This window comes from Manis pentadactyla, chromosome 6, assembly GCF_030020395.1.
Source record: "Manis pentadactyla isolate mManPen7 chromosome 6, mManPen7.hap1, whole genome shotgun sequence".
Lineage (NCBI taxonomy): Eukaryota > Metazoa > Chordata > Mammalia > Pholidota > Manidae > Manis > Manis pentadactyla.
In genome coordinates this window covers 2,367,789-2,428,736 of record NC_080024.1, presented here as the reverse complement: position 1 = coordinate 2,428,736, position 60,948 = coordinate 2,367,789, and the positions used below count along the sequence as shown (strand labels likewise).

Here is a 60,948-nt window from a genome sequence, read left to right as displayed (position 1 = left end):
AAATATTAAGCAAAGAAACTTCCTGGAATTGGAACCTGCCCTTTGGCTAGATGTGGCACTACTGAGCCAGAAATGGATGCTCTGGTGAAGGCTGCCAGCATCTCATCAGACTGACAGGAAGGTGGGGTGATTAACAGGAATTAAAAACAGTTATTTATACAAGTGATCATTACAAGTAGTTACCTAACCAGAGGGCTGTGTTTGTACATAACGAACACCGAGGAACTCGCCCTGAGTCAGTGGTTCTTTTTTCTGGCTGCAGGTCGAGGCCTGTCGAGGCTAGCGGGGGCCGCTGTGTTAAGTTTCCTGTTGCGGTGATAACAGATGAGCACGAGCAACACAGACTTCATCCGCCCACGGGTCCACGGGTCAGAGGTCTGACGTGGGTCTCGCTGGGCCAACAGCAAGGTGTGCCCCCCCTGGAGGCCCCCAGGAGCAGTCCGTGTCCTGGCCTTGTCCAGCTTCTGGAAGCACCGCGTTCCGTGGCTTATGGCCCCTTCCTCCATCTGCAGGGCCGGCAGTGGTGGTGGAGTCCTCGCGGCATGTCTTTTTGACCCCATCTGCCCCCTCGTCCACTCTGGAGACCTGTGATCACACCGGGCCTCCCTGGGTAACCCAGGGTGAGCTCAGCTGATCAGCCAGTTCCCATCTGCAGCCCTAACCCCGCTTTGCCATGTAATTTAACATCCTCAGGTTCTGGGAATTACAATGTGGACACCTTTGGGGGCCTCTTACTCTTCTGGCCATGACAATGAAATCAGAATTTCTGGGGTGGAGCTGGAGCTTCAGTAGTTTATAAACTTCCCAGGGGATTCTGACACGAGGCCCTCAGCTGGGATTGGTTATGGGGATCCCTGCAGGGCTTTAAGTGAAGAAGCGAGGCAACGTGCCTTATAATTAGAGAGACCACCCGAGCCCGGGGCCAGGGCGAGCTGGTGGGGCTCTGGTGAGAGGACCAGAGACAGCTGTGAGAGTCAAGGGGCAGCCGCCGAGCTGAGAGCGGCGGCTCTGAGCCTAAGCGTTCCGTGAGCGCACGTGGGTGGTGCAGGAATGGGAGGACTCCCAGGCGGGCCTGGGCCTGGCAGTGCCAAGGCAAAAGGCAAGGCACCCGTGGGACGGAACCCAGGAGGAGGAGCCAGCTGGGGAAACGTTTGAGCCGTTGGAGGGACGCCCAGGGCAGTGCGACAAAGACAGGCCCAGAGGTGTAGCCACAATCCGCCAGTGACGAGGGTGGTCAGAGCCAGGGAGACAGGTGAGCAGAGACCAGCTGTAACAGGCAGGCAAGGGAGGGCAGCTGGGGAGGGGGCCGGAGAAGCCGGCCTGGGAAGCCCCCGGGGACCCCAGCCTCCCTTACTTGGGCGGTGGTAGGCCGTGTTTTGCCGCAGGGCTCACAGCTGAGTGGGAAATAAGGACGTGGAGATACCGAGGGCAGTGCCACTGTTGGGCAGCTCGGCTGCGAGGAGGGGGAGAGATGCTGGTGACCAGAGAGACACGCAGGGTCAAGAAGCCTGCCTGCCTTTTTTTCAGGTTAACAGAATGAATGGCTTATGTTCACGTGAGAGGAAGAGACTGAATATGTGGTGTGGCAAAGTTGGGGTTCCTATGGGCAGGATCCTCACTGAACTTAAACCACCTGATGATGTAACTGGCCTGTTAGGCTACCGCTTCCACACCTTTAGGCAATAAGCCATTATTGTGCTACATAGAGAGCTCGGCCCAGCGCTCCGGGCAGAGGCAGAGACGCTAGTGCTCGACCTACCACGGGGAGAACAAGCCGGGTACTAAACCCTTTCACCCCAAAGAACATTTTGCTGTTAGTTTCTTTGGTCACACTGAATCCGTAGCGAACTTGCCTGGGGCCGAAACCCATTGGCAAGACATATGGTCAAGAGGGGTGAAATCTTGGCCAGCAGGAGCGGATGGGGCCCGGGACCAGCAGAGGCACGCGGAGCTCTGACCTCAGGTGAAGGACCTACATTTCCTAGGAGTGCAGAGAAGGGCCTCAAGCCGAGTATGGATCAGCTAGGGTTACCAGACTTAGCAAATGAGAATGTAAGACACCCAGTAAAATTTGAAAACTAGCTCTCACTGCTGATTTATTTTGGTAAATTATTTTAAAAAGTGCTAAAGGTACCACATTCAGGGCATCCTGGGACAGTCGATACAGGACACAAGACCAAACCATTAAATAGAGGGCATGTCCTGCAAACCCAGGGTAGAGTGGCAGCCCTGGGTACAGAGTCGGTCTGGGAGAGGTGGGTCCCTGTGGACATTTTCAGAGCTGCTGTAAGGGACTGGGCACTGGCAGGTTGGGACGGTGGTCACAGAGCCAGCCTGCCCAGGGCTGGAGTCAAGGCAGTCGGCAGGCTGTGAGGTGACAGGCGTGGGAGGAGAGGAGGTGTGGTCAGAGAGCAGACCGCTGAAGGCTGGGACTGGAGGGGGAGCGGCTGCCGGCCGATACACAGTCCTGGTGAGGCTGCTGGGAAGGGCGGGGAGTGGGGCAGTGCGGCCGCGCTTCTGTGGGCAGAGCCCCAGGTTCCTGAAACACAGCAGCCTTAGGGGAACTGATGTCATCCTCCCTCTGGACGAGCTTCCCGGAGGCCGCAGCCTCCTGCATGGTCCTGTCCTCGGGGCTAGCTCCTTAGGGTTAAGAAGCCTTGTAATTAAGTTCTAGTCAGATACAGATTTATATTGTAAGGGTCAAATAACCCTCCAGTGTTGTTAGAAGAGAGCCCTCTCTAGCAATCTGCCCCCTCCTCGCCCCCTAGAGGTAGCACTTTAACAATTTGCCCATATCTTTGGCAATTTCTTTCATATTGCTGAGTGACACCCTTCTAGTAAAACGAAGTTTCTGGTGCAGCGCTGCTCAGTGACCTGGGGAGGGAGATGCTTCTCTCTCTCCTGGCCTCCTCCAAGCCCCCCTCCTCCTCCTTCCTGGCCATGGACACTCCCCTATTCATCTGTCTTCCAAGTCTAGTTAGATCATAATTTTAGTTAAAACAAAAATCAGAGCTTATTTTATTGTAATTATATAAATACTACATTTATATAACATCTTTATAAAATTTAAAAATGGAGTTTAAAAACAAAATTATGTATGTAAATGTTATTTAAAATGTTTATGGTACCAGCCATGTGGTACCGAATCAGTTTTTCTTTACACACCTGCTCTGTCCCCTTCCCATCCTGAAACAGAAGTCTTGAAAGTCCGCTAAGCTTTCTGTGTTCCTATTAACTCAGCCTCAGCCTTTGCCAGGTGTGCACCTTAGCTCTCCGTAGGCTCAGCGGCCCCTGGGGACCCCTCCCCGCTGCCCTCAGGGCTGCTCGGCCTGTCATCAGGGTTGAGGTGGGGCATCATCCGCAGAGGAGGGGGTGCGGGCCGCCAAGGGCGGAGGCCCGTCCCTGCAGAGTGCCCTGGGCCACCTGCTCCAGCCGGGCAGTAAGCAGGCCAGGGTTCTGAGATGCTTAATGAAGGGGTCAGACTGCAAGGTTGGGCGAGGGAGGGTTTATGGACTTCATGCTATAGTTTTTTGACCTGCAATTTGAGAACCTTCTCCTGTGACGCAAGATCTAACATCCTTCAAGCACCTGGGCAGGATCGTGTCGTCTGCAAATAGAGAAGTTTTACTTCTTCCCAATCCGGTCGCCTTGTGGTTCTTTTTCAGCCTAAGTGCCCTGGCGCGAGCCTCCAGTACAGTGTTGGACAGAAGTGAAGAAAGAGGACACCCTTGTCTTTTGTTCCTGATTTAGAGCAAAGCCTCCGGTGTGCGTCATTACGTATGTATGATGTTTGCTATAGATTTTGTTGACGGTCTTTATCAGGTGAGAAAGTTCCTACTATTCCTAATTTGCTGAACTAAAAAATATCATTTAAAGGGTGTTGGAATTTGTCAGATGCATTTTCTGCATCTGTCTGGATGATCATGTGGTTTTAATCCATGGTTCTAGTAATATGGTAGATCACATTGATTTTGCACGTAAAAGCAGCATTAACGGGTGAATCCCGCTGGTGTGGTGTGTGGGTCTCTTTGATGCTGCTGCTTTTGGTTTGCTGGCCTTCAGTTGAGGTGTTTTGCATGTGTGTTCGCAAGGGAAACAGGTCTGTAGTTTCCTCATGGTGTCTTTGTCTGGTGTTGGTATCAGGGTAACTGGCCTCAGAATGGGTTGGGAAGTGTTCCCATGGTATAAGTAAGTCCCATAAAGTATTTGGGACATATTTAAACTAAAGAAAATGTGTTCTTTCTCTAAAACTCACAGTTACCATGCTGTCTTGTATTTTATCTGGCAACTGTGCGTGAACTAAGTGGCCATGGCGGCAGATGTGGATGCGGCACAGGCCCAGGGTCAGGTGCTCCTACCTGCCCGCCCAGGCTCCTCTGACTGGTGCTGACAAACATCCAGCCTGCCCGTACGAGACCAGTGCGGTGGCCTCGGCTGCAGAGGCTCCTCGCCAAGGCCCACCCTGCCAGGACGGCCCACATCTGTGACCGTCTGTGGAGGGGCATAAAGGCCATCATCTTGGTCTAACAGGAGACAAATGTCAAGGGCCAGTCTAGCTCCAGGGCTCACCCTGAGGTCTGCCAAGCTGCGGCTGGTCCTGTATGGCAGGTCCACTTCTCCTGCCGCTGTCCCCACCCTTCCAGAGGGGTTGGCCCCAAGGGCCCTCCTTCCTATGCGTTCTGCACACTGAACTTGGTCTCAGAACCCGCTTCCTGCGGAGCCCAGCCTGAAGTAGCCAAGGGGACCTGCAGAGTGAGTGCTTCCTTAAATTTTGTGCCCTCGGTGCCTCCTCCACTGACCCTAATTCTGGCCTTGAACTCGAGGTCTGTTTTGCCTTGGTTCAGAGCAGGCTGACCTTGACCCCTCACTACTTGACTGGAGAGACCTCAGATTAGCTTGGTTTCTTTTAATCTGCAAGATGGAGAAAAGAATAGTCCCCGCCTGATAGGGCTGTAAAGACACGGGTGGAGAGTGTGTGTCAGGGGCTTTAAGGGTGCTTGCCCCATGAATTCTGGCTCTCCTGCTTCTCCTGGCTTCCTGGCCACACCGACGTCTCTAAATGTGGGTGGTGCTGTGGCATCGTGGTTAGAGCTTGAGGCTTTGGTGCCAGTGGGGCCTGACTGTGTCTCCAACCCACCCCAGCTGAGGGGCCTCAGGGGTGCTGTGTAACATTCTGAGCTTCTATTTCCCCATCTACGAAGTGGGCGACCAGTGTGAGGTGCATACTGGGGTACTGTGAGACATAAATGACACAGTGCACATCAAACGCTTAGCAAGCTGCATGGCCCACACGTCGCTGCGCCCAGCACGCCTGTGCTGGTAGGCGAGTCATGAAACATGCAGTCACAGGCGTTCACTCCCATCGACTGTGGGATGCATCTCGGCCTCAGAGACAGTAAGCTGTGAACAGCTGTGTCCCCTGGAACTGAAGGGACACCATGTTCTCATTACTCAGTTGCCTTTTCCACACCGTAGATGGCCTGGACCACCCCAGGCTTCTCCTATGTGACTCACTCTCATGTAGCCTTTTAAAAAATCAGGAGAGAAGCGTCATGTGATCCTGAAGTGCCTCACCTTCGGCGGGTGGGGCTCAGGGGCAATATAGACCTGACAGGAGCAGGGTCTCTTGGATTTAAGCTGTTCTGTCGATAGCTTCCAACAGAAAACTATTGCAAAACTATTCAGATAGTTTTAGATTTCAGACCAGAAACCTTGAGTTCCACTGTGTTCCTGGCATTTGAATTCTGTGGATTCTGTGCTTCTGACGGGAGCCTCCCAGCTCCCAGATTCTGACCCGTGTGAGGTTCCTCCTCCTGCCGCAGGAAGGGGTGGAGCGGCAGCACTGTTTCTGGATGGATGAAGCATGAGCTCTCACCCTGCGGCCCCTTTCCAGCCTCTGCCCTCCAGGGAGGGTCCCCCAGCCTAGCTCCCTGAGCCACCCGTGTGAGGGCCGGGTTCCAGACGAGGCTCCACGCCTCGGCCGTGGAGGGCAGCTCTGTGAGACGGACTGGCTTCGGCCCTCCTGGCTGCGGTGGACTTGAGCCCAGTGTGGCTTTCCCCACGGATGCCGAGGCTTATGTGGTGGAGCAGGACTAAGCCCAGGGCCCCCTGCTCTACCCGGCTGCTCACCCCTGAACACAGTGCCTTTCAGGCAGGGAGGAGGCTGTCCTCTGGGACACAGGTTGGAATAGTGACAGGCGTTTCCCAGGGAGCCCGGTGCCCTTTGATTTGAAGGAGCGTCCCACCCTGTCTGCCGTGTCCCTGGCCCCTCCCCCAGGCCTGGCTTATGGTGGGTGCTTCGTAGAGCTCGTTGAATGAGTGAATGAGTGAATGATTGAATGATGTGTTTCAACAAAAATGAATTCTTTTTGTGGATTGAAGTAGCCTCCACAGAGCCCCTTGCTGAGACCCAGTCATATAGGCCTCCTGGTCCGGGGCAACTGTGGACAAGTGGTTCCCTGAGATTCCTTTTCTCCCAGGGGTGTCTGGCTTCACAATCAGCGGCCCAGGGGATGGGGTTTGCAAAATGTGTATTTATGGCTTAGAAGTCCAAATGGGATATGCATCCTGCTTCAGGACCATCAGCTGAGCTGTGGGGAGCTGAGATTCCAGGGTGGCTCTGGAGCACCCGAAGGGCCCAGGACCCTGGGACCCTGAGAGCTCACCTTTCATGGCTTGTAGCACATACAATTCTAGGTGTGTGAGATAGAACCTTTATTAATATGCAAGTAACGGCATTGGGCCTGGGGGCAGACCTTGGGAAGCTTTGTAGATGAGCATTGGCAAGTCCAGTGCGCTCCCGCCTTCCTGATCCGCTGCTGTGGCGACGTGGGCCCCAGCCCATGCCTGCTCTGGGCAGGGGGTCAGAGGCACTGCCAAGGGAAAGAACCTGCTGAGCAGGACTTGGGCGGGGGACCCCTCTATCCCTTGCACCACCCTTTGTCCCTACTTCTCCCATCCTGCCCTCCTGGTGTCCACCTCTGGGTGCTCCCCTGCAGCTGGGACAGCATGCCCTGCCCCCTGTCTGCTGTGCCCTGCTCCGTCCTCCACCCGCAGCCGGGAGGAGCTTTTCCTGACTGTGGTTCCACCTCCCATCTGCCTATGGAGACGCCTCAGGAGGTCCCTGCTGCCCTCGCCACCCTCTCTGACCTCCTCGGAGATTTGGGCCCCTCAACGGCCCCACTGCTGCTCCCGCTCCGCCGGGCACACGGGGCCACTTAGCCGTCTCCCCCTGCCCCCAGCGCTCACCCTACCCTCCTCCCCACAGGTTGTGCCAGGAGCCCTCTCAGGGCTGCCCCCACCCTGTCTCAGACCACTTCTCTTCCCTCCAGGCTGGGTGGTGCCCCTGTGCTCCCAAGACCTGCGACCCCACCCCCAGGCATTTGTTGTGAAGATCTGAGTACAAGTTCAGGGTCCTCATGCCTCGAGGGCTTGGAAGAGGTGCTCAGAGAACATGAGCAGGTCAATGGCCAGGGTGAGGTGTGCTCAGGGGGCCGGCCTCGTGGATTCCCCTAGCTGGGCTCTGCCTGGCAGGAGCTTTAAAGCCTTTATTTCTTCTCCAAAGTCCCTAAGACCAGACCATGTTTACCCTTATGAATTAAAGCTTTAAAAGGCTGAGGACTTACTAATGTATGGAAATGGGACATTTCTAAAAGAAGTTCTTAATTTACTGTTCAGGATTGATGGTAATGAGATGGCAGATCCCTCATCAAGTTCTTGAGGATGAGTTCAATTTCAGAAGTGTTGCTTCTACTCAGGAAGAGCTTGTGACCTACAGACACTGACGACTTGGTTTCTGTAGGGTTTCCATACTAAATACAGGGCGCCTATTGAAATGTAAATTTCAGAGAAATGCTGAATAACTTTTAGTGTAATTATATTCCATGTAATATTTAAATTTACTTGTCATCCTATATTTTTATTTGCCAAGTCTGGCAATTTTATTTGGAATCAATTTGGGAATAAGATGAAAGTTTTTATCAATATGTAATTCTGTCAGTAGGAAATCTGACATAAATAGGGATGGAATGTTTTGAAAAGACAAAGTAATCAGAAAGATACTGTGTTTCATTCATAAACCTAAATTAAACTTTTCTCAATTAGCTTTACAAAAAAAAAAATCTAAGAAATATCAGTGATTTCCCAGGTGCCTACCATCCATGCGTCTGATGACGGTAACCAAGGTAAAAGCCTGAAAAAAACATGATGTTTAGCAAAATATTTTCTGAAAGTCTGATTTATTGTATTTTTATACATTTTTACTTTTTCTGCTTTCCTTCCTGATGTTCCAAGATCTTTTCTCATTTCCTTTCCACTTTAAGAGCTTCCTTTAGCTATTCTTTAGGACAGGTCTGCTGGTGACAAATTCTCTCAGCTTTCCTTCCACTGAGAGTTTGATTTGCCCTTCATTTTTGAAGGGCATTTTCACTGATAGTTCTTTTCTTTCAGCCTTTGTTAAATATTACTCCACTTCCTCTGGCCTCCATGGTTTCTGATGAGAAATCACGTCATTCAAACTGATGTACGTGAGGTGTTGTTCCCCTCTTGCTGCTCTCCAGATCTGCTCTTTGTCCTTAGTTCTCAGGAGTTTCATCATGATGTGGATTCTTTGGATTTATCCTGTTTGTTGTTTGCTTAGCTTCTTGAATCTGTAGGTTTGTGGGGCTTTTTTTTTTTTGTGCCAAATTTGGGGAAATTTCAGCCATTGTCCCTTTGAATACTCTGTCATTCTTTCCCTCTTTCCAGGACTCTGATGACATGAATGTCGCATCTTTCATTACAGTCCCACAGGTTCCTGAGGCGCTGTTATATTTTTCTTAGTCTGTTTTTTCTCGGTGTTCAGACTGGTAATCTATTGTTTTCTCTTCCACATTACCAGTTATTTCCTCTGTCTTCTCTTTTCTGCTGTGGGCTGTTCAGTGAGCTTAAAAAACTTTGCTTTTTATTTTTTCAGTTCTAAAATTTCTATTAGTTTCTGCTACATATCTTCTGTTTCTTTGCTGAGGATTCTATTTCTTCATTTATTTCAAGTGTGTTTATAATTCCTTGTTGAAGCATTGTTATGATGGCTGCTTTAAGACCCTTGTCTGATCATTCCATTGTGTGTGGTCTTGGTGTTGGTGTCTGTTGGCCATCTTTTTTCATTCAAGTTGAGATTTTCCTGTTTCTTGGTATGATGAATGATTTTCATTTGTGTCCTGGACATTTTGGGTGTTCAGGATTTAATCTGAATCTATTTTAGCAGGCAACCTTTGACACATCCTTACTAGGAGAAGGGAGTGTTGCCTTATTACTGTCAGGTGTGGTGGAAGCCTGGGTTCCTCTCTTGACCTCTTTGGACACCCTGGGGGATGAAGAGGATGCCTCCCCTGAAACCATAAGGGTGTTGGGTGGCAGAGTAGTCACTTCATTACATTGGCAGTGGTGAAAGTCCTGACCCCATGAGGCTTCCTCTGATACCACTTTTGGGGTGTGTGTGTGTGTGTGTGTGTGTGTGTGTGTGCGCGTGCGTGCACACACACGTGTGCATTGATTTGCTTTAGACTAAGTCTATGTCATAGATCACCAACTGTCTCGGGAAATCCTAAACCCACTGTTGCCTTGTCAGTGATACTTAAAAGTACCTTAGATTTCAAGCATTATATTAATCTTCATGGAAAGTGGGATAAAAACAAAAGCAATGTGATTACAGAGCCAGGATGGACAAGGAGCAGGCGCTGGGGGCTGGCCACGGTCTTTGATCTCTCTAGAGTCTTCCTGTTGCAGGATATGAGTGCACCCACGCTGAGGGGAATTCTCCTTGGACGAAGAAGCTGCCAGGAGAGCTTTGGGGACTCTGGGTCTGGGCAAGCTGGGCCTCTAGTTTTGGGCAGGTCTTTTATGCTTTGGGTCCTGTTTTCCTCATTTTCAAATCAAGGGGAGAGACTGAAGTCTCTGGTGAATGACACTAAACATATTCGGCATTCCCCATTTTTGTCTGTGATGGCAAAAATCAAAATTAGGGAAGGCTCGCGGGAGTGGGGAAATTGAATTTGCTCTGGTGATTAGAGCACGGGGACTTTGTGTGCAAACTTGAATCCAGCTGTCACAAGCAATGGAACAGCACGAGACCTTGGGATCACCACATCACAGGTCATTGCCCATGTCTGGTTTGTCTCTAGAAACAATTATATTTTCCCCCAAAGGCCCTTAAAATCTAAATCAAATTTGCATGTCGTCTAGCTCTGACACTAGCTTGTCATGGGGTGTACTGGGGGCAGAGGCCCTGAGGATGGCTTGCACCTCGTCCTCTGGCTGGGCCCTGGCTTTGTCCAGGGAAGGCTTGGAGGGGATGCAGGGCTCCTGCGGCATTTCGCAGACCCAGAGCCAGCGCTGAGTGTTGAAAGCCTCTGGGAGATCTCTGCACTGTCTTCTAACATCACAAAATTCAGGAAAGAAAGTGCTAGTCATTGAGGGAGCAACAAAATGCGCACTGGTGTTTGAACAGAGGAGGATTTTCAGGTACTTTGGAAGAGGAGTCTTTGAGTCATTTCAGCTAAATTAGAAAGTTTAAAAAAGTTAAAAACAAAAGACACCAATGGGAGGAATGAGTTGATGTGCCCCTGCTGAAAGAGATGGAGACGGCCCGGTCACGTACCATCCCTGGGAGTGAGCCGTCCGAGCGCATGGGCTCCGTGGGTGCGGGGACCGACCCGCCCTTCTGGGCTCCCAGGGCGTGGCTGTGCTGGTGGCCTCGCCAAGCTGGTCTGTTTGGGGTCTGGGTGATCACAGTTCTCCATTTAGTCCAGCAGGTACATTGTATCCTGCACAGAGCTAGGAAAAGAATGGCTTCCAGAGCCCCAGGGATGGGCAGCCCTCAGGGCCTCTGTCCTGTGGTGGAGGAACTCTGCGCAGGCCCAGTGCAGGCTATTACTGCCGGCAGGACAGGGTTGTTTGTCAGTGATCAGCCTCCTAGGGTTTGGGTCAGCTCTGGTGGGCAGAGGTTGGGGGTGGGGGTGGTCCAAGCAGATTTGTGCCCCATGTAGGGAGCCTTTGGAGAATGACAATTTTAGCTCCACCACCCGCTCCATTCACCCAGATCTCAGCCAGGCTTCCAACAAGTTAAACGTGTGTGGCTCTCATTCTGTGTTTTATTGTTCAGATGTTGGTCCTTTAATATGTAATTTGGCCTGAAGTAGGGCTATGAAAATGCATTGTCTTATTTCACCCTTGACATGTTTATTGCACAGAATTGTCAAATCTGTGGGGAAGCCTGTTCAGGCTGCTTCCTTGGGAAGTATTTAAAGGGGGACAGGTCAGCTACCGAATGCAGGGAAGGAGGGAACAAGGAGGGGAAGAGAGAAAGAACGCGAGGGAGGAAAGGAATCTGGGTAAGGAGCCCCAATCACCTGCTTTTCCTTTGTGTCATAATTTTCTAAGTGAGATGCTTTCCCAGTCGTTTTTTTCTCCACTAGTCAGATGTGAACTGAGCCTCCTGTCCCTCCAAGGAGAGGGGTTTGTTTCCAGCCCCGTGACCTCGGCGTGTCCCTTCATTCCTCCGGACCCCTGTCTCTTCACGTGCAGAGGGAGACCGAGAGTGTTGTCCACTGCTTAGACTTGAAATGATCAAGGGCCGGCCGAACCCAAGCAAGGACCAGCTGAACCCAGCACTGTTTAATGAGCAGGCCTTAAGGCAGGGGTGAACGGAGTTCCCACGGGAAGCACCCTTGGCAGAAATCTGATGTTTGGGAGGAGTCTGCTAGGGGAGGAGGCAGGCCTGAGGGTGGAGGAAGGGTGTGCTCGTGAGAGGCCCGGGGTGGAAGGGCCCCCAGCCACCCGAGGGCACAGAGGAGCAAGGGGCCTGCTGAGGCGGGCAGGGGGACGCCGGGAGCGCTCCTTATCCCAAGAGCCTTGAGAAGCCACCTGCCAGTTTAAGCAGGGACAGTCACAGTGGGACTCGCATTTTAAAAAGTGTCCTGGCTGTGGGAGCAGCTTCCTGTCCAGGAGAGACCAGAGGTTCCTGAGACCAGCTTCGATGCTGGCAGCTTGGGCTGGGGTGGTTGGCGGGTGGTGGAGGGGAAGGGAGAGAAGCCGGCTGGTCTTAGAGTCGTTTGGGAAGTGGGGTCCGATTTGGTGGCCGATCGGATAATGAGTCGTGGGGAAGAGGAGAAGGCATTAAGGATTTCTACTGCGTGCAGCTGGGTAAAGAATGTTGTCGTTCAGTGAGGGGGGAGCTGTCAGATGAAGCTTGGGCTTGGCAGTGTTGAATCTGAGACATCCCAGTGAAAAATATGGAGCAGGTAGGTTGGATGTAGCATTCTGGGATTCAGGAACGAGGTCTGGTCCTATTTTCTCACCCTTTCCCATATCTACATTGCCTGTCATGTGGCCTTTCAGTTTCTCCATTGAGAGGTCGAGTAAACTTTCTTGACCCTTGATTGGAAGCCCAACTCTCTTCCATAAAAAAACCCTAAAATTTGCTCAATCCCATATCCCCTTCCAGCCACATCCACTTTCTCCTTTTCCTCCTATGATGGTTCAGAGTCCTCCATGTTTGCTGCCCCCAGGATGAAGCTTATCAAGTACATTCCTGAAGCGTATCTATACCTATACCGATCTATGTCATCTATCTTCATATCCAAGTAGTAATCACCCAAGTAAGTATGTTTCACGTTTCTAGCACCCTAAAGCCTACCTTGTGTCCCTTGCTTTTGATATTTTCCTCAAATATAGCCTTTTAAAAAATCCCTGTCACCATGGATTACTTCTGTGTATTGTTGAATTTCTTATGCACGGATCCCATAGTATGTACTCTTTTGTATCTAAGTTGTTCACTCAATAGTCAGACATTTATTCGTGTTGTTTTGTGTAGCAGCAGCTTTTTTTTTGTATTCTTGTGCAGCGATCCATTGTAAAATGTACTGTGTTTTATATATTCATTCTGTCGGTAGACATTTGAGTCGTTCCCACAGTATTGTTCTCTTGTGACTTTTTTCTTTTGATCCAGTGTCCAGCGTGTCTGGTGAGTTTTGATCAAATGTTGGACATCGTGGTCAGAAACTGATGTAGCTCTGAACGATGTTACCTTCTTTTAGAGAGGCTTTACTCCTGACTGGGACAGGCAGCTCGATTAGGGGGAGACTAATGTCATCCAATCACGTATCGAGCTTATTTGAAGTGATTTTCAGCCTTTGTAAGCCAAGTGTATTCCTGGGTCATCCTTACTCCCGGGTGGCATTTGGTGCGCCCTGATCTCCAGGTGCCCCGCAGCGGGGCGAGCGTGCCCAGGGGTCTGCTTGCCTTTTCAGACTCAGACCTTCATTTCCTGCAGGGCCTGTCGGCTCTGGACGCTGTGCAGATCAGCCATTGCCTTGAGGAGGTAAGTGGTGCAGAGCGCCGGGCTCACATCTGCGCATTCCCCTTGCCTCTTAAGGCACCTAGGTTTTGGCTGACTTGGTACCTTGAACTCCAGTTTTTTCCCCTCAGCTCTGTGAGACTCATGAAAATCTGCTCCTGTCACTCACAGCAGCCACTTCCTGCTTGGCTTCCAGGCCTCTCAAGCCTGTGCTTCTTAGTCTTCAAATACCTGGAGGGCGTAAGCAGCACTTAATATCCGACTCGCTTGGGTCGGTTCCCTTCTCCCGGGGATCTCTGCGCCGGACCCAGCTTTTCTTGTGATTTTTTGGCACGGAGTTTGGGCTGGTACAACCTGTCCTGTGTGCCGGAGAAGACTGATGACGTAATTCCAGACCACTTGTTTCAATAGCAGTTTGCATTTTATCAGATGATTTTTAATTTGATTTTCCTAATTGTTCTGTGAAGTAGTTAGCAGAGTTGTTTCTGCTTTATGGATGGGGGACCCTGAGGCTCAGAGGGGCGAGATGGCTGATGGGGTTTCCATGACTGATACATGGTGGACCTTCTTTAGCCCTTACTCATCGTGAATCCGCTTGCACTGTCCTGACACCACCCAATAGAATCCAAACTGTGCTCAGGGAACAGGAAGCAGCAGTAACTGAAGAAGGGGAACCTGGTGGGTGCTGGTTCAGCCACGGGGTTAGGAGGAGGGCACTTAGTGAAACATGAGTGAAATTCTCTATAAACAAATGCCATGTGGATACAATTATTCTCACTCTACGTGGCTGAGAAGTCCCAGCAGCAAATACACCTGCCCTGCACGCAGCATGCAGGGCCATCACCACATCTTGCACAGGGGCGCCAGGGGCAGAGTGCAGGCACCGGCCCTGTCTGCCGGCCGGGTCTGTGGGCTGCCTCTGGTCGTTGGCCACTTTCTCCAAACGCAGAGGGCAGCACTGCCCATGAATCACGGGCTTTTCCTGGCTGGTGCTGACCCCGGGCTAAATTTCACAAGCAGAATACCAGTTGTGCACGTTTCCTGAGAGAAGCACTAGCCCGCAGGTGCGGAAGTGAAGGCTCTGCAAAAGTGTGACACCCCTGAGCCACACCGCGAGCCCCCCATGCCCAGCCCCCTCTCAGGTGGGGCAGCAAAGGGGAAGAACCCTTTTTATTGTCATTGTACGTCTGTGATGGGACATGACCCTCCTCAGATGGCTTCCTGGGAGGCCTCTCAACTTCGCTTATTCCAGGGTGGCTTCAAGAAAGGTCTGCAGACTGATGCAGACTGGCCCCCAGGGCATGCTTGAGGAAAGCGCGGGCGATGCGGGGGCAGTCGTATCTGGTCTGACTGGCCAGTGGGGTCCAGGCTCTTCTGACCATCTCGTGCGTTTGCTGAATATGGGGCAGTCATCTCAGCACAGTGGCACTAGGTCCCCGGGAATATACGGTCCCCAGAGCCCCTCAGTTCTGCACTCCTGAGAGCCTGTGTGTGGCCTCCTGGGAACCCCTTGGTCAGCCCTGTCAGCAAGGGGTATGAGGCTACTGGGGATCCCAATGGGGAGATGCTCCTCGCGCCTCACCTGAGCACTGAGGTCGGTGTCGGGTTGCCTGGAAGCTCTGGTGTTTCCTGTGGTTGCGGATCTGGGTCACACTTCTAGAGCCTCACCGATGCTTCTCAAAGCCCCTCACCGCAGAGCACACCTCAGGCTCTGTGTGCAGCTGCCGTACGCTGCATTCGTTGAGTGCCACTCGGGTACCCTGCCTCCCCACTGCTTTCTCATGTCCTTTTAAACAGATGTGACGTTGACCACCTGTTCCCTTATTATGGACTGTGTGGTATCTCCACATTCCTATGCCAGAGCCTTGAGCCCAGAGTGACTGTAATTGGAGACCAGACCTCTGGGGAGGTGGCTGAGGCTAAATGGGGTCATAGGCTGGGGCCCTGATGCGGCGTCACAGGAAGAGGAAGAGGCACAGGCGCCAGAAGTCTGTCTGCAGCACCCAGAGGAGAAGCCATCGAGGACACTGCAAGAAGGGGCCTTTGCACCCCGGAGAGGGGCCTCCCGGGACCCAGCCCCAGGGCCCCCCTGTCTTGGGTGTCGGCCTCCAGGGCCACGAGGAATGAAGTTGGGGCTGCCCACACTGCCTCAGGTTCCTCTCATTCACCACCACCTGGCCTGGAAAATGTACCCCCGCCCCAAATGGGGATGCTTCCTAGTTCCTGAACACACCACACACACCTCATGCATATCACACATACCCTACACACACACACCACACCAAACATACACCCCACAGTGTCCAGCCCTACGTATGTATTCCCATAACTGTGGGTTGGCATGTGGCTTTGGGGTATGGTTGTGATTAGTGACTGAAAATTTGCTTCCATTTTTGGAATCCCAGGCGTGGGTCCAGACAGCTCAGGGAAGGCTCCCTGTTGGCCCCACTGCTGGCCACCCAGGCCCATGCACTCACCTTTCTGAGCCCAGGAAGTACTCACCATGCGGGACTTGGCAACGCTGAGGGAGATGAGCGCTTTGGAAGATTCCTTTCCAGTCTGGGACCGCGTGTCCCTTTTTGCAGTGGGTTGAACTGCATCCTGTCCCAACCCCTAGCACCTGTGAATGTGGCCTTATTTGGAACAGGGTCTTCACAGAGGTAAATAAACTGAGACGTGGACCTATTGGATAAGGTTGGCCCTACATACAATGACTAGTGTCCTTGAAAGAGGAAGGGAGGTTGGGCATAGAGACTTGGAGGAGACACCGAGGGAGGAAGGCCGTGTGAGCACCGAGGCGGACATCAGCCCGATGCAGCCACAGGCATCCAAGGACAGCTGGCAGCCCCAGGAGGACCCGGCTGCTGAAGCTGGAGTTCAGATGTCTGGCCTCCTGCACTGCGAGAGGATGGATTTCTGGTGTTTGAAGCCACCTAGTTCCGGTAGCTCCAGGAAATGAGTATAATTCCCTAAGCGGTTCTTGAGCCCTGGCTGAGAGGCAGCCACGCTCTCGGTACCGAGCCAATAGGAGGACCCAGTCCTGCCCTCCTGGGACCTTCAGTCCGTTGGCCCCAAAGGAAGAATGAGCTGCAGTACATGGCGTCCTGCTGTCGTGGCTCCGCTCTGCTCGCATTCGCCTTCCCGAGCACCGGAAATCTGACCACCTTGCGCCTTGCCAAGGAAGATTCCTTCCCAGGCTGCCACGTGGATTCTGGCTTACTTGGTAATGACTCCTGGGGCCGGTGGGTCTCATGAAGAGAGGATCTTTCCAGAACAATCTGGAAGGTTAGGGATGGAGAACAGTGGACATATGTCAGCCTGTGCAAAGTGCTGGTTATGGTTCAGGTTTAATGACAGCACCTGGACACGGTCTGAATCAGCTTTCAAATGGCACTGACTTCCCAGGTGCAGCTCCGGGGGGCTGGTTTATGTCCGGAGGGCCCCCTAGCCTTGCCTCCTCTAGCCACACGTCTCTGTTGTACCTTGACCTACACATTCTGGCAATTTTCTGGATATTGCTTCTAATTAGCCTCACCTTTGGCTTACATGGCCGGGGTCTGAGGCGGAGTCCACATTCTTTTAAGTGTTTAGAATTATTCAAAAGTGGGAGAGGCTGCCCTTTGAGCATGGTCCGGGGATGTCATTGCGCTCTGGCCGTCATCAGCCCCAGCAGACTTCTTCCTCCCACCTGCAGGCCCGCGGCCTCCCTGGGGAGGTCCTGGATGGAGGGGCGGACGCCTGGGCCCACGGTGCTCCTGCCACAGGCCTCATTCCCGTTGGGTCTCCCAGGGGCCCTGACAACTGTGTGCTGACTCACCCTTGGCAGGGCCTGACCCCTCTCTGTAATGCTTGGGACTGTTCTGAATCCTCTCAAGGGAAAAACTCACCTGTTCCAGCAGCATTTATGGAGGGACCTGAAGTGAGGAATTCCTTTGGTCCAGGGTTGGCACCCATTCGAGTGGTGTGACCGCCTCCACGGCTGGTCCAGGGGAGAGGGTTGCATAGGTGCCAGAGCTCTGGAATGTTCCCTGATTCCAATGACTAGTCTTTGTTTCTCTGCCTCTGCTTCTCTGTGGAGCCAGGAGGGGTGTGAAGAATGAATGAATGAGTGAGTGAGTGAGTGAGTGAGTGAGTGAGGGTATGAGCAAGTGATGAAGGGACGGATCTTTTCTTCGAAGGCGTGGACCGTGGGCCTCGGGGCTCCCCTGGCTGGGCCGCTGGGCATTTTCAAGTACCTCCACCACAGCCTCACAGCCTGACGCATCGCTCCCAGTGAGTTCTCCCAGTGCCTTGGACCCCAGCTGCGCTGGATATGAAAAAATCCTGCTGACTGGTGGACCCCCCAGAAGTGGTGCGGTCAGGCCCCCAGAGCCGTGCTCTCTGGGTAGAGGCTGGCTGGGCTCCCAGCAGCCTCCGGAAAACAGGAATGATCCTTTAGACCCTCCCTGGTGTCCCGCATTCACAGCAGGTGCCGGGAAGCGGAAGGCCCCAGCCTCGTGGTTCTCACTGTTCCCACCTGCTCCTCCTGACTCATGCTGCGCCCACTTTGCCCTTGACCTTCGGCCTGTCTCACCTTTAGGATGTGAGCCCTCTTTTTTGGGGGCAGGATTTTACCTGCATTTTCTGCCTTCTCCTCCTCTCAGCCACCTTCTCTGACTGTTTGTGGGCACTTTTGTGTTCCAGGCCCTGCTCCAGCCCTGGGGAAGTGGCAGGGCCCTCAGGGAGCCCCCAGGCTGGGCGGGACCCCGAGAGCCTGCTGTGAGCTGACAACTGGGGCTGGAAAAACCCTCACCTGTGTCTGTCAGGGGAGGGGAGGCAGCCCCCACCCTCGGAGCTCTCTGTGAGTGCCCCCAGCCACCCCAGGACCTCCCCAAGGAGCCTGTGGGGCCAGGGCACAATTCCAGGGCTCCTTGGCTGCCAGCAACAAGTCTGCCAGAGTCGAGGAGCTCCTGGTATCCCTGAACTTGTAGAACCCACTCTTGGGGCCTGGCAGGACCACCACTGCCTTGAGCACTGCCCCCATCTCTCATCTGCCTGAGAAGAAGATCCTTGGCCGCGTTCTGGGGTGTTTGCTTGTGTCTCTGGGAAGTTGGCTTTTGGTGGTGTGTGTAAGTATGTGTGAGTGGGGCTTGTTTTATGAAGAAAACAAAAGTGGTTTTGAGAAATGAAAAGCTGAACACCAAGCTTTGAACATTACTTCAATGCTTCTAGAGCAGCGGTTCTTGGCTGGGGTAAATTTGCCCCCCAGGGACGGGGACGGCCAGAGGCATTTTCGGTCACCACACCCGTGGGGTTGCATCCGTGCTGGGGGGGCATGCTGCCCAGCCCTCTGTAATGTGCAGGCACCGTGCTCAGCACTGAAGGACCCTCGTCCTGTGGACAGTGCTGGCTTGTTCCCCTGGGTCCCTCTGAAGAGCCCCTGGGTGCTGCTGGAGATCTCGGTCGGAGTTGCACCCCCACGTGAGGATGGGTGCGGACCTTCATCCTGCCCCCCAGGCCAGCCCCCACCAGCTCACCTGGGGTTGTGCAGCCAGAGCCCTCCTCTCTGGGGAGCAGCCCTTTTAAGGTGCACAAGGAGGAATCCTTGTGCCCACAGGCTTGCCTTCTCCATGGCCTCCCCCGAGTTCTCTTTCCTCTGATAGCCCTTTGTTTTGGAGCCCCGAGCTGTGGTGTGAACAGCGGGCCTGGCCTTCCCCGCCACCTCCCCAGCACCCAGAAGGGCCTGAGGCAGACCTTGGGGGGCAACCCGCTTCTGTATCTGACGTTTTGACCCCTGGGCCTTGCTGCCTCAGGAGAGTCTGCCCCTCCCAGAGTAGCCCGTCCCTAGAGATGGCAGATACTGTGGAGAGCATGGCGCTGACATGCGAGCCAGCCAACCCGGGGCCCGGACCCCAGCCTGCCTGCTCTGTCTGGGCTCCTAGACATGTGCAACACCAACCCCCTCCTGATCCTGGCAGGCCAGGCACCAGACAGCTGGGGGCGGCTCTGTACTGTCAGAACTAGCCAATCCTAGCCTGGCCCTACTGTGTCTTGCCCATTCCTTCCCTTGAAAACCCCAGTAGACTTTCCCACAGTTCCCTTTGGTGTTTTTCTCCTCTGGCCACACGTGGCATGGTGGTACCCCCCACCCTTGGGAACTGTGAGTAATAAACTATCTTTTCAATGGTAGTTATTTCCTGATCTGTTTGCCACATTTGAGTAAAACCCGAATCCCAGGGACATTTTAATGTAGCTTGGGGAGTCTTCTCTTGTGCTACGGTGCTCCTTCCTGAGGCCGCTTCTCGTTTCTCACCATCCATCTCCCTCCCTCCCTCCCCCCAGCCCTCCACCCACCCACCCATCCATCCGACAGCAGCTCTGTATGGTGGGCTGCGCTGCCGGGCACTGGGCTTGGCCCTGGATTCAGCACGAAGTGGCACAGTCCAGGTCCTCTCCCTGTGGAGCTTACCTTTAGACCCCTGGTGCCCCAGTGGATTAAAGCCAGTTCACACTGCCTGCAGCCCCTGGGCAACGGTGAGTTCTCAGGCCCTCGGGGTGGTGGCCATCGTGGGAGGTGCTGATGGCCACCTCACAGACGGAGCTTATGTCTGCAGCAGGGACTTTCTGGAAGTGCCGCCCGGCCTGGCCCTCGTCTCTGAGTGTGTGTTTGCCGGTGACTGTGCAGCTCACTTGTCCCTCCTCGATCGGGTGCTGGGGCTTCGGGGACAATTGATCAGACCTCCTAACCCTCCCCATTCCGAGCCTGTTGAGAACTGACAAAGGATCTGGGTACAGAGCAGTGTCTCCCCTTACGCTCTCTGGTAAAGATGGGACCAGTCGGGCTTTCCACTGCTTCCCGCTGGGAGGGCCGCAAGGGCCCACTGAGGAGAGGGGCTGCGCTGGTCGGGGGAGGGCGAGCCAGGGCCTGGGACTGCGGGAGGGCCAGAGCGCAGTGGGCCGGGGAAGGGCTGGGCCACCCCGATGGGCCCCAGTCAGCCCCGCAGCTGAGTGGCACCTTCCACCAGAGGGAGCCCGTGCTGTTGCCTCTCCCAGGAGTGTCCCTGTGCACCCAAGCCCTGGGTTACCACCCTGCCCAGGAGACTCCCAGGTTCTCACCCCAGAGCGCCTCACCGGCCGCAGCCCAGGAGGACTGTATCTGAGGCCCTGAAAGTCCGATGAGCAGAGAACCAAGCTCCCAGATCCCCGCCCCACGGTCTAGTCTTCCTGCAGCCCCGGGGCAGCCAGCCAGTCAGCAGCTCCTGGTGATTTCCCTTGCAGACCCCGCTCAGGCCTCCCGCCCTCCTCTCCCACCCAGGCTGCATCACCTGCCACGCGCCCCTCTTGTTCAGGTGGTCTTTTCTGAAACCAGGGTGATAGTCCAAAACAGGAATCGGTGATGTTGCCCTCCCGCACGAAAGCCTGCCGAGTCCCCGGGCTCTGAGGCCAGGACCCAGCCTGCTGCCCCTGCTCAGGCCCTGCCGGCCTCTCCACGCTGATCCACATGACCGACTCAGCCACTGAGAGCCCAGCCCCAGAGCAAAGGCCTGCATTCGCCCTAAGTCACGCTGCTGGTGTGAACTATCTGGTGGCCCTGGCGCAGGTGCGGAGCCCTCCCAGCCCGTGCTTACCTCCCATTTCTCTGCTGATGAAATCTTGTCCTCAGACCGTGTCATCAGCCTGGCCTTGGAAGTGCCAAGATGTAGCATCCCCTCTCGGCTTGCCTCCAAAAGTTCAGGTTCATTTTGTCCCTTTGGCCATTATTTGCTGTCTGGATTCCAAAGTTTTGAAACTGACTCCACCTCACTCCCCTGCACCACAGGGGAAGAGCAGGGGGTTCAGAAGCCACCTTTCTGAAGGCAAGGCAGTCTTGTTTTGTACACAAGCCACTGGAGGTTGGGGAGACCACTGACTGGGCTCACCCAAGACCCTGGGCCCTTTTTCTTTCCCACAGAGGAGACTCTGCCCCCCAGCTACCCACGTCCCGTGACCCCCTTTCCTCCTGACTACCCTTGAATCCCTTGAGGACGTCCGTGCCTCACAGGCCCTTCCTACTCTTGGCTATGGGCACAGCTTCCCATTCTTGTTCTTCCTTTGTGTTATGATTCTGCCTCCCCATTGTAGCGGTAACTGCACAAGGAATACTCAGTCTGATCGTGACCTGCTCCCCTATTTTGGCTTCAACTGAGGGGTTCATGAGCTTACAACCTCAGGAACAAGGCAAGACAGGGACTTCTAGTGGTGATTGGGCACAGGCTTGGGCGAGGAGAGACGATGATACGGGGCCCAGAATCTTCTCTGCATGGCTCTCTAGTTATTCCCCAGACAGGCTCAGCCTCAACGCAGGGGGCAATTTCAGGTCTTGTGTTTTACCACGTGACATTCAGCCAGAGGCATATGGTTTCCATTCCATCTGTAAGAGGTGGTAGAAAGAACAGCCCTCTGCCAGGAAAGGAGGGTCAGCCCAGCGATGTGGGCTGCCTCCCTTGGTGGAGAGGGCTGCAAGAGCCCCTAGGGTTGTAGATTTTGACCCTCAGTGAAATGCGGGTGGGGTGCTGGGTGCAACATTTCAGATGGGGCTGACTGGGTCCTTCCCTGCTAAACTGAATGAAGTATGGAAACACTATTTCTCTTCATTGTCCTTTACTGTATCCCATTTGTAATATCATTGTTTTAAATATTTCCTCTAAATATATTTAGAATTGCAACACACAGTGTTATAATTTTGTTTCAACATCAAACATAATTTAGAAAACTTCAGAGGAGAAAGCCTATTGGAGTTTTCAGTATCTTTTCCTTAATGTGTTTTTCTTCCTTTCTGATGCCCCAAGTTTCTTTTTTGTTTTTTTTACTGCTTCCTTTCTGTTTAGAGAACTTCCTTAGTTATTCTTTTGGACAAATCTGTTGGTGACAGATTCTCTTAATTTTCCTTCATCTGAGAATGTCTTGATTTCCCCTTCATTTGTTGAGGCTGTTTTCCCTGGGCATAGCATTCTCGGCAGATGTTTTTTCAGCACTTGGAAATTACTGCGCTCCTTCTTCTGGGCTGGGTTTCGATGAGAAATCCACTGTCATTCTATTTGTTTTTTCCTTATAGGATGGTGGTGTTTTTCTCTGGCTGCTTTCAAGATCTTTTCCTTGTCTTGAGTTTTCAGATGTTAATTGTGATGTCTTGGCACAGATTTCTTTTGTTGGGGTTTGCTCGGCTTCTTGAATCTGTAGGTCTATGTCTTTTGCTAAATTGGTGATGTTTACAGATATATTATATCTTTGAATATTTTTCAGCCTCTCTCTTTCTCCTCTTCTGCTGGGACTGATGACACAAACTTTTGATTTTTGTTATTGTTCCACAGGTCCCTGAGACTCTTTATTATTATTATTATTTTTTTAGAATGTCTCTGTGAATTCAGTTTGGAGGATTCTGTTCCATGTCCCGCTCACTGTCTTTCCTCTGTCCTCTTCATTCTGTTGAGCTTATCCACTGAGTTTTATTAAAACTGAACTTCTTAGTTCTTAAAATTCCAGTAAAAATATATTCTATTTCTTCATCGAGATTTTCTACTTCTTTGCTGAGGCTTTCAGTTTTCCACTTACTTCAGTCATATTTGTGATTGTTTCTTGAAGCATTTTTGTTGAGGTTGCTTTGAACTCTTGCCAGGTAATCCTAATGTCTGTCCCACCTCACTGTCAGCATCTATCAGTTGTCATTTTCCACCCCACCTGAGGTCTGCCTGGTGTGATCTTGGGGTGATGAGACTTTGCAGCTGAAGCCTGTGGCATTGCTCTGGCAAGGGTGGGGGTGCTGGGTTGGTACCGTCCAGTGGAAGGAGTCTGGGCTCCCCACTAACCTTGGCTGTTGTGGGAGGGGCAGAGTTTTCTCTGTGGTGTTTGGCTGGAGCAGAGCTGTCACTGCCTGAAAGCTTTTCTCTGCTGGGCCGCCTTTTTCCGGATCCTTCTGCTGGAGAGAGCGAGCTTTATTTGGGCTGTTTTTGGGTCTTTGCTCACAGACCTTTCTGGGCTGTAACCTGTTCATCTCCAAGTCTGGAATATATGAGGCAAAAGAAAAGCCAGGAAGCCCCTGCCCCCCAGTTGTGTTATCGCTGAGGTCCCTACTTTTCAGGGTGTTTTATGTTTGTTTTGTATTTAATGTCCAGGGTTTGTAACTACATGTATCAGGAGAAATGGGGAAACGTAGGCCTGCTTCATTTTCCCAGAAGCAGAAGGAACAGGAGGGGTTCCTTTTATACTCAGAAAAAAAAATTTTTTTTAAGAGAATAAAAATTAGAGAAGCTAAAAAAAAGCTAGTGTTTCATCCAGTGTTGCATGTTAATTGAGTCTAAGAGATCAGAGAGGGATCAGGAAACTGGCTTCAAGGTGACATCCGTATGCTGAGCCAAGACTCAAGGGGCTGGTGGTGACAGACTGAATGATGAAATCACTGTTTTGCTCATAAACTGTTCTGTTTAAATATTTTGGCCAGAATTTCCCATGAGGTTTTGTATGTTTACATTCATCTGTGACAAAGGAAGGTGGATGTAAGGAAAGATTGCCACCTCGGGTAGTCCATAAAGTTAATAACTGAGAAATTGGACTTTCGCTTCCCCATTCTTATTTTGCTCTGGCTTTTAGCAGAACCACTGATTATTTTTCATACCAGAAGGTTTCCCAAAAGGCCCGCTGAGCGTTCCAGCAGCTTTGGGAAAGCAGCCGACGGGGAGCATGCATGCGGGTCCAGCCACAACCGCCTGCAGGCGTCTGTCTCGGCCTGGCTCGCCCAGGCCATCCCTCCCTCAGCAAGGAGGGTGAGGAGCAGGCTTCCACACTCAGAAGGAGGCTGACAGCGAACCTTAGCCCTTTCTATGACACCTCCTTTTCTGAGTGGCACATGAGGGGGGAGTCAGTGTGTTCTGAGCACAGACAGGGAGGCAGCAAGCCCTGCTCCATGTCCCCCGGTCCCCAGCCCTCCCCGCGCTTCGGGTCCCTGCCCTTCCACCCTGCCATTATCATCCGAGACACAGACGGTGTGGACCTGGGTGAAGAGGGAGTCTCTGATTCGTTCATTGTACAGACAATCAGTGCCCTTTGGCACCGGGGCACGGGTGTAGCTCATTCTGTGGAAGCGGTCACTGTGTGCACGGAGGGCTGCCTCTGGGGCAAACGGTGCTCCTAGCTTACAGTTTCCATGAGACTCCCGTCGTACCCTCTGGGGATGTCTTCGTTGGGGACATGTACTTGCCCACATGACACCCACCTGGGGGGGCTGCTCATAGCTTGTCAGTCAGAGGAGGCAGAGACGTCCCGGGCGGGGGCCGGGGGCCCTGCGGGGACTGGCTATCGCAGGCAGCAACGGTGTCCTCCGCCCAGCCAACGGCCACACTGCTTCCTTTGAACATGGCAAAGCGGAGCCTGGGGGGAACCTCCTGCCCCCACGTCTATATAAACTGAAGTTCTCGGTTAGGTTTCCTCTGAAAGGTGCTCCTGTCCCCCTCCCCCCGCTCTGTCTCCTTCTCCAAGACAAACAGAGGAGATGAGGATCACATTTCATTTTCCTCTGTCTTTCTCTGCAGCTATGTAATTAAAAAAACAGGCAGCTAGGGGAAAAGAGTGAGTTGCCCTGGGCCCTGGCTGTGATTTCTACTCTGCCGTCTGGGGCGGGCTCCCCGCCGTTCCTGAGCTTCTGTCCCTGCCTGTCACAGTGAAGGGTCGGGTCTGCGGGCAGCCTGTCTGCAGGCGGCTCACTCGGCGCCAGCCCCGAGCTTGTTCTTTCACCAGCACTGGGCAGGAAAGTCAGCAGCACCCTTGGGTGCACGGGGGATCGTTGGTGCGCTCCGATTCCCTTCAGACAGCTGTGAGACCACTGCCTGCTGCTGCTCCCAAGGGAGGGAGTGCGGATTAGCAAGGCCAGGACCCTCTGCTCCTTCTGGGAGCTGGGGGTGGTGGTCTGGGTGGACCGGCCAGACCGGGCGCCTCAGCCAGTTGCTGCTGGCCAGTTGCTGGCGGGGAGCTGTTCCTCATCCCCGTTTCTATCTCATTCCCAGTCTGCCCTTAGTGAGGACCCTCACACAAGGCTCATGGATATGGTCAACCCCTGACCTTGAGACAGCGAGAGACTTGTTTCTTATTCAAAACAAACTAAACATTTGTACTTTAAGGTGCCTGGGGGACGCACAGGATGGGCTGACCCCAAGGGTGCCAGGTCCTTTACTGTGTATGTGAGGCTCCCTGGTGACCGTCTGGGAGGGAGACAGGAGATGGGCAGAGACTGCGTGGTCTGGGCGAGAGCCGGCCAGGGCAGGCCGAAGCAGCACAGGAGGGCCAAGAGTATTTAGAAGCTAAGCCCCAGGACTTGCAGCCCGGCTGGGTGAGGGCCTGAGAGGGCGTGAGGACGAGGAGCTCCCAGTCTGGATGACTGAGCTGCGGAGAAGAGATGGGAGAGAAGATGCAGTGGAGGCTGCTGGGCTGGAGGGAGGGGGGATTCTGGTCCTGGGCATCAGCCGCGGGATGGGCCAAGGTGAGCGCCAGGGCTGCTCTGGGGGATGCCTGCTCTAGCCGTGCTGGATAAGGGGCCTCCGTGCCAGGCCCACCCAACAATTGCACATCTTTCCTTTGTACCGAGTCTTCCACACCACCTACTGCACATCTCCATGGCCTTATGAGACCAGGGGCCACTGTACTGGACAGGGCAGGTCTTCGGGGTGGCGGCTTGCTGGGCAGGGAGCTCAGTGCTTGGCGGTTCCACAGGAGGTTCTGTTCCCCAGGAAGCAAGGGAAGGTCTCCCTTGGGTGGGTTCTGTTTCTCAAAGAGGAGCTGATGGCAGGAAGATGGGTGGCAGGTGCTGCTTCTAGCTGGGGGGGAGCCTTTGTCTGGGCTGGGTAGTGACAGGGTCACATTTCTTAAAAGATGCTTCATTGACTGGGGATGTTGGCCGAGCATGAGGGAGCCTTGGCAACACTGGCAGGCCCGGGCTGCTGCAGGAGGACCCTGCGCACCCTTTGTGGCTCTAGTCAGGGCCCGGGGAAGAAAATGGATCTCCCTTCACTCCTGCAGGAAGCAGAGAAAGGCCATGTAGACATTAGACATGAAGGTGGAGTCGGGGCCCGGTTTCAGGCACGAAGTTCACTGGCCCAGATAAAGACACCTGGACTCTTTCTGTGTCAGTGAGTCCCCACCCTGCCCGCTGCTGCCCTGCAGGCGGATGTCTGCGTCTCTTTTGACTGTTCGTATATGATAATCATATTAAATGGCTGTTTCTCTACTGACCCAGGGGCAGGCCCACTGTAAACTTGGTGGCTGTGGTCATCTCATGGTCTGTCTTTAATATCGTAGTATTTTCACTGACGAACCATCCCTCCGGAGCCTGGCTCCCTCGCTCACCTTACTTGCAAGTCAAGTGTTTTTTCTCAGAGCTTTGTCTCTACCTTCCTTTGGCATCATCAGTGCTGGAGCAAGGACAGAATGTCACAGCCTGATGGGGTGCCCCTCAGAGCTGGGACATGCAGGGGGAGGCCTGACCACATGAGTGTGCCCGGCCCCTGTGGGTCTTGGCAAGTCCTGGGAACCAGGAATGCAGGCGGCCTTGCGTTCCTTCTCTGGATGCGGATGGCTCCCAAGCCCAGGCCCAGCTCAGGGGTCAGCTTATTTGGGGCAGGCTGCCTTCAGGGGCTGGGGGTGGGGGCCATCTCCCGCAGGGGGCCCCGGGGCATGGAGAGCGAGCTGCCTGTGTGCTATGAGCGGCCCAGGATCACAGGAGTGCGGCCAGCCCCGCAGCAGCAGGGGAAGGCCCCAAGCTGAGAGCTAAGAAATGATAAACACCACGCCCGGGAAGCCCTTAGCTGGGTCACTGCCAAGGTAATAAGGACTCTTTTGGCAAATGCATTTTGCTCTGTCCTAAGCTAAAGTGTAATCAGTCCTACAAAGAGCCCTGTGACAGGCGACGGGGCAGGCCCCGCCAAGTGGACCTTCTGGTGGCCCTTAAATTCTGCTCTTTTCACAGGGCGGGGCCCGACAGGGAATTTACAGGACTGATGCTTAATGAAACATTCTGGGGCTGTATTTATTTAACAGGTACATGTATTTATTGGGGTTCCAGTCAGAGCAAAATAAGCTTTGAAATTATCTTTCTATCAATCTCATTTATAGTTTTATATGTTGCAATATTTTTTTGGGCCAAGAGAATTGAAAACCCAAAGAATGCCATGCTGGCAGCCTGAGTAGCTTGTGGACACGGAGAGTTACACCACTTTCTCCCTGTTTAACTCAACCCCATGCAAATTGGTAACAACCGGCTGCTGGAAAGCCCAGGCTAACAGGACCGTGTCACCTCTTTTGGACGGTCTGAGCCCAGATTCGAGGTGCATGTAGCAGCCTGGAGGGAGGAGGGGGTGCCCACCTGCAGATGCCACCTCAGGCCGTGAGAAGCCGCGGCCTTTCCCCTCTTCCCTGACTCAAACCAGCCTGGGTCACCTTGAGGATCTGAAACCCTGCTCTGGCCTCACTTCCTTCATTGAAGTTCCTTAGGGAAGGGCTGTGTAAGCCAGCAACTCTGAAACCCCCTACTGCCATTGTTCGCCTCCCACACCCAGGACAGGCACTGCCAGTCCATCAGCGACACTGCCTTTGTGGGGGACAGACACTCAGCTGGCTGGGAGATGGGTCCTGTTGGCCCTCAGGACACCGGGTCGCCCGCTCACGCCTGCAGTCATCTCTGTGACTCTGCGCTGTGTGCTCAGTGCTGTCCGTCAGGCGTAGAAGGTCGGGAGGGTTTAGAAGTAGGACAGAGATGTGTGCAGAAGTCTAGGAAGAGCAGGGCAAGAGGAACCTCCTGGGCACTTGTCAGAGGAATAATAGCAAGACATTCAGTGTGTTACGCATTTATAGAACACGTATCTGCTGCAAGCTAGCGCTGCGCAAGGCCCTAGTCCGGGCTTTGTGAGAAACACGAGTGTGTATTTGGGCGTGGATCGTGCTCATCCCGAGGGTGTGTGTGCATGTCTGTCGTGTGTGCACCTGTGACTGGGGCACCGATAGAGGAGCGGATTGTGTGTGGAGCCCCACCAGATGTTAGCTGGCCTGGCTCTTCTCGGACATTATATCATGGGAAGCTGGTAGCCTCTCACTCTTGTTTTCTAGGTGAGAAGACTGAGGCACAGAGAGGTGAGGGAGTCACCTGGGGTCACACAGTAAGTGGCCAACAGGGCCCAGATGGCCTGCTTTCCCTCCATACTAGATCTGGGACTCCCTGGTGCCCGGTGACCTACCCTCAACAGAGGTGTGTTTCCTTCACGTCTGCGGTGGACCCTGGGTTGCTGAGCTTGGACGGCTGTATGATTTGTGGGCCTCGGTGCCAAATGAAAACACAGGGCCCCTTGTTCAGAAAGCAGGAAAAAGCTGCTCCTGTGGTTTCTCTCCTGGCCTGCCATGGTGTTTTTTATTTGCTCTTTAAAGTTGCACAAGTAAAGACCCTCACGGGAACCCAGGCCCACCATGTGACTTGGCATCTGCCCCTGCCCCTGCCCCCTCCCGCTCCAGCCCTCCCACATGGGTCGCTGGGCCGGGGAGGTGGTGTGTTCCACTGTCCCACTGGAATTCATCTGTGAGACAAATGCCAAGGACACTCGGAAGCATCGTAAGGCAGAGCATAGGTGCCAAGCGCAGGGCCCCTTTGGGTGTGGGGTCCTGGGTGCCTTGGCCGGTCGCTGCCCAGGCCGAGGAGGGACACTGTCCCGGGGAGCACAGGCTGTCAGGGTGACACCCTGTGCGGGCAGATGGTGGTGCGGGCTCAGGTCTCAGACTGGAGTGAGGACCCCCAAGGGCCCTCGGAGGCGGGCTTCCATCACCGGTCTGAGCAAGGCCCCGCTCTGACTCGGCACCAGCCAAAGAGTGATTTCTGTGAAACACATGGGCCACCTGCTGATCATTTGTTCTGCTACTCTGTCCTCTTATTACCTTTTCTACAAAAATCACTTTTGCAAAACTGTGGCGTGCAATTCTGGAATGAAGGAGGGGTGAAGTTTGGTATAAATCCCTCACGTCTGCAGCTCGTCAGGTTATTCTCGCTTGTCATATGTAGTGGGAGCTGGGAATACTTGAAGGTTGTAAATAGTTAACCCCAGGGTCCAGATGACTGTTGTGACAGGTGAGCGCTCCTGCTCAGTCTGCTGTGTTTAAAAGACCCAATGAGAGAGAGAGAGCTGTCCCACGGAGGAGTCCAGCTGGCTTCTGGGACCTGCGCATTTGTCACAAAACTGTTTAAAAATGAATGCCTCGGAGCACACCTAGCTCCTAGGAGGAGAGTGGCCAATGAGCAAACGCAGAGAGGGAGATATAGATGGGAAACACCTGTTCTCACGGCACGGAGACTGGCCAGGCATTGTTTTATGCTGGTGTGTCTTCCTTTCCATTCATTCAAACGCAATATAGTGGCAAAATTAAGTACATCATCAACCTAACATTACCAAACCAGATACATAAATGGTAGGATTTAAAAAATATGTACTAGGGGTGTGAGTCTGGCCTCTGGCCAACCCAGGCTCGTGGACAATGCAGGCAGTGTATGCTCTGGGCCCTGTGAGTGCTGGCAAGACCACAGCCGGGGGTGGGGGGCGAGTTTCCAGCCCTGGTGGCCCGGCTGTGGATCAAGTCCGAGGAAGGCTCTGGGAGGGCCCCAGGGAGCATGAGGGTCTAGGAGGGCTCTAACCTGCAGACGTGAGCCCCCGAAGCCTGCTGTCATCAGGGGGGCGCGGGGTGAGCAATGCGGTGTGCGGAGCAGGGGCGGTGGGAAGGTGTGGAAACCTGACACAAACACAAATGTTTTACCTTCTAAATCACCTTGGCCTTCGCAGTTGAAATTCGTTCTGAACCCCTCACCCCACACGTCCTTGGTCGGGGGAGACTGGCTGCTTCTCCCTTTCCAGGCTCACAAGTCATAATTCATTCTTCCTGCTGCAGCCGATCACACGCTGGGTTCTGGACGCACTGCGAGATGGCGTGGAAATGTGTGTGTGTCCCGGGACCCTCCATCCACCCACAATCCGCAGAGAAGGGCCGAGCCTCAGGGGCATTTCCAAGGCAGTTCTGTTTGGGGGTTTTCTTTTCTAGGGTTCTCTTCCAGCCAGAAAGCCTGAGGCTTATGCCACTTTCAGTGAGGTTCACAGACTGCCTTCCACCCAGCAGAATGGCCTCACCTCTGCCCTCCTGCGCAGAGCCGTGCCTATGTTGAGCTGTGGAGACTGTGGCCTCCGAGGAGCCGGCCTCCAGCATGTGGTCAGATGGCTGAGATGCCTGGGCAGCCCTGGGACTCGTGACCCTGTGCTGCAGGGCCCACTGGGTGATTCCCAGTCCCCCAGGACTCTGGGGAGGGAGCCCCCCTGGGGCCCGGGTCCCTTCCAGCCCCTGCCTGGTTTCCCTGTTCTCAGCCCTCTGCTCAACGTCCATGTTGATGAGGGGGTTGCTTCCAGGAGTGGCTCTGGAACAAAGGGTGTCATCATGGAGCTGTCATGGCCCAGTCCGTGGTGGCCTCTTTGACAGCTGCTGTTCCTGCCTCTCCAGGTATCTGCTGGGCCTCAGGGTCATGATCTGAACACTTCACATCTTCATTGCAAACGAGCTGTCGTGGGCCCGGGAGGCCCCGGCCGCTGACCCGAGGGGCGTCTCTGGCTCCTTCCAGCCACCACAGGCACAAAGGCGCGGTCCAGATCGGCTGCCAGCTTGCCCACCCGCATGCGGCAGGCTCCGTCCCCGGGCCCTGGGAGGGTTGCAGCCTTCTCACAGTGGTGTCAGCCTCTCTGTGCCGTCACTCTGTCTCCGTTATCAACTAAGACCCGGGGAGGATGTGCAGCCTGCTGCCAACCTGGTGACTCACATCAACATAGTTTATTCTCCAGCAGCTCTGGAGACCAGAAGTCCAACACGGACCCTCCTCGGGCCTCTGCGGAGAAGTCGCATTTCCTGGCCTTTCCCAGCTCCTAGGGAGCCTGTTCTCCTTGGCTCGTGGCCCCTTCCTCGTGTCCCTCTGAGCTCCCACCTCTCTGTCACACCTCCTGCTACCAGTTCATGGTGGCTGAATCATGGCCACCAAATACATTCACGCCCCAACCCCCAGGCCCTTTGAATGTCACCTTCTGTGGCCCCAGAATTTAGGGAGGCAGCTTGGCTCTGAGGGGTGAGGGGTGAGGGGACCTGGCTTGAAGCAGCGCTGAAGCTTCCAATTCTTGGAATTGATGTTAATTCGGCGACCAGCCATGTGCGTGTCCCATGCAGATCCAGGCCTACACCCTCCCAACACATCTGACCCCTGCCTCCAGGACCCAAGTGCAGAATAGCAACTGCTAATGATTCGCAATCTTTATTCTGGCTTTAGCTTGATACTTTCTGAGATTAAAAAAAAACAACGTTGTTTCCTAAAAAAATTCTGTTGTTCTTTCTGTCAACTATACAGGCAGAGAATTTAGAGTCAAATAGAGCAGCACCTTTGTCCAGGGCCCGTCTCTGGGGCAAACGCTGTCTCTCTCCAAGACGACGCCTTGGTATTGACGTGGGACTTGATGCTTCTATACGGCTGCACCCCAAACTTCCAATTGATGCCTTTCCTTCATGTAGGGCTCTGGCTCCACTGTACACAACAGCCTGAACAACTTCTCGTTTTCTCTGGGGTTGACAATTCCTGTGTTTGCTCATCTGTTTTGTTTTCTGTGTGTTTACTGCTGCTGCAGTCCCGAGCTATGCCGGGCAAACAAACACTGTCCCTCAGCTCCATCTTCTGGGACAAGGCTCTCCTGGGGCCGTGGGCCCTGCTCCTGCGGCCAGCTGGCCGGGCAGGGGGCTCGGGGTCTCCGGTCACTCCCGCCCCGCCTCTGTGCTTCTGTCCTGCTTCCCCAGGCTGCTCTCGACCAGCTCACTCCTGGGCCTTTGGCGGAGCACGTGCTCCAGGAGTTCTTGAGAAAGGGCGCCGAGGCAGTGAGAGTGGGGGTCGTGCAATTTGGAAAATGCCTTTAGTTTACATAGTTTGATAGTTTGGAAATAACGGGCCGGGAATCATTTTCCTGAGAATTCTGGTGGCACTGCCCCTTTCCTTCGGCTTCTGAGGCTGTGGCTGAGAAGCGCCATCCCACTGCTGCTCCCGAGTGGAGGACACTCTGGTGTTCTGTCTGGAGACCACCGGACCTTCTCTCTGTCCCCCACATTCTGAGTTGTCACACAGTGTGTCTCTGGAGGTTCTTTTCACGTCAAGCTGAGTATTTGTTGAGCATTTATGCTAAAATCTCAACTTCCTCCACTTGATCTTCCAGATTTTTCTTTCTTCTAAGTTGTTTCACACCTCCTTTCCCTGTTAGAGGCCTTCCTCAAAAATGTAACGGTTTTTGCTCATAGCTCAGATGGAGGAAAAAACTGTTTATAAGCTCTGTGGTGTGTCTGTGTGAGGCGTGTGTGTGTGGGGCGTGTGTGAGTGTATGATGTGTTTCTATGTGTATGTGTGTTGTGTGTGTGTCAGAGGGTGGATAAAGGTGCCAGATTTAACAAATAAAAATACAGGGAGCCCAATTAAATGTGGATTTCAGATAAGCAATGAATACTTTTTATTAGGCTAATTTTCTAGTGCCACAGATAAAGCATTGGACATACCTACACTAAATACTGCTTGTTGACCTGAAATCCAGATTTCCCTGGGCCCCCGCACGTACTGGAAGCCCGGCGGGGGGCTCTCCCCCCAGGGCAGGCGGCGGTGGCCCTGTGCCGGGCAGTTCGGGTCTCTCCTGTCGGGCGCCCCTTCCAGGCTCAGAGTTGGGGTGAGCCTGGCGGCAGCCAGAGCCTCTAAAAGCCACATCCTCCCTGTGTTCAGTGGGGTCCCCTCTGCCTCTGCTCTGTCCCTCACCCCAGACCCTTGGCTTTGCCCCTCCAGGGAATTGAACGTGGGGTGTGCTGGGGAGCACAGTGCTCCTGCAGGGGTGCAGCCTCTTCCTCACCCCAGGACACAGCACAGCCCCCCTGCCCTGGCTCCGGCCTGAGCCTAGCTTCCTGGGTCTGCTGTCAGGGCCACTTGTCCACCTCGCCGTTCTTTCCTCGGTGTCTTTGTGGCGTTATGCCCACCAAAGGCCTCTTATTGCCACTGTGCTGGGCGTCGGGAGGCGGGTTAAATGCTTCTGTCATGTTGCGGGCAGAGCTCATCCCAGCTCACTGATGCGGGGAAGGGCCCCTGCCAAGCCACCAACAACACAGAGCGGTCGTTCATCATGCCTGTCTTTGGGTGCTGGGCTCTGTTCTGGGCCCTGGGCACACGCTCACCTCACTCAGCCACCCTGGGAGGTGGGGCCGGGTCCCCAGGGTTTAGCTAAGAGAAGTGGCTTCAGTCCCACCCCAGTCCCACAGCGAGCGAGTGGGCAGAGCCCTGGCCACAGCGCCTCTGCGAGGGTCTCTGCTCAGCCCCTGTGGACAGAGCTGGGAATCCTTGCTCTTAGTGGTTCCTGCTGACGGCCTCGGCTGGGTGCCCAGTGCCTCCCAAGGACCCCCGGGGAGGGGGAGGCTGCTGGAAGGTGCGCACCCACTCGACCAGCCTGCACAGGGCCGGGGCTGAGCGGGGCCCGTGTTCCGTCCCCTCCAGCCACCTCCCGGGGATCAGCAACCAGGACCCCAGAATCTGCCCACACTTGGCTGCCTTCCTGTGTGTTTTCTCTTAATTGTTTTTGGGGGAAGTCTAGTTACATTTAAAAAAGTGAGTTTTGTATCTTCTCACTGTTTGTATACCACAGAATGGGTTGGAGTCACTAAAGCCTGTCTAAATGATAGCTGTCCTGTTCACAGTGAAGACCGATTTCAACAACTGAGTAGGTGATTTCCATGTGTCCACTTGGTATAAACACATTCAGTGACCAGGGCAAACCCAAGTGCCCTTTGTTCTCTATTTATGTCTGGTGCTGATGGTTTGTGGAAAAGCTATGTTTTTACGATTCTGAAGTGCCTACTTCTTTTCCCCTGGGGACAATTTAATCCCGTCTTATTTATTGCACGAGGTATTAACACTCTCAGTTTATTAAGGAATTTTCTCCAGGGCTTGTTCACCTGAGAGGCTGGGAAAGGATGCCGTGGTGCGTGGAAGGAGGTCATATTAAGGTCTAACAATGAGCAGCGGGGAGCTAAAAATGGCCCCTGAATTCCGGGGGACTCGTTGACCCCCCAGCCCCGTGGTTTCCCTCCAGAGGTCTCGCCTTCCCTAAGTCTGGACCCTAAGACTACCAATTTCACTTTCCCTGTGTGAAGAATGAGGCGGGGACTCAAAGCTGTTTCCTTTCTGGCCTTGGCCTGAGGGAAGTGTCTGGGTGACTGTCCCAGGCAGCTTGCAGGCTGAGCCCAAGCCCAGGCTGTGGGAAGCCCACCGGCTCTGTGCAGAAGTGGCAGCAAAGACAGAGGGCTGGGCCCCGGGTGGGGGAACCTGTAAGGGGTCAGCCCCACCCTCATCACAAGGCACAGCTTCCCTCTGACGCAAGCCAGGCCCTCCGAGGGGCTCTGGCAGGGAGGGGACAGTCAGGGACTACTACGTCAGGCAGCCCTCCTGAAGTGGCCAGACCCCCAGGCCCAGGGTCCAGGGCAGTGGTGAGGGTGGACCCAGTGAGGCTGCTGTTCTGAGAGTAGGAGACTCCAGGCACGGAGGTCGTGGGGGCCCCCAGGTGGCGGCACAGATGCTGTGGGTGCTGAGCATGCACTCTCTATCTGGGACTGGGAGACCTTGGCTGGGCAAAGCGTGGGCAATGCCCCGCCATGGCTACATGGGCCCCAATCCCCGAGTGCTTCTGGGCTTGGGGATGCCTCCGCTGTCTCTGGGGTTGGTTGGAGCTGCTGCTCTGGCACCACCAGTGCAGGGAAGCAAAGGAGGGGCCGGCTGGGCTCAAGGGGCTGCCAGGATGACCTAATGACCATCATGCACAGGGTCCAGGTCGATGCTGTCCTATCTGGGTGTCGGGCCCAGGTGCCCACCTTCTCTGGGCAGTGGGTGGCAGCTGCTTTGGGTAGCTGTGAGTGAGTGGTGGGTGGTGGGCTGCAGCCCATTCTCTGCTCCAGCTCTGACTGCTGTCCTCACTCCTGGAACGCATGTGTCATCCTAATACCCAGAACATGAGAACTTGACTCAGTTTGGAAAAAGGGTCTCTGCTAGGCTAAGGATCTTCAGATGAGATATTCTTGGACTATCTGGGTGGCCCTAAATTCAATGGCAAGTGTCCTTATAAGAGACAGGAGAGGAGAGACACAGACACACAGAGGAGACGGTGACATGAAGACAGTGCCAGAGACTGAGAGCTGCAGCCGTGACCCGGGAACTCGCGCAGCAGCAGAAGCTGGGAGAGACAAGGCGGGCCCTCCTAGGGCCTCTGGAGGGGCGCGGCCCTGCCGACCTCTTGATTTCTGCCTCCCTGCCTCCAGGACTCTGAGAGAATGGATTTCTGTTGGCTTAGCCACTGGTTATGATGGCAGCCCCCGGACACCAACCCCACGGGCAGAAGAGGGGTCCAGGGTGTGGTCATGCTGAGGCCACATGTGGCTGTGGTGGTGGGGTGTGTGCTTGTGCATGTATGTGTATGTGTGCAGGGAGTGGGGACTCAGGTCCCAGGTCTCCGGTGACTTGCTGGCGTCCCTGTGGCTGTCCCGGTTCGGAAGCCTCGGCTGCAGCTGGGACGTGCAGGGGCCGGCGACGGGCCACAGCTCTCCACCCACCTGGGCTTCCTACAGCCGTGGCCCTTGAGCCAGGAGGCTTTCTCCTCCGCGGTTCCTTGAACCTTGGGATCCCCAGCCACGACGCCGGCCATGGGATACCAGAAGAGGTCACACAGGACCCCGATCAGCCTTGTGCCATCTGAGGCCGGGCAGAGTGGCTTAGGACTCCTCCATCCCGTGTGATTTGGGTGCGGGTCAGGGGTGAGGTTAGGCTGGGGTTGAGGATGGGGGGACCTCAATCGTGGGTGAATCTGGAGGTGACATGTTCCCTTTGCCTAGTGCCTGATCTGGGGATCCCATATTTAGTCTTTGAGGAGTGGAACCTCATAGGGCTGCTGGGACCATCGGAGAAATAGCACAGCTTGAAGCAGCTCAGGTCACCGACCGGACACCAGAGAAACAAGGGGCGGCCTCTCTGGCCAGCCAGGGCCCCACCCCAGGCCCTGGAACCTGCGGAGAGGACTGTGGTGCCCCCCTGACCGTGAAGCCGTGGCCACTCCCTGACCACCCGGCTGCTGGCCATACTGGGCACCTGTCTTTCCTGCAGAGCCCTCTGTTCACGTATGTTGGCCTAAAGCCAGGGCAGTGGGCCCCAAGCAGATCAGGACGAAGATGACGCACAACAGTGGGCTCCCAAGTCAGTAGAAACGGCTCAGAGAATGTTAACAAATGTTAAATAAAATTATAATTAGGTATTACAACTAGAATTTAAATTAAGTTAAATTTAAAAATTAAAATTAGAATAGAAGAATCATGTTAGTGTACTCATAGAGAATGAAAAAGACACTACACTACAAACTAGGATGTTATTTTGAAAAGAATAGTTTTAAGGCAAAACAAGCTGAGAAAATGACCCAAATATCTGCTTCCTGGATGTCCGGAGCCTTCCAGCCTCTGGGGTCACTCTTTCCTTCGAAACCCAAATAAACCAGCCTGCGCTGCTGAGCCCCGTACTGCCGGGGGCTCCTCACCTGCCCCAGTGACTTCGCATCGCTTGCTCACCGGTTTATCTCCACTGCTGTGCCTTTAAAGCAGCGGTTCATGTGGACGCCATTCTTTCTCTCCTCAAAGAGAGACTTAACACCGGGCAGTCTTGTGCCCCCAAAGCTGCAGGTGTGGGGGTAACAGAGCAACAGAGGCACAGGGAGGAGCAGCCACACAGTGAGTGATGGGGGCACAGCCCCTGTCTTAGGAGCCTGCTCTTACGGTATCATGCAGAGTCACCTCTTGCTTCTCTGTCTGCACCCTTCCCTCCCACGCCCTGTCCTGGGGCCAAACAGGCCCAGGCGAGGAGTTTTCTAAGGGAGCAGGGATGCACTGCCTGAGGCCGGCAGGACTCGCCCTTCTCCTCCACACCAGCGCACCAGCAGAGCGGTGCAGGGCACTATCATAGCTGCAGGGGGAGAGTGTGTGTTAGTTTTCTGATGTTGCTGTGAAGGATCATCGGGACCTCAGCCTAATGGCACATGACTGTGAGCTCACAGGTCTATAGGTCGGAAATCCAACTCCGCTCAGGGTCTGAAATTAGGTGTCAGCCTGCCAAACTTTCCTGGGAAGAATCCTCTTCCAAGCTTATTATCCAGGTTTTTGTCCTAATTCAGGCCTGGGGTTGCAGGCCTGAGGTCTCTGCTTCCTGGAAGGTGAGGCACTTTTCCAAGGAAAAGTCAGAGAACTCTAAGGACTGGTCCCTCCATTGCTGCAAGAGCCACATGGAAAGTGTGACAAGGAATTCAGGCCCCCAGGTAGCAGCCAGCCAGGAAATAAATAAAAGGCATCCAGATTGGAGAGGAAGAAGTAAAACTGTCTCTATTTATAGCTGGTGTGATAGAAGGAATGTCAAAACTCTTGTGGCCATGTTTAACCTGCCAGGTTGGGCCTGGGTGGAACCTTTACTGCTGTGCTGAAAAATGGTGGAAGCAAATATATTCGTCTGGTTCCTGGTCTCAGGGAGGAAGCCTTTCACCGTCACGTATGAATCCAGCTGGGGGCCTTTTGAGCTGAATCAGATTGAGGCGGTTCCCTTTTGTTCCTAGTTTGTTGAATTTTTAAATTACAAACGGGTGTTGGAGATTTTGTCAAATGCTTTCTCTACCTCTATTGAGATAATCCTGTGATTTATATTTTTTACTGTGTTGATATGATGTACTAATTTTTAGATGTTGAACCAACCATGAATTCTTGGGACAAATCCCACTTGATTATGGTGTATAATTTTTTTCTATGTTATTAGATTCAGTTTGCTAGTATTTTTGTTTCTATTGATGATTTTCGTGTCTATGTTCACATGAGATATTGGTCTATAGTTTTCTTGTGATATTTTCTGGTTTTAGTTTCAGGATAGTAATAGTCTGATAGGATGAGTTGGGAAGTATTCTTTCCTTGAGTTTGTGAAGAACTGGAGTTCATTCTTTTTTAAATGTTTGGTAGAATTCAGTGGTGAAGCCATCGGGGTCTGAACTTTTCTTGTGGTTAGTTCTTTGATTACTACTCAGTCTCTTCACCTGATATAGGTCTATTCAGATTATCTACTTCTTCTTAAGTCAGTTTTGGTAGTTTGTGTCTTTCTAGGAATTTGCCTATATCATCTAAGTTATATAATTTATTGTCATGATTATAACATATATATATATAAAATATACGATATGTATATTGTATGCATAGTTTATGGTATACAATAGTTCCTTTTTAATATTGTTGGTATACAATAGCTCCTTTTTATTTCTGCAGGGTCAGTAATGATGTCTCCTTTTTAATTTCTGATTCTAGTCATTTGAGTCTTCTTTTTTGGTTAATCTAGCTAAAGGTTTGTCAGTTTTGTTGATTTTTTTTCCAAGAACCAGCTTTTGTTTTTACTGATTTTCTCTATTGTTTTCTAATTTCACTAATTTCTGCTCTAATCTAATTATTTCCTTCCTCCTGCTTACTTTAGGTTTAGTTTGCTCTTCTTTTTCTAGTGTCTTAAGGTGGGAGGTTAGGCTATTGGTTTGAGATTGTTCTTTTTTTTTAAAATTGAGATATAATTGACATATAGCATTGTATTAATCTCAGGTGTACAACATAGTGATTTGATTTATGTGTATATTGTGAAATGATTAGAATAAGGTTAGTTACCTGTACCACCATGCATACTTACAAATTTTTTTCTTGTGATTAGAACTTTTAAGTTTTACTCTCTTAGCAGCTTTCAAATATGCAGTACAGTAATGTTAACTATAGTTGCCATGCTATACATTCCATCCTCAGAAATTATTTATCTTATAACTGAAGTCTGTACCTTTCGACCACCTTCACCCATTTAACTCACCCCTCATCCCACAGCTCTGGCTATCACCCAAGGTCCTTCTTCTTAATGTAGGCATTTATAGCTACATATTTCCCTCTGACCACTCCTTTAGCTGCATCTTGTAAGTTTTGGCATGCCATGCTTGCATTTTCATTTATCTCAAAGTACTTACTAATTTCCCTCTCATTTTTTCTTTGGCCCATTGGTTATTTAGGAATGTATTATTTTCTTCAGCTGAAAAGCATGCAGTATGAAGTTGCAACCTTTCCTGATTTCTGAGTGTCTTTTTCTTTTAAAAAGTTAGTGTAGTGGATAAAGATGGTCACAGATTCTTTGATATTCCTCCTATCAAAAGATGGGGTCTATGGCTCCCCCTCTCCTGAATTTAGATAGGCTCTGTAACTGTTTTGACCAACAGGGAAATTGGTGCTGCATGGTGCCCAAGGCCAGGTTGGGAGGAACTTTTGTCTTGGTGTCTTGGAATGCTTGCCTGGGAGAGGGTCAGGGTGTATGGCCACCATGTGAGAAGACCACTGTGCTAGGAGGAAGTCCCAGCTACCTATGTGGAGGAGCCTCTGGAAGAGAGAAAAGTGCTGGGTTGCCATACAAAATACTACAGGGTGGATGGCTTAAGCAATAGAAATTAATTTTCTTACATAGTTCTAGAGATTGGAAGTCCAGGACCAGGGTGTCAGCGAGCTCCGTTTCTGGGGAGAGCTCTGTCCCTTGCGTGCAGGCAGCTGCCCTTTCACTGTGTCTGCACATGACGGAGGGAGCAAGCTCTCTGGTGTCTCATCTCATAAGGGCAAGATGAGCTTTCCTCGTGGTGCCTGTGCCGATTCCTGACTTACAGAACTGTGAACATAGTAAAATGGCTTTTACAACATTACGTTTTGGTGTGATTTGTTACACAGCAAATATAAATGGGAAGAGTGAATTTGTCCCATTTATGTTTATTGTTATTATAATGATCAATTAACTTCTTTGGGCCTCAGTTTCCTTATCTGTAAAATGGAAATAGTTCTTAATTTAAGGGTTAAGTAAGATGATGTAAGTACAGTGCTTACTTAGCACAGTGGCTTATATATGAAACGCTTTAAAATGTAGCTAGAGGTATGTGTTTTTGCATTTTTTTTTCTTTAATTTTCTTGATTATATGAAGCAGTTTTTTTCTTGAAGGAAGTGTGTTGAAGTGTACTTTTCATCTTTCTTACTTGCTATATTGTGATTTTAACTTATGGAAAATGATTTTGAATTTTTTCATAAGTTAAAGTGCCAGATATCTTGTGTATACTCATCTTGGAGGGCAACAGTTTCATAAGGGTTTTCCATTTGCCCCAAATCAGCAAGAGCAAAAATCCTTGTCTCATGTGTCCGGGCCCTGTGACGCCTCCCTCAGCCCCAGGCTCTGGAGTCCTCTCTGCATGTCCTTAGCTGGTTTCCTCCAGAGCCCATCATGAGGTTGCAGTTCTTCCTGATTGCAGAGAACTTGATCTTTTTTTTTTTTTTTTTTTTTTATGGTAGCAGATAGAGGGAGAGTGTTTTGGGATTTGACTTATGTAAGAATATACAGTATTTTGATAAATGTGACTTTGCAACTTTTCTTTCTTTTGCCATCCAAGATGGAGCAAAACTGCCTTAGCCCTGGAATTTGTCAAAGCTAATTAACAGAAAAATCTCCTCAGTCCACTCCTGGGGCAGCCACGTCTGTTAGCGCAAATGACGGCAATTCTCACATCAAAGCTCTTGCTTTGCTGAAATATCCATCCATCTTTGGAGCAGGAGACTCATCGGGAAAGAATTCCCATCTTGTCGGAGGTTCAGGAAGGAGTGACATGAAAGCAATAGACTGTTTCCTCAGAATTCTGCAGGATTTCAATGGTTCGCATGGAATTACATGCCCTCTTAGACTTGGGAGGTTTAAATGGAAACATGCACAGTTCATGGTTCATACTTGATGGGATAATGGTCAGCGCCTTCTAAAAACTCAGCGAACCCCAGAAGCTGCCGAAACCGGAAGTCTGCAGTGAGGGCCGGAAGCTCTCATCGGACGTGGACTTTCTGTCGTGCACAGAGCGGCATCTGATTCTCGCTCGGAGGGCTTCCGCCTCCCCAGGCAGAGGGCCCGAGCACTTGATGTCAGAACACATTCACACACACGTCCATGTATTTACTTACACAGACACACACTTGCACACACATGCAGACCCACACGCATTCCTGGCCTCCCCATGTGGGGGGCAGATTCGCTCCTTCCCCCGCCCTCTGTGGTGTGAAGCCGACCTGGGTCATATCTCTGTTTATTTTTACACAGAGCGACTCATCAATTAACTGTCAACTTTGAGGTCTGGCCGATCAGGAACGGTTTCTGCAACACTAACTCACTGCGCTCACCTCTCCCGGGGCCTCTTCAGCTATTCTCCAATCAACGGTATCTAGACAAGGATCCTGCAGCCCTTCTTTTCCAGGGGGCGCACAGGAGAAGCTGGGGTGTCCTCACCATCCTGCAGGGGCCCCTGCTGGCTCTGGGGCTGCATCTGCTCTTGGAGGAGCCCAGCCCACCCAGGGAAGCTGCACCCGCCACGGGGTCTGGGGCTGTGAACCTGGAGGTTATTGTTCAGGTTCTGGTGCTGGGCGCTGTGGGGATCTGCTGAGGAATTTGGCTCCCCTTCCTGGGGGAGGGGAGCACATACCCCCCCACCCCAGTCCCCACCACGCGCACACACACACCGTCTTGTCTGTGGGGCAGTACCTGGCCCAACCTCATGGCAAGGCCCAGGTGTGTCAGTGAGCCCTGGTGATCAGTGACAGGGTGGGACAGGAAGCCAGCTCTTAGCCCTGTGCCCCTCCCAGCTCTGGGCTGCACTTGCTCTTGCTTACCCACATTTTCCTTCTTATCCTGAATGGGTCTTTTCTTCTCCCATTTCTAGAGGCCTGGCTTAGCACGAAGTGGAGGCTGCTTGGGCCCCTGGTCACGGGATGGCTCTGCCCAGGTCAAGTTCGACTTGTCTCTGGAACCCTCAAGAGCTCCCACTTACTTGGGGCCCCACCCCCTGAGGGCCCAGTCACAGCACCCTCATCCCCCAAGGTGACCTGGGTGGCAGGCACTGCTGTCCCCACCGCCCCCTTGTCGGGGCCTGCCCTCCTGCTGCACAGCCCACAGTAGCGTGTCTGTAAGGCCCTTCTGGGGCGAAGCTTTGCACAGGCAGCCCTCATGCCTCCTTAATTCTCGTGATAACCATCTGGGGAAACTCGGGCTCAGAGAAGCAACTGGTATGCCCAGGTTGGTGCAAATCCAGGTGGTAAAGCTGGGATCGGGGCTCCAGCACTTGACCCCCACCCCCCACTCCTCTGTGTAGGGACACACGCTGTCCTGCATCCGCGGATCACAAAGGGAGGTTAGGTGGCGGTGGCAGGAGGCAGTGGGTGGCCCGGCAGCCAGAGCCTTTGGCCTGACCCCTTCCCAGATGAGAGGGGTGAGCCAGACCCCAGGCTGTGCCGGGCCGCGCTTCTCATCTTTATAGTGAGATGGTAAGATGAAATGCAGGCGTCATCCACAAACCCAAAGCTCTGTTAACAGTCTGGTGGCCTTGATTCCCAGTGCCATGTGCGCTTCTGGAGGGGATGAGTCGGATGGCCATGATGGAGAGAAATGGAGGCGCTGAGTCCCAGCAGCCAGGTGGGGGCTCTGCTGTCCGGGGGAGCCAGCAGGGGGTTGGGGTGCTGGAGGAGGAAGGGGTCAGAGAGGAGGAATTGCAGAGGTTTCCGTGCTGCAGAGAATGACAGCAGGAGATACCAGAGAGAGGGGCAAGCCAGGAGACCATCCCTGCAGATGTGAGCTGGGGGCCTCTGGGCGGTGGGGGTGGCCATAGGGAGAAGCAGGGGCAGGTGGGAGGGGCCGGGACATAGACACAGTGCAGGTGAAGGGAGTATGTGGTGTGGAGGCTGCAGAATTCTCTTCCAGTGACTTCTCAGAAACTGCAGTTAGTAAGGAGAAGGCAGGACTGTTAGAGGTGCTAGGAAGAGGCGAAGGATGTGATTTTAGAAGGGTGTTTGGTGAGTGTGTTATTGATCTATTACATGAGAAAGGTCCCGAGATGAATCATACAGTTTGGTAAATATGTATATATTTATTATATGTAATAATAGAAGAAATGCAAGAGCAAAAACACTGAGTAGGTGGTGGGATTTAGGAGTAATTGTTTTTCTTTTAGGGGCTTTGCTCTTTGTCTAAACTTTTTAATGATGAATATGTACTTCGTGATTAAAATGTTATTTAAAAGTAAAGCAAAATGGTCGAAGAGACTATTTGGTCTGGAATAAAAAGGACTTGGGGTGCACAGTGATTGTCTTAACATTTTTGAAGAAATGTCACAGGAAGAGGGAATCAACTTATTTTTGCTGCCGCGGCTGGGGGAGGCTGATGACAATGGAAACTATAAACACGAAGGCAAAGAGCTTCCTATTAGCAAACTTGTCCATAACTGGGGTGGGCCGTGTCGGGGGCCAGTGTGTTCTCTGTCCCAGGAAGATCACCTGGTGGGACGGTGGGGCTGCAGGACTTCCAGAGCAGGATCACGATGGCGACGGTGGCCGTGGTGGTGGTGGTGGTGCTGAGGGTGATGCCGGTATAATCACTTATGTTACGTTGACAAGCATAAAATACTCCTTTTCATATCGGGCCGATACGTGCCCCACCGTCAGGGAGGCACTCAGGTGTGACGTCAATCACCCAGCAGCGTGAATGAGGCTGAAAGGAGATGTCACTGCTGACCCAGAGGTGGGGCTGAAGGGGACGCCAGCCCAGTGCTCTGCTCCTGTTCGATCGGTGGTGCCTTGTGCAAATCAAAGGCATCTAGAAAGAAAGGTACCCTCTGTGGATCTTTGGTGCACTGCTCAGGCCCACATCTCCATAGGCTCAGGAAGTGTGGCCACAGCCTGAGTCCCAGGACCGGACAGTGTGGGGTGAGGAGCAGACTTATGGGGACCAAGGGAGAGAAGTGTTTCTGGGCGGGGACCAGTCTACGATGACCTTTCCCTCCGTCTGCGGCAGGGGGCCTGCCTAGGTGGCTGTCTCCCTAGGGTGGGCCAAGCCACCCTCGGGACCCTCTCCTTGTACTTCACCTGCCTTCCCACTTCTTAGCCGGCCCTTGGATAGGGAAGCCTGTGTGAACCCCCTCCCTGCCCAGCCTCTGCTTCCCCACATCCGCGTGGCTTCAGGCCCATCGGTGCCTCCAGCCCGGACCACCCTCTTGGTCTCCTGATGCTGCTGGCCCCTGCCTGGCATCTTGCCACCTGTCTCAGTCACTTCACCTTGAACGTGGCCAAGCCGGGCCCCGTCTCATCCCTGCCTTGTAACTTGCTCTGGGGGAGATGGTGGCGTGGCGGTCGTGTGTCCTTGGCCAACCTCAGATCCTTCTTACCCTCCCCCACAGTCCTCAGAGCTGCCTCTTGGTGCCGTGTGCCCTGTTCCAGGTGGGGCGGCCTCAGCCCGGCACCTGCCCGCAGTCCCCCAGCCTGCGCCTCCTGCCCCTCTGTGGGGCCCCTGCTGCTCCTGCGGCTCTCGGGGTGACTTGCAGGCCGCCCCTGGGTCGGGGCCGGCCTGCCCCTTCAGCACATCTTTGTTTCAGCCCTTTGACAGTTTGTGTTCTAACCGCGTGGAGCTCTTCTCAGGTCCCCGGGTGGACCCCTGTGTTTCCGGGCACCCACTGGCCCGTCCTCTGCCTGCACTTGTCTTCCCTCTTCCTTCACTTGCCAAACTGTTCAGGCTCCGGCGCGTTGGGTGGTCAGCCGGCAAGAAGGCCGCCCTCTGCCTCGGCAGGGTGGGGTGCCCCATTGTCCTCCGTCAGGGCCCTCGCTGCCTAGTCACAGCCGAGGGCTTGGAGCTGTCTCTCAGTGTGGGTGCTGGGGGCGGGAGGGACCGAGGGAGTGGGGCAGAGCTGGGGTGTCCATCGCGCAGCAGGTGTTTGCCGTGTGCCCATCTGTGCCCAGCCCTGCATTCAGAGCCAGGGCCGTGTGGCCAGTGAGGAAGCACAGTCCCTACCTGCCTGGCGTTGGAATGCTCGCCTGCAGACTCAGTTCAGGCTCTTTCCAATCTGCGGCAGAAGGGTTACAGCTAACGTGGCCTCGTGGGGCACTTTGCACCTTCAGCTAGACGAACAGGGTGCAGTCCAGGGCCCGGCAGGCCCAGCTGCTCCGCGCATGCCCCCTGCCCAGCCTGTGGCTGACATCAGGAGCCTCATCTGCTGCTTGCTTTCCAGTGGCCACTGCAAGAAGGAAGGCGCGCAGGCTGACCAGCTCCTTCCCTGAGCTGCAGGCCTCCAGGAGACAGGAGAGGGCGCTGATGAGCGCTCTGGGGGGCCTGGGGAGCTAAGCCAGTCCCCTGCTTCACGCCGTCAAAGGGACGGGCTGCAGTCGGCACCCATATCGGATGAATGCTGGCCCAGAGCAGGAACGCCAGCCTCGCTATTAAGCAACAGCACCAGACCTCTTTGTTTCTCCGCTCTTCCAAAGTGGCAAAAGATCAAGGCCCCCGGCTTGAAATAACAAAAGGGAAATAGCTCGCAGGCGCGCATCTGGAGGCCAGAAGGGGTTTAATAGCCGTGCCTGGGAGGGCGCGGGGGAGGGGCGCCGGCTGCCGCCCGGGATCCCAGATTCTTCTCCGGGGATCCCGGCAGACAGGGCAGAGGCAGTGTCCGCCCCAGGTGCGCAGCAGCGACTTGGCGGCAGGCCCCTGCTCTGCCACCTGGGAGGCGGTACCCTTCCCATCTGCTGCCGCCCCTTGGCGCCGTTGCTCCTGCGTTTCTGTCTCGGACGCCATCACATCGAACCTTGGCCGGCCGCTTCTCCAGCCCCTGGGTTCAGTGGGGTCTGCAGCAGGGCCGTGGCGGGCTGGCAGGGGTCACGTGCGGGCACACGTCTGTAATCACTCCAGGCCAGAGCAGGGGGCCGCGGATCTCCTTCACGGGTGGACGTGGTGGCCTCCTGGGGACGTCACCTCCTGGCCTCGGCCACTGTGCTGGGGCTCAGGGGTGTCTCACTTCGGAGAGAGGAGGCGTCTCTTTCCCTAGTTCTGTCCTGGGTCGACAGCTTCTGGAGGACTTTGCAGCAACGAATTTGCAGAGCATGTGACACTTTGGGCTGAAGCCTTCTCGTTAGAATCAGCAGGAAAGGCCCCTGGGGTTCTCGGGGGGGCTGGGCTAAGTGGAGAGGGTTCTCTAGAGTGGGGCCTACAAGGGGTCACCAGGAGCATCTGTGACCCGGCCCCACGCAGCCCACAGGCGGTGCGCTGCTGAGCACCCGCTTGTGCCAGGGTGGCCCACTCAGGGTCACGTCCCCGCATGACCCACGCCACGTGGGGCTTTAGCCCTATGGACCAGGAGGAGGAGCTGGGTCCCGAGAGGGCCATGAGTTGTTTGAGGTCACGCAGCTTGTCGGAGTCAGCTGAGCCTCGAATCTGCACCTCCTCGACAGCCAGTGCCCACTTCCCAGAAGCCCTTGTGTCGTAGGATCTCAAGCAAATGAATTACCCAATCTGGCCCCGATCCCTCCTCAGAGAGTGTATTTCCCCGAAACAGTGTGGATCTCATCACTTCCCACCTCGAGCGCTGGCAGCAGCTCCTTCCCTTGGCGGCTCTTCAGGTGGCTGGGCGCTGGGCGCCTAGGGGTGTGGTCCTCAGCGGGAAGGCTCCGTGGCGGAGGAGGCAGATGGGTGGTGCAGGTGTGCCGTCTGGCTCTGGTGGGCCTGTGAACCACAGTCCAGGTTCCCAGGCTGTGCTGTGAGCCTGGGGGCTCAGACCACTGGATGGGCCTTGATCTGCTGGGCACAGTGATTGATGATTGACGGGTCCTATCCCAGACAGAAGGTGCTGCAGCCACGGGGAGGCTGGGCCAGCCTGGGCTCAGCACAGCAGCGCGCCTTCCCCGAGGACTGAGCTGGCACAGGGGAGACCAGCCATCCCAGCAGTATGCTCCCCAGGAACCAGAGAAAAGCATATGGTGGGTTACTGGGCCAGTCCTGTGGTAGGAACAAGAATACTACCCCCCCAGGCACATGGCATACGCAGAAAAAGGCAGGCAGGTGGCCTCAGGAGAGAGAAAATAAGTTGACAGGAAGCATGGAGAGAGAATATTAATTTGCACAGACCATAATCTGAGCCTGGAAAACATAGGTAGCTTTTTGGATCTGCAACCGAGAGTCCAATTTAGTACATTTTCAGGGAACTGCAAGGAATGGGATGTGGTTCCCTTTGCCTTGAATGGTTTGGTGAGACTGCCAAGCCAATGGCTTAGCTGTGCCAGTGGGTAGTGTTGGCCCCGTGGGATCCTCTGGTTCTTGGACTATGGTTCTTAGGTCAGCTTTTACTAACTGAAATTACTGGCAAGTCCTGGATGCCAGTGCATCCTGGGGAGGCCTTATCCTGGCGTGACTTTGCCCCTCCCAAGTCTTGGTTCCTTTTTTTTTCCTTGTCGCGGTGGCGACTGGAGGAAAGTGCTGCACGCCTCTGGCTCTGAGCTCCTACTATGCTGTCCAACCCGTCACTCCGCGAGCTCTTCTCGCTGGCTGGAGGCTGCTCAGGTGAGCTCTCTGTGTGTTCCAGAGGTCCGATGAGGTCTTCTGTGATTCCCCGTAACCACCCCATGCCCCTTTTCTGCTCAAAGCCACATATGTCCCAAGCACATATGTCCCTTCCTCCCCAAGGGCCCCATCCTGAGCCTCTGCTATTCTAGGTCTCTTACCCCTGACTGAACGACATCAGATGATGCTGTCCACTTCCCGTCTTCTGCAGCTACGGCCCCGTTCCCTATGGTCAGTGTTGTGGGAAGCATGTTCTTATTTCCATATTTATTTTCACATTTCAATGTGATTTGTGGTGAAGAGGCAAATGCTGTGGTCTGCCATTTGGAACTGGAAATACAAGGTAAAATTCAAGTGAATTTTAAAATCAGGAAAAAATAATAAAGTCCAAGGCACCTCACAAGCACAGATTCTTTTAGGCAATTCAGCTATAATGTTATGGCAGAATGCATTTGAAGTGCTAACCTTCCGTCCTCTGCTCCTCCAGCCTTTTGTCAGAGGCTGGGGCGTAGGACAGAGAAGACACAGCAAGAAGAGCCAGGCGGTACGTCTTTGACACGGTGAGCTGCTGCCGGGACGCAGGGCACCCGTGGCTGCAGTCGTGGCCCTTCCCCAGAGCCCAGTCCCTGGACCAGTCCAGGCCCAGGCAGCGCTGGAAGGGGCCCGGGAGCAGGCCGGGTCTGATCTGGGCCGTGTCCAGGGCTGTCCTGGCATCAGGAATGCTGTCCTGGCATCAGGAATGCTACCTCTAGAACTCCGCCTCTCCCTCTGCAGCGGGGGACCTCCCGGGACCCTTGGGCTCCCTCGGGTCCCCATCACCGCCCTCTTTGGCGCCCATCGTTGGGAAGCTGGTCTCTTTCTGTTTCGGTGGGTGTGGCAAATCCCTTTGACCTCCTCAGGACACGGTTTGGCCGTGTAGGTCCTGTGCCCGTATTTGCCCATCAACGGCCTCTTGTACCTTGGTCCTTCCTGCTGGTGCTCACCTGGAATGAGGGTCCGCCCTTTGTCCCATGTGTGTCCGGAGTAGACACCGACTGAGGGTGACTGGGTGGCCAGTCAAGTAACTCCCCAAACATGTGACATCTACAACCACCTTGTGATTTTAGTTGGTACATAGCTGCCAAAGCAGAGATTCTAGACATAGAGTCCATGATATAGAGGAATTTATCATTTGATAGGGGTGGCATTTCAAATAAGTGGGGAAAATGGAATACAAGATTTGGGACAATTCAGGGAAAAAAATGTTACCTAAAAGGAGACATCCCCCTGCACTCCATTCCTAAAACAGCTGGATTAAAGACTGGGTTTGAGAAGGAAGACTGAGAAATTACAGGAGATATAAGAGAATGTTTTTGTCTTCTTGGGGATGAGAAGAATTTTTTGGCAAAACATACCAATAATTCATATTAGGAAAGAGAGAAAACCAGCAGTGGTGGCTCAGAGGTTTGCCGCCAGCAGATTTATTTCTTGCTCGGGCTGCCTGTCCAGTGGAGGTCAGCAGGGACTCCGCTCCGCCCAGACCCCCAGGGGGCCAGACCCACTGAGATGCCACCATCCGGGACGTTCTAGACCTGGAGAGTCACACGCTGCCTCTCCTCTATTCTGGCCCACAAGTGACACGTCACATCTTCCCAAAGCCAGAACTGGGCTGAACCAGTCACGGGATGCTGCAAAGGGGAGCAGGTTGAACATTTATGAATGCTACTGTTCCTGCCACAGACTCTATCCTAATACGTTAAAACATCCAGTGAAATGGATAGTCTTCTTGAGAAGTGTGAATTAGCAGAATTGACCCAAAAGGTGAGATGCGTAGGCAGAAATGGAAGAAGATTCTAAGAGTTACCTTCAAGGACAGGTTCCCATCCCAGCTGCTTTACTGGGAGGATATTGAGTGTGCTTGTTGGGGGAAGGGGTGAGATGCTCCCAGAATCCACTGGGGCTGCGCCAGGTGTGGAATCAGCAGAAGTGGAGGGTCTCAGGGCGGCACCGCCCCGGAAGCGGGAGGCTGGAAGCGCCCCAGCACAGTGTTAGGGGAGGACGTGCGTCCCCACGCCTGCCTTCCAGCCCTCCCAGCTCCAGTGAGGCCGTGCTCAGGACCCTGCTGCTTCCGTAATGGAAACTGATCACCTGGATCACCCCATGACGATTAAGTTTATGTGTCAGCCTGGCTGGGCCATGGTGCCCAGATATTTGCTCAGACATTATTCTAGATGTTTCTGTAAAGGTGTTTTTGCATGAGATTAACATTTACATCTGTGGACTTTGAGTAAAGCAGATTGTCCCCCATAAAGTGGACAGGCCTCCTCTGATCAGTAGTCTTGGAGGCCTGAACAGAACAAAGAAGAGATTGTGCCAGCAGACGGCTGTTGGGAACTGGACTGCGACTCTCCCCGGGTCTCCAGCCTGCCGGCCTTCTGCATCTGGGACTTGCATCTCCACGATGGCATGAGCCACGTCCTTAAAAGAAATCTATGTATATGCATCCTGTTGATTCTGTTTCTCTGGAGAAGCCTGACCAAGACACCTCCCGACAGGCCACGGGCAGCAGGGCAGAGGAAAGGCTGGTGATGTTGCAGGCAGGGAGAGTGGGTACTCAGCAGCCAGGGAGGGTCTCAGAGAGCACAGAGAGAGCACGGCGCCATCAGCAGCGGGGGCTTTGCCAGAGGAGTGGCCAGCCCGCGGCTCCCTGCAGGAAGGGGATGCAATCCCAGGAAAAGCCCCACTTAGTGTTATTTATAACTACATACTTAAAGTGGGGGTCTTTCTGTGAATCATTGAAAGTGGGTGTGATTCAAGGGCCCTTAGCTCTTAGGCACCTCCTGTGCCAGCAGCTTGTATCGTCCTGGCATCAGTGAACCTTTACCTCCTAGTGACGCTGAGCCTGGGGGTCTCCCAAAGGTGAACATGGGCAGGACGGCCCTTTGGAGGGCGGGTGACGGTCCCAAGGTGCTAGTGAGTCAGAGCCGCATGGCTGACACGGGGCAAGGGTGGCAGAGATGAGGTTTTCAGAGGTAAGAGGTTCATTTCAGGGCCTCCCTAGCAGGTATCCTGAGGCATCTGCCTCTAGCAGGAGCAGCAGAGAGGAAACCGTTGGCAGGCAGCTTTCCCTGCTGCTCAGCCAAGCGGCCGGCCAGGCTGACGCTAGTCTGTTTGCTTGGTCTGGGCTCTCTGCTCACTTCCCCCCTCTGCTCTCAGGCCCTGTGGCCCCCTCACCGCCCCATTAACAACAGGCAGATGAGGGACCCGAAATCCATCCCCGTGCCATGTGCACAACCGGGGGAGGAAGGTGGGCCTTGCGGAAGGAAGAGAGCGAGTGATGATGAGCAGTGATTGGTGCCAGTTGTCTGCAGCTCCGAGGCCGCGGCTCTCAGCAGGCTGCCCACCAAGGCTGGGTGAATCCTGCCGCTCCCTGCTGGCCCAAAGTAGCCGTCTGCGGGCTCCGTCAAGGGCATCCCAGTGCAGGTGGCGCCTCGAGCTGACTTGTCTTATTCCAGTTACACGTGAGCATGAAGCGACTGCACATCTTGCCCTGAAGCCTGTGGCCTGGGTGGTGGGCAGGGCGTGGTGGGGGTGGGAAGGGTCCCCACTTCCGTCTGATTTAGAGCACCTTTCGCTGAGTGGTGCAGTGAAAAGGATGTGGTTGCAACAAATAAAATTCAGAGCAGGATCAAAGTGTACACACAGATCCGTTCCTTCTGGAAGCAGCTTCTCTTTCCTGGTCCCGCCCCCCCGCCCGACTGTTTTCCCTTTATTGAGCCCCAGTGATCCTTCTCTGGCAAAGCCCCAGGGTGTCATCTCCACGGAGAACCAGCGCAGTTTCCTCTCTGGTTGATGGGGTGGAGGCCCTGCTCCCCAGGCTTGGGGAGCCACAGGGCCGTCCTAACCCCAGGTGGACACGTGGCCGTGATGTTAACTGGCGCTGCTTCTGAGCAGCTCAAAGGCAGCCAGGGGCTCCGCAAGGCCTGTGTGTGCAGAGCCCGGGACTCCAGGACAGGAGCTGTGGCCGGGCGCGCTCACCCCAGCTCTTCTGGCCCGGCTGTGGCCATGGGGAGGTGCGCACGACAGTCACACAAGCGAAGGGCACCCAGGGCTGCCCGGCCCTGCCCTACTCACTCCCAGCACACGGGGCTCGGCGCCAGGAGTGCAGCCCTTCGCAGGCCCTGGGGTACATGGGGCCTCTGGGCCTCCTGGCTGCCTGTGACACCACAAGGGGAGGCAACGAACCACGGCCTTGGCCATCCTCCCCAGCCCCTCCCAGGTGTGGGGTGTGTGGGGTGTGGTATGTGACGTGTGGCACGTGGCGTGTCACTCGTCTAGGCTGTCTGCCCCAGCCCAGCCCTGGCTCCAGGAGGCCCCCCGCCACCCCGCGGTTGCCGGCAGGTGGCACAGGCGGGGTCCCACATGAAGGCCCTGGGCTGTGCAGGGATGTCAGGGTTACGGTGGGGCTGGTGACTTTGCACCCTGGGATGGGGTGTCTGTGAGGGTTTCAGGGAGTGGCCCTGGCAGCCCTGTCCCCTGAGGGGTCCTAGGGAGGGAGAGGAGGCTTCAGGATGGGAATGAACCTCAGGTGCCGGCAGGCAGGCCCCCGGCCTGCGCCCCAAAGTGGCCCTTTGCTGGGAGGAGTAAGGTGCCCTCCAGCATGTCCTGGCCAGTCACTCCACCAGCCACGGGCCCCGGCCCCGGCCTGGGGCTCCCCACTGTTGGGGCTGCCAGCTGCCCTGCCCAGAGGCCCCTGACCATGCATTGAGCAGCAGGGCCTCGGGGTGGGGCGACCTTCCCTACCAGCTGTCGTGCGCCAGAAGGTACCCAGGTGCCAGGGTGTCCCCGTTCCCAGAAGCTCCCCTGTACTCAGGCCCGCTGATTCTGCTCACTCATGGGCACACCAGACTGAGCCAACCCGGGCACCCTTTACCTCCATATACCGTCTGCAAGCACCCACACATGTTGGCAAAGGCAGAGTGACTGAACAGCACCCTGGGTCTCCGAGGGCCTTCAAGCGGGGTTTCTGCCGGTTCCTCATGGTTCAGGTGGCGGGGTTTACCTGGGCTTTTGAGCTGAGCGCCAGGGCTGACCTCTCCCCTCCAGTGCACAGAAGGCTCTTCAGGCCCTGATTCTCCAGGGAAAATACAGACATCACGGAACCTTCTCGTGGCAACGGCTTTCTAACCAGCCATGGAAGCGTTCATCACCGGCTCAGGGCTTCTCCTGGGCAGGCAGCCTACACTCTGATCTTCTCGGCCCGGTGAGTCCCTCCCAGCCCCATCCTCAGGGTCTGCAGTCAGCAGGAAGAATAAGCCTCACTCTGCTGGGCATGAACTGGAGATTTCCCAGGATCCTCCTTACCTGGGCAAAGCCAGGGCGATGTTACATGCGGCCTGTGAAAACATTCCAGAATAGAAATGACACAACACATTCTGTAATAAAAAGGACACAGTTTTAAAGGTTACCCAGAAACCAAAATTAAAATTTAGAGAGAAGTCAAATGCCTTGTACACACAAAGCAATTACAGAAAACATGGACTCTTTGCAAAGACATGAAGAGAGATGGAGCTAGAAAGACTGGTGGGCTGAGAGGTGGTGTTGGAGGTAGTGCTAGGCCCCAGCAGTGGGCAGAAAGGATGGGGGTGCCTCCTCCAGGGGAGCCTCCAGTGGGGCACAAAACACAGACCAGAAGCACCAGAGGGAAAGTAATCGGGCTGCAGAGCCCTTTGCACAGCCACAGAGGGGAGTGTGGGAAGCAGCCCAGGCCAACAGGAAGGGAAAGAAGGTTTTGAAGCGTGTAGAGAACTTTTCCCCTGACTGAGGTAGACATGAGTCCACATTTGCACAAGCCTAGGGTGCCCGGGGAACATGCCTCACACACACACTGCTGGCACGCTCCTGCCTGCCAAGGGTGAAGAGCGGAATATAAAGTATGCAGTGATGACAGAGGCTTCTTTGGATGGGATCCGCAAGGCTGCCCCAGAGTTCTCGCAGTGGCGGGTGCAAGGATGCTGCGTCAACAGGTGCAGGTGTGCAGGGAAAGAGTCCGGGAAGCCAGCATCTGCCCCCCCAGCCGAGCCCAATGGCAGCAACCGGAGGGCCCGTTCCATGTGTGCTGCCTCATTCAAGAGCCACTCAGGTCGGCTGTGCCCACGTCTGAAGATCTGCCCTGAGCCACCCAGAGAGGAACCAAAGCCAAACTAGAAGTGAGGAAAGAAGAGGCAGGTGGCGAGAAGAGTGCCCTGGGGCATGAGATCAGGCCTGAGCAGGGGCAGTGAGCGTGGTGCCCACCAGCACATCAGTGGTTCCCGGGCTCCGAATCCCGTCAGGGCCCCACCTGGCTGACGGAGACTGGAAGAGCCACCTGTAAGTCCAGGCAGAGGAAATCCCGGGGCAAAATGCCTCTAAAAACCAAAATCAGTCAAAGGGAGAAATAAAGTTTTAAATCCCTTTATTGCTCACAAGCTGTAATCCCAGGCCGGCTCTTTCCTGCTCCAGCAGAAGCAAAACTGACCCTCCCCTCCCCTCTGGGGGACAGATAAGCCCTCCTGGCCCAGGTAATTACCCACTGATACGGAGATGAACTTCTCTCCACCCCTGAGGAATGATGCAAATGCACTAAAGCCATACTTTTTTCCATCTCTGAACAGCTATTGATATGCAGATGTACTAAAGCCGGGCGAGAGATTCTGGAAATGTTACAGTCTTACCCACACCACGGATCACAAGGGGCATCTGATCTCAGGGCTGACAAGTAGACGAAGCTTTTCGGAGTCGAACCAACTTTGCACCTGCTTGTAGGTTTAGTCACTTGGCAGCTCTCTTCTGTCCAGACCGAAGGAGGGCTGCTTACGGCTCTACTACCAGTGATGACAGCCTGGCACTTGGTAGGTGATCCTGAATAAATATAGGAAATTCATGTCATGTTTCATAAGATAAAAATGGCACTATCAACTATAATGACTAGCCAAAATCCTCAAGCACACCAACCAAAAAACAGGGGTCAGGGAGGTGGGAAAGAGTATAGTTGTGCTGATTTCTTCATGTGATTTTGTGTCAGAAGATCATCCATTCAGAAAGACAGGTTGAAGTAGTCTGTTTAAAGGAGAAACCACAGGAACAGCAACAATGCAAGACTGTATTCTTGCAGACCCCAAGACAGGTCAGAACGCACAGAAAGAGTAAAAAAATATCGCAACCTGGAAACCCGTAGGAAGCACATAAAACAAGTCTCAATAAGGTCTTGTGCATGAAGACCAGGCGTACCAGTTATAATTATAAATGCAAAGGGGGTAAGTTCACCCGTTTTTGGAATATGACTCTCAAGAGCATATAAAGCAAACCATTTGTGTATGGACACTAGGACAAACACACACAGAATAATGTTAGCCAGCCACTGAAAGAGAAAATAAAAACAAAAAGTAGGTGGTCACAGTGTTCACACCAGAAAAACTGAGTTCAAAGTGAGGATATTAAACTGCAAGAAGAAGTTTCCTTTTTACTGCTGAAGTGGTCAATCCAATGAAGTTATACATTTTCCTAAAATGATGTGTACCAATGTCAATATTTGTTTGGAAATGATCAGAAATACAGGGGGAATTGTCACAAATGCAGTGTGGGAAAGTACCCATTGCCTCTTGGTCCTTGATAGATTATGTGGACAAAGGTAAGCGGGCTTGATGGGGACCAGCTGCCCCACACCAGGCAGCGTACAGGTAATGTCCCATTACAATTTTTCCCCCAGATCTAACTGAACTCGGCTGAAACCACACTGACCTAGATTGGTGGCAAGTCTGATGTCATATTGTTTTCCTTAAATGAAGTCTCACCCTTTCCCCACCTCCCTGAACCTTACTTGGGGCCACTTGCTGGCCAAAGCAGGGAGTGCCCTGGTCCTGTGTCCCCTGGCTTCGGCAGCTGTGCCCCTGCCCAGGCCAGGCCCATCCACTCCACGTCTGGCAGCTCCAGCAGTGTGCCAAAGCCTCACGCCAAGTGTGGCCCCAGGGCCCCAGCCCCTTGGCCTCTGATGTGCAGGTGAGGGCCCCTAGCTCTGAGGATGCTGTGGGGGTGGGGGCAGTCGGCCTTCCTTCTTCTCCCCCCTTCTCCTCCCAGTGGGGCTGGTGGCTTAGCAGGAAGAGTCTGTAGTCCAGAGAGCCAGGCCCCAGAGCCCCGACCCACCAGAAATCCCATGGAGGAAGCTCAGTATTTAGAAAGGCAATGTAGGGTTTCCCTTCGCCGTGGGTGGGTAGGTGCCCCCGCTAATGAGGCCGTGGCTCCTCCGTGCCGCCACCCCCAGCCCTGCCAACACCGTGTGCTGCACTGATTTCTCAATAAATCGGTCCCCATAAGGGTATCAAGTAAGTGAATAATAAAAGGTTGACCTAAAAGTCGGTATTATAACTGCCTAGCAAACTCCACGATTAATCCTAGACGGCGGAGATATTACACATGGTGCACTAAGTGCAGGGTAATGGCACCCAAATGAAAGGCTAAATTAGAAACAGAGCTCAAGCTTCTGGGAAATTAAAACAATCATCTCATGGATGAAAGAGGAAAGTCCAATCAGCAATGACAAAATATTTAGAAAAGAATGAAAGAGTTACACGTCACAGCTTATTGGCTGTAGCTCAGACCACTCTGAGAACGTAAGTCCACAGGTTAAAAATGGTCAAAGGAAATTAATTAAGCAATTATTCAAAAGAAAAAAAAAACAAACCTAAGGAAAGAAGAACGGACTAAAGGCAACAGCAGAAAGAGCTAATTAGAACACAGAAACAACAGATGATAAATGAAGACCAAGAACTGACCCTTCAGAAAAGTAAAATAAACTACTAAGTAGCCAGTCAAGAAAAATACAGGAAAACAGGAATACATCACATGAAGGTGGCCTCTGAGCACCAGAATTTGAAGAGAATCATTTTTACAACCCTACACTGGAAGGTTTGAAAATGTGGCTGAAGAGAGAGTTTTCTAGGAAAGTGTGCATTGTGAAAACTAAGTAAAGAAGTGGCAGAACACTTAAGTGCACCCAAATCTATAGAAAACATTTGAGGAAGTGGGAAAGAACTGTAGCAACAAGGTTTGGCTTGTGTGTGAGCATGTGTGTGTGTGCCGTGTGGCAGGTGGCGTGTGGCAGGTGGCGTGTGGCAGGTGGTATGTACGGCGTGTACGTACATGTGTGTGCGTGTGCTTTAGCCTCAGGCCCCGCGGGCCTCTCCACATTCGACACCCACAGTAACGAGGGAGGTGGAGGCCAGGTCTTGGGGCACGGCCACGCCGGCTGTGGCCCAGACCCAGCTCCGTCCTTCTGCACGGGGTGCCCCAGGGGGCTGGCAGGGGGGAGAGCAGGAGGAGGGCCGCTCTCACTGCCCACGGTCAGCCCTCCGAGGAGCGGCGCTGCTGGCAGCGGGCGGTCAGCACGTGGTCCCCGTGTGTCAGCGCAGGGTGGATGTGGCTATGTGGGGGTCGAGCTCTTGTGTATCCCACGCCTAGTGATCGAGTGGTGTGGGCCCGGCCCCAGGTGTCCCCCACTCCGCGCTCCCCGCGGGGCAGGCCGGGGTTGTCGTGCCCACCCCGCTCCCTTCTGTCCATGTGCCAGACCCCAGTGAACACCTGGCCCCTCGGCCCCTCGCAAGCCCTGCCCACCACGCCTCCAGCTGTTACTAGTCCCCGAATACTTCTCCGTCTCTTCCCTGGTTTCTTTAGACTTTGTGCTGTATTTTTGTAAAGAGTTCCTTTTTAAGAAGCTGCTTGAATGACTCAGTCTGAGGGGCCCGCTGTTCCCTGCCGGGGCCCTGCCTGCCGCAGCACGGACACTGCCAAGAAACAAGTGGTGGGCTTGCTATGCCCACGGAGCTGTAGGCCGGGCCCCAGGCAGCCTCCTCGCCCCGCCGCCCGCGCTGCTCCCCCTTGGACGAGCCCAGAGCAGCCCTGCGGTCGTCACTGTTGGGGAGGACAAATTTTAAATGTGCAGCCCCTTCTACAGTCCCACCGAATGGACCCCCGGAAAACACAAGGGATGTTGCTGTTCCAGAGATGCTCGTAGCACGGGGGCCCTGCAGGGGGTGGCTAGACAAGTGGGAGGAGGAGGGAGCACCCAAGGGGCTGACCCTCCAGGGCCCTGCGCAGGACTGGGTGACAGTGCGAAGGTCCCTCCCCCGCCCCTATAACCAGCCACGGTGAGGGGGCAGGGAGGGACCACAGAGGCCGGCGGCAGACTTCCCGGCCTGTCTCGGGGCTGAGTCGGGGCCCACAGGGCAGGTGGGCAGCTCTCCCTGCGGCGGCCCCGTACCCATCAGGGGCGTCCTGGGGGGTGGCTTGCTCAGGGCTGACCTCTGGGGACCCCAGGTAATCGCCAAGCAGGGACTAGCTTTCTTCTCTCCATTTGACTCCCCACCACCCTCTTTTTAAAAAGATGCAGGTGGGGAAGGGGCCGAAGGGGAGAAAGGGGGATTCACTGCAAACGCCCCTGTGGAAATGAGCAGGGACCTCAGGACCGCCGGCCTGCGCAGGTTCCCAGCCCCAGGGCTGATGCTGAGGGGCCCCCGTGAGCCAGGAGCAGGAGGAGGGCCGCCCTGGCATGCTTCAGGGGGCGTGTGTTCAGTCCTCTGGGCAGCTCCTCCGAGGATGCGATCCTGAATGGCTAGAGGCGCGGGTGCCCACGGAGCAGCGGGTCCCCGGGAACATCAGCCCCGTGGCCCCTGCACTGACTCATGGAAGCTGCTCTTGGGGGCAGGGGCATAGAGGGCCAGGTCCCAAATGAATGTGTGCTCAGCGAAAAGCATCTCTGTGATGTCCTGTGTAACTACCACTGTGTGATGTTGTGAGGCCAGAGGGGCTGTGCCAGGCTGGGGAGCAGTGGGTGGGGGGAAGGGAGACCCTGTTTGGTGCCCCCCAGTTTCACCCTAAGCTCCCATATGGGCATTGCTAGCTCTGGGTTGAAGAGGAAGGGGGTCAGCAGCAGGGATGTCCCAGGAGGACATTATGTTCTGGCACAGGGAGGAGGCTTTCTGAGGGGCTGGGGTGGGCACCCAAGGGACCCCTTGGGGGGAGGAGGTGGGTCACTAACCCATCCTGACGTGTCCAGGACTTTACTGTTTTAAAACTGAAAGTCCTGTGCTGGGGACCCTTAGTCCCAGGTCACAGGGATGGAGCTGGCTGTGGGGGGACACAGAGGAGGGGCCCCACTGGGCTGGGGCTGAGGGTGGGGTGGGGGCTGGGCTGTCTTCCAGGGCAGGTCAGGGTGGGGTCACCTAAGGCTTCCCGCTTGAACTTGACTTCATTAAACTTAAGGTGAACGAGGCGTGAGTGCCTGTCTAGCTTGCCTGAGGGCTTGGCTGCTTACATGGATTTTGCATCAGGCTTTAAGGGGCCAATTTCTTGCATTTCCTAACTCGTGCAGCTGCTGCAGCTTGGCCTGGTGGGGTGCGCTCTGTCCGGGTGCAGGAGGGGGTGCAAGCCCAGATCTGCCCCCACTCACTCCCATGAACTGGGGGGCTGTGGGTCCCCCTCCGGCCCTCGTTTCCCTCCTGTGTAAAGCGGGGTCTGGATTCTGCTCTCCAAGGCGCCGTCCTGACCGGCCTTACTGGCTGCTGTCCCGAGCCCCCTCTCAGGCCAACCCATGCCCGCCCACAGGGCTCCAGGGCCCCAGCAGGGAACCCGACTGCCCTCTGAAGCCGGCCCGGCACACGGCCGCTGGCGGCCCCTTGTCCTCCCTCCACTGCCTCCCTCTTTGTGCCCAGCGGCTCCCCGACACCTGGTCCGACGAACTGGCCCTTCTCCTCTAGTCTTGGCTGGCCCTGGGTCCATTCGTGCCCTCACATTGCCCGGGGGTGAGAGCCTTCCTGGGGCCCCAGGCCCTCTCCAGGGGCCTGGCCCTGCCCGGGTCGGCAGGCCTTCCCAGGCCCCGTGCTTCCCCGGTGCTCCCCGCCCATCCTCTGCGACCCTGCCCATACCCAGGAGAGCCCAGCACATTTTTCTCATGAGTCACTAACCTACAGAGAAAAAAAAGTTGATGCCAGAAACAAGGTGAAGTTAATTCAGGGTTTAGCTGCACTTTCAGAACTTATCTCGACTGTTTTTCTCATCTGCTTTTCTAATTAAGAACAGGAGGTATTAAAATAATAATGCTGTCCACGGGGCGAGCACCAGGCCCACTGGCTGCACGAGGCGTGGATTTACAACGCGCCATTACAACACCTCAGGAAGGGATCTCTGGGTTCATTTCTACTGGGGTGAGAGGCGGCGAGGGGCGCTCAGCGCTGGGCCATCAACCCGGGGCGTCCTGGCTGCTGAGAAGCAAACCAGGACCAAACCCCCCACGCAGGACCTGTGTCAGCACAGCCATCGGGAGCCTTACACAGGAACATGCCTTAAATCCATTACACTAAGTGCTCTGGGCTTTATATGCTGTGGGACTCTCAGGCCGGGAAAAAACCTTTTAATAAGTCATTATTAAAACCATTTGCCTTTCGACTGTTTGCATATATGATTCTTGAAATATCTCCTTCCTAATTGTCCAGGATATTGATATTCTGCAGAGTTCTCTCCCCTTCGAGGCCCACTGCCCCGTCATAAAGCTGCCACAGAGGGTTTGTGGGGGCTCGCACAGGCACGGGCTGCAGGGGCTCACCCCACCTCCACTGCTGAGGGCCCGCCTGGTGGGGGGAGGCGACTTCGGTCCCCCGACAGGCCTGGAGGTCAGGAACCTTAATGCATCCATGGGAAGCTGTGGGGAGTTCCTGGGCATCCCGAGGGCCCGGCTGCCCCATGGCCAGACCATGCCACCTTCCCGGACCTCCCATGTGTCTGGTGGGTGCAGGTGCTCCTCCTGCGGCGCTGGGGCAGCGGCACAGGTGTCATCAGGCCTGGCCACACAGTCTGTGAGGCCCAAGGTAAAAGGAAAGAGTGGGCCTTTGTTCAAAAAGCCTCCTGACTGTCAAGATGGGGGCCGCAGAGCACCACACCCCATACGGGGCCTTCCATGCTCGGGGCCGTGCAGCTCACTCTGAGCCACTGCCCTCCTCCTCCTCGTCCCACGGGCCTGGTTTTCCGGTGAAGAAGCAGAAGCCTGGAGAGGTCCTGGGCCCACTGCTG

General features: G+C 54.2%; 1 long non-coding RNA gene across 1 annotated transcript; it reads left to right on the top strand.

Moving 5' to 3' along the window:
• The first annotated feature begins 495 nt into the window (after window positions 1-495).
• LOC130684019 (uncharacterized) lies at window positions 496-44,515 on the top strand. Its single transcript, XR_008998111.1, has 3 exons — window positions 496-1,252; window positions 3,666-3,777; window positions 40,916-44,515. It is a non-coding gene; the product is annotated as an uncharacterized LOC130684019 (long non-coding RNA).
• The last annotated feature ends 16,433 nt before the right edge of the window (window positions 44,516-60,948 follow it).